The following is a 72,089-nucleotide window of genomic DNA, read 5'->3' as shown; positions in this document are numbered from 1 at the left end:
ACTGCGCACATCCTCTCTCCGTACCACCCCGTGACACTCTTAGTGCTGCTAACTCACCCTTCAACACAGTGGGTTATAATGGGAAGGTAGAAAAGTAAATTACCTATTCAAGAACGTTGAATTTTACATTGCAATTGAAAAAGAGTGGCAAGAGCTGAGATTTTTATTTGCAAAAAAAAAATAAAAAGAGGTACAGACGGAGTAAAAAAAACGAATATGAGAGATGTTTGACACGTGGTTTTTCTTCCTCTGTTTTTTTTGGGCAGCTATAGTGAAATGCTCAAGTAACTGATTTTCTTTCAGTAATAAATAAGAAGCAAACCGTCTTCGTCCCACACCACGCATACTCTTCTATATACCATCCCTTTAAATACAATTGCTTTCTCTCACAAAGGAACACCCCAACGCCCTTCCAGCGGCTTAGCTGGGGTTAAGCCAGCAGTGGGTAGAGCCCCATAGTTCCAACTAAAAAACTAAAATTATACATTGAGTAAGCATTCACTTCCTTTAATAGGACACACCTAAATCATCACTGGTGAACCCAACTGATTTTAGAAATCACATAATTAGTTCAATGGAGATCACCTGTCTCTAGTCAAGGAGTTTTAGTTGATTGCAGTATAAATACCCCTATTGTCTGGTTGGTCCTGCTTCTGGTGATTCAGTATGGTGGGCTAACCTACAGAATAAAGACAAAACAAGACTCCAAGCAACTCTGTGGAAAGGTGATTGAGAAACACAAGTCAGGGGGCGGAAGCAAGAAAATATCCAAGTCAATCAACATCACTTGGAGTCCAGTTACATAAATCATACAGAAATGGAAAGAGTATGACACAGCCCAAAAACAGAGAGACCATGCAAGAAGAAGGCTAGTGAGGGAAGCTACCAAGAGATCTGTGATAACCCTGTAGCAAGGTTCATTGGCCGAGATTGGAGAGACTGTGCAGACAACAACTGTTGCCCAGGTGCTTCACCAGTCACTGAGAAGTCACATAACATATCGACTAGAGTTTGATGTATAGTACATGGGAGACTCTGAAGTCAGCTGGAATAAGGTCCTATGGTCTGATGCGACCAAAATTGATCTTATTGGCCATCAGACTAAATGGCATGTTTGAAAACAGTACATTATTAAAAACACACCATCCCCACTGTGATGCATTGTGGGTTCAGCATTATGTTGTTGGGATACTCCCATGCAGCAGTTCCTGGAAGGCTTGTAAAGATAAATAATTACTACAAAATGATGAGAAATCTTGGAGGAAAACCTAATGCAGTCTGCAAGAAACGTGTGTTAGGACAACAACAGCTTTAACATCCTGAAGTGGCCAAATCAGAGTCCGGATCTCAGTCCAATCGAGAATTTCTGGATGGATGTGAAAAAAGCTTACTCATGAAGTTTACTCATGATCCCCAACCTTAGAGTAAAGAATAGAAAAAAATTTGTGGTGTCCTAATGTGAAAAGCTGAAGGAATCCTGTGGACACAGACTCGAGGCTGTCATGGCTGCCGTGACTTGAATATTTATGTTATCAATTATTTTGTGTTTTGTATTTGTAGTTAATTTAGACCACTTTGTAAAGGTATGTGTCCACTTAGACGTTAAAATTCTGTTGATTAGTGTCAAAAAAAGCCAAATTAAATCAACCATGATTTGAAGTTGCATAACAATAAAATGAGAAAAATTCTAAGAAGGGGTGCCCAAGACGTTGATTGAGATTGACCGGTAGATCGCAAAGGGAGTGCAGGTAGATCGCATTGCATTCAAAAAAATTTTTTTTAAACATTAGTCTATCATATATCCTCCTTATGGCATTTGCCACTTGATTGACAAACAGGGCAGCCAGTCTGAGATCTCTTTTCTTCTAACACACTGGTCATCCCGCATGCACGATTAAACATGTGAGCTAGTGCAAAACTCCAGCTGTGATCTAGTTAGCCTTCCAATTTATATCAACTGAAAAAGGGATTTAAAAAAAAAAAATGTTTGGGGAGGGTATGGGCTGGATGTGGAATTGGAAGAGAATTTTTTTTTCTCACAATTTCACAATCAAAGTATGTTTGTCTGATCTATCATTGCTATTCCAAAGAAGGAAAATGTGGAAAGGCACTTTCAAACTGTTCATTAAAAACTACAAAACTGACTTCCTTCCGAAAAGCGATCTGAGAAAGAGAACGGAGAGGGAACTTGAATTGCAGTTAATCGGACAGCCGTCATTTTTCACTCGGCTGAATTCAAAAGCAAAGGCAGACACACCGAAGCATCGTTCCGGGTGAGTCACTCGATCATTAAGCATAAGAAGTCCTTCCAAGAGCTACCTCCTTGACTGCATTATTCGGCTCTACTTATTTATGCAAGTCAGCCTTTTCCCACATAAAGATGATTAAATCCATATACTGTAGTGACCATAAATGTATTGAATTGTTATTGTGCCATAAAGGTTATTCAGTTATGCAAGGTACGACAACATATATTTTATGTGTAAAGTATGTATGTACTGTATACTGTATATATATAAGTTATATATATATATATATATACAGTAATCCCTCGCTATATCGCGCTTCGACTTTCACAGTAAGCATATCTAAATATATATCACAGATTTTTCACTGGTTCGCGGATTTCTTCGGACAATGGGTCTTTTAATTTATGGTACATGCTTCCTCAGTTTGTTTGCCCAGTTGATTTCATACAAGGGATGCTATTGGCGGATGGCTTAGAAGCTACCCAATCAGAGCATTTATTACATATTAACTAAAACTCCTCAATGATATAAGATATGCTTCCCGTGCGGTGCTTGATTGTTTGCTTTTCTCTGTCTCTCTCACCCTCTCTGACATTCTCTGCGACTGACTGAGGGGGTGTGAGCAGAGGTGCTGTTTGCACAGAGGCTGTTTGCCTAGAAGATACGGACGCTCCTCTACAAAATGCCGCTTTATCGCGGTGCTTTGGCATACTTAAAAGCACGTATTGATTTTTTGATTGTGTGCTTTTATCTCGCTCTCTCTCTGACATTCTCTGCTCCTGACACTCACTTCTTTGAAGAGGAAGATATGTTTGCATTTTTTTAATTGTGAGAAAGAACTGTCATCTCTGTCTTGTCATGGAGCACAGTTTAAACTTTTGACTAAAGGGTGTTATTTCATGTCTAGAGGGCACTAATAATGTTAACAGGGTGGGAGAGTTTATAAGGGCTTAAAATATATAAAAATAATCATACAAACATATGGTTTCTACTTCGCGGATTTTCATCTATCGCGGGGGGTTCTGGAATGCAACCCCCGTGATCGAGGAGGGATTACTGTATATATAATTTTTAATGTAGGTAGATCATTTTGACCTGGTCATTTTAAAAGTAGCTTGCAAGCCGAAAAAGTGTGGGCACCCCTGTTCTAAAGGATGAATATTATTTATGCTGTATTAGAACATAAGAAGAAGAAATTTGACTAACAAGAGGAGACCATTCAGTTCATCAAGCCCATTTGTTCTGCTAATAGCTGCTAATATTGTACCTGCTGGTATTAACATATATGGAGTGGCCTTTCTATTAGGTATACCTGATCGTTAATGTATTATGTCAGGGTGTCATGTTTGAAAGTCGCATCAGGTAAGCACAATGTGGGGGCCTGCTTATGTTCTATTTATACACAGCCTTGCTAGGCATCATTATCCAGTCCCCAAGCCAAATTAAGCCAAATTAAAAAACAAATGCTGTATAATAATAAAATGTTTTCCAAGGTGGTGAATTCTTTTTATAAGTTGTGACCCTGGGTATCAGCAAGGTTTGCTTTTGTTCATTTGTAATATAATATGTAATATAATAAGCTGTGGCTTCTTTGGCATTATTCTCGTCCCATACAATAGCCAGCTCTGACTAATCTAACCCTAAATATTTTTGGGGTGTAGAAAGAAACATGCACACAGGCATGTGGACAATACACCAACTTCACACAGGCAGCAGCTGGGCGCTGGAGTTAAAATGAAGATCTTGTACTTACTATTGCATCACCACACCACTCTAGAGAGTTGTAAGTGACAGAAAATAGAACACCATTTTGCTGTTTTATTTATGTTGTTGTTCATTGAATGATGCTGCTATAGTAAAAGTCTGAATATTCTTGTAAGCTAGCACCTGAAGGTCACATAAAAAAATCTAAAAATGACAAAAAGTAATTGTCCATGATATCAAGTAAATTTAGAAAATCAAAGTCTCCCAAAAGCACATTGTTTCTTTTCAGCCACATCCACTCAAAGTGAAAACACACAGAACTAGAAAGGCAAGGAGAAAAGAAAGATCTTATTATTATCCTTGTCAATCTACTCAATGACTGGAGAGATCCGTGTGTTGTTAATCTTTCTAGATGAAATTAAGCACCCCAAAATGACAGCTGTTAAGGCAAGCACCATTTGTTTGCTGCTTTTCATTCGATGTGATGAATGTGTATTCCAAAAAGCATGAAAATATAAAAGAAATAGCAAAAGCCACATTAAGACCTGGGGGGTTTGCATTCATTCAGTGGCAAGTAACCCTTTACACATAACACATCATTCTGTTCCTTTTGGTACAACAGCAGCAGTCCACTTTGGCTTTACACTCTTTTAGAAAGGTTTTGAGTAAAACAAATTTATTTAGGTATAATATTATATGGATGATCCCTCATAATCCATAAATGAATGAAGCGGATTTGGGAAGCCAATAATAGAATGTTACAAACATATATCCATACAATTACTCACCCATTCAATTCTTAGACCTGCTTTTCCCAGTACAGGACCGCAAAAAACAGAACCTATCCTCACAGTATTAGACAAACTGCAGGAAGCGACTCTAGAATACACGCCATCCAGCAGGCCATGCCTGAATTGAGCTCAGCCAGGAGTACCAAAGTGTGCATCTTTTGAATGTGGGAGGAAACTGGAGTACCCAGAAACATATTACATGAAAACAAGAACTTAGAATATCCTGTGGTGAGTCGCTGGGGCTGCAACCCGGCCGGGATGCCTGGAAGGACCGGAAGGTGGCATGTGCGTCCTCCGGGCCACGAGGTAGCAACCATCCCTGGATCAGAGGAGGACCACGGGAGAAGAACAAGGAGGCTTACGCCTATTGGGATCCGTGGCCACCGCCAGGGGGTGTCCTGAGTCTCAGAGGGCCTGGGACTGATGTACTTCCGCCACACCCGGGAAGATGGAGGTGGATCTCTCCAGGGATGCCCGGACTGCTTCCGAGTGCTCTTCCGCCATACCAGGAAGTGACGTCGGAGGGAGCACCTGGAGCACATCCGGGTGAGAATAAAAGGGCCCGTCTTCCTACAGTCTGGGAGCTGGAGTCGGGAGTGAGAGCGGGACAAGGCTGCCGTGAAGAGAGGAAAAGGCGGCCCAGGGACAGTGAGAGAAAGGCCTAGGAGAAAGGTGATTGGGGCAAGAGGCACAGTGTGTTGTGCGGGACTGAGTTGTGTGTTGTTGACAAGAAAATAAACGGAAGTTTTATAAGGATGCGGTGTCTGTCTGATGGTGTCCAGGCAAGTCTCACAATCCATTGACCTGCTAAACCCAGCAGCATCAACGACCACTGTGACATCATGATACCAAAATCCATAGATCATCCATTCATTTTCTCAATCATTTTATGGAAGGAATCAACACCAGACAGCTTCCAGGTTAATTTGTTGGCACTCTCACATACAAACACCAATATGTACTCAGACCAGAATCAACACTTAACATAAAAATCTTCAGATACCCAGAGAAAAGTCACACTGAAAATTTCAGACACACAGAGACCAGGCAAGAAACTGATTCTACATTCTCAGTGATGCCATCATGCCACACTCACTCACACAGAGAATATATTTATTTATGTTTAGAATGAATCTGTACACTTATGCTCTCATTTTTGTTTTGTTCCTAATAGGTATTTCAGATTTTTGTTCAAATCTTTTGAATGCTAGGCTTTGCCATTCATATATCCTTACAGTTTTAATAACATGGTAGCAAATCACTTAGAATCACACCTAGTAAAAGATAAAGATATTGTAAAAAGACAATTAAAAAGCAATTTTGTTGTTCAGAAATATAAAGAAATATATAATATTTTCATGATTTTGGCTGATTAAATATTACCATAACATTATATAATATAATATTATCCTGCCCACATAATTCAATTCATATTCTTGGAGGCTGGATCCTCTCCCAGCAGTCCTGAGCACAAGGCCGGAAACAGCCTTGGACAAGATGCCAGTCCATTACAAGGCCCTCTCACCTATGCAACCTCATTCACACAGGGAAAATGAATATAAAGGAGCACCTTTGGTGATGAGTTAAACAGGAGCACCTGGTGGAAGTCCTCATAGACATGAATTTAATGTGCATAATCCATATGGACAATGAATGGGGAAGGGATTAGAATCAAGGATGATTTTCTGAGGTTGCAGCTCTCTCCGTTACACTAACATTTTGCCATATCATATCATAGGACTGCATGGTAGTGCAGTGGTAGCACTGCTGCCTTGCTAGAAGAAGACCAGGGTTCTTGTCTCAGGTGCTCCCTGCATTGAGTTTTCATGTTCTTTCCACATCTGCATGGGTTTCTTTCCACTGCTCCAGTTACCTAACACAATTCAAAGACAGTCAAGTTAGGTAGTTTGGTAATGCTAAATGAACCCTTGATGTGTTTGTGCATGTGTGTGTGTGTGTGCTGGTGTCCTGTTCACGTGTTGTTCCTGTCTTACACCCTACAATTGCTGGGATGGGTTGCCGGTGCCCTGCGATTCTGCTTGGGATAAACAGGATAGGAAGACAGATGAATGAATAATGTAATATATAACATATTCCCAATCTAGTGCTGCTTCATCTCAGTTAGGCAACTGGGATTCACATCCTGGGTGCCCATTGTATGGAATTTACATGTTCTCCCCATATCCATGTGGATTTCTTCTGCATGCTTCAGTGTCCTCCCACAGTCTAAAGACATACATATTAGGTGAATTGGTGTTACTAAACTGGCCCTAGCATGTGTAGGTGTGTGTGTGTTTGACCTGAAACACTGCCCTAGATAAGCAGGTCAGTAAGAAGGACAAATGGATATTCCAATTCAGGGCCATGAGGCATGAAACTGATTACAGCAACATCAGGTGCAAGGCAGGAACAAGCCCTGCACAGGACCAGTTTAGAACTAGCAACTCACATAACTTTCAAATCTTTAGGCTGTTGGAGAAAAAAAACCTAGAGAACATAAAAAGTTCATACAGACAGCTAAGTATAAGATGTTAAACCAGGATGCTGGATCCAGGGGGCTGCAAACTATGTAATGCTAGAAACATGCGGACCACCAGTCCCGCCAAGATCAAGGTTCTAGACCCAGTAGTTTGTGATCATCAGCAGGTTGCTGCACCACATGAGCTTAACACTCACAGGATGCTGGAGCTATCACTCTTCTTCTTCCTACTAGGTAAATGGTGTCTGCAATTCGCCTTACCTTTAGCAGATGTTCCTCTCTTCTTGTTCTTTTCTCTTTGCTATGTCATATTCTCGATCAGTTTGATTATGTGGTTTAATGTAAAAAAAAACACAAAACCCAAGAACTTCATGGAGGGTGCAGCCATCCATATGTCACAAGTACTACCAGATTGTGTGCAACCAATGCCCGTAAAGTTCCTGTTCTTTTTGCTATTACATAAGCAGCTTCTGCAATTTGCCTCACTTTCAGCAGATGTCACCGCTTTTCTGTTTCTCTCTGCCATGTCACCTTCTCTAGCAGTTTGTCTATGCAGGTTTCCATAAGAAACATATGAATCTTAAAAACCTTGCATGGGTTGCCGCCAGCCAGATTGTTTGCTTCACCAACCTTAATCATGCCATAAGCTTTTAATTAAGACCAAAATTAAGGTTGTAACCCCAGTGGTTTGTGAGTAATCACATGATAGACAGACACAACCCTTACCATTTTATTTAATACTAGTTGTGCTACTCATCTAGAGGGGTTGAAATCTGAGTGATCAATGCAGATCTCAGCGTTAACATTTGCAGTGGACCATGCAATTCATATGTCTCTGTTATATGTCATTTGGTATGGGATTCATAAAAACCATGTTAATGTTTGTGATGCACCTTCTATTGGAATAAAATATGCAATGTTTTTTATTTCTAAAAATATTTATGATGTGCCCTCTGTTGGAATGATAGAGACATAACAGCCTAACTGTCACGCAGACATCCTTTTATTATGGTGGATAATATAATATAATATAATATAATATAATATAATATAATATAATATAATATAATATAATATAATATAATATAATATAGCTTCTGTGTTTTGGATGAAAAAATTCAAAGCATTTAAAAATGATAGAAATAAAAGTGGAAATTATTTTTTTTTCTTATGATTACAGCAGTGTTACCTAATGCAGAATCAAAACAATTTTTCAATTAGAATTTTTTTTATTTGAAAACAATTGAATAAAAGACAAGAAAAAAAAACCTGCAGCATAACAGACTTTGATGCCGTGTGCTTGTTGAAGTTGCGTTCCGAGTTTCAGTTGCCGTATCTAGCTTGTCTTTTAAGGTGTGCTTTATCTTCTACGGCACATTCGTCGTGATAATGAAGAAGCAGCAGACTTGATTAAGACAAGTCCCCTTTAACCTCTGCGTCTGGCTGCTTTTGTGGGCCCCTTCTTGACAGAGCATGAGAAAAGGCAAATTGAACGCCAGCTGCCGTTATGAATAGAGTTCCCTGCTCCTGGGTCTCTACTGTGCATCTGTCCAATGGCAGCCAGTGAAGACAATGTCCAGCAGCTAAATGAATAATTCCATGTCAGAGCACAGAATTATAGCACATACCTCATCATCTTCTACTTGATCCTACAGGGAAAAAAAAAAAATCAGTTGTGATTAAAAAAAAAACCTGGCAAGCTTGCAGGAAGCCCGCAGAAGTGTGCATGATAATGGCATTGACCTTTTATATTTAAAGCACTGGTAGCACATGTAAATAAAATAATTAACTTGTTATGCCACTCTACGTCTTTTAGGATTGACACGCACAACTATTCATTTCCTTTCGGTTTCTTAAGGAGGAGTCCAGATGACTCTATTAATTGATCGCCCTGCTGCTTCCTGGTTTTGTTTTCTTTGACGTCCGTGTGATGCCTCTGTGACACTATGGAGGAAGGCTGATTAGTGTGGAAAAATGGGGAGCGGAGTCCCTGGGGAAAGATGGACTCTATGGGCCGAGTCTTGCTGATAAATCCAGATGGAAATTCTGCAGGTCTGTAGACTGAATGCACTGCAATTATGAACATTCCTGCCTTTTTCTGTGGTCTTTAGCCTATCACTGGCAAGCAGATGGTCACTTGCAAAGCTTCAGCCCTGTTTTCCAGTGTGCAGGAGCCTGAGATACGCATAATAGTGCATTAAGAGCTATCTGCCTGGAAATACTGCTTTATGGTGCATAACGTTATCTCAGTCTGCTGATTCTATAGTATGGGTTTCCTTAAAATGCTTCCAAGAATAAAAATAAATAAATAAATATAAATATTATGGTCCTCACATGTTTGTTGACTAGTAAATGCTTCTTGTTCTCTTTTAAACTTATTTAATAAAATCTGCATTTATTTTTCCAAATGAAAGGAAAAGATTGTGATGGAAAATCATTTATAAAATTTCTTTTAAAAACAGCACCCACTGAAATATGGAGGAGTGCAGCTGTAAGCTTATTAAAACATCTTCTAAAGTAAATGAAGCACACAGTTCCTTATATTATCAAGCAGCGAGGGGATGGTGTGACAATTATGAATTGCCTCATCTTCCTCATTTCTGCTGCCTTGTGCAGAATGGAACACTCATTCAAGGAATGAAAATCTTACCTCCTCTCTATAGGTCTCCTTTAGCAGCAATTTTTTACATTTTTCCTGCACGTCATTCATTCTGTGTACTACAATGCCATTTACCATTCTCTCATATTTTTTTTTTCCACATAGCATAACCCACTCTCTATGATGAGACGAATTCATAGTTATCCTTATGAATGACTGCACTCCTCCGCTCCAACCTTCCAGTTTCACACCCACAGCGTGATTTAGTATCCGTCAATTTAGATAATCTTCATATTTGTGGCAATGCCTGTAGCCCATGTTCATACAGTATACGTAGTACCCGTGGGGCTCAGTGGAAGGCTGAGCAGGGATATGTCATTATTTGTCATAGTATTGTTTGAAGCTGTCTTCTTGAAAGAAACAACTAAAACAGCAATAGCAATATAAACGTAACCCTTTACATACAATTAAATAAAGCATCATATGTTCAAAAAAAGAGAATGAACACTTGTATGCATATCTGGTTCTTCAATATGGAGATTATTCGCTCCAAAATGCAATACAATCCAATGTGTTAACAAGATTGAAATGTAATGCATATGCACGCAGTGCATTTAATTTTGGCACGGTTTAATTGTGTCACAATTAAAAACATCTCAAGCAAATGATTGATTGCTTTTCACTACACCCCACAGTTTTTTGGTCAGTTTGAAATGCACACAAAAAGCACATCGCATTCTCATTCCTGTCAAGAGACCACGTGTCATAGCTAAAAGCAAGGCAGCTTGAGTGTATTGCACTTCGATTCAAGACCATGCTTTAATTGTGTCAAATCTAAAAGTAATCAAATGACCAAATCAGTGCAAAAAGATGGCGCAAGCGGCAACAACGGTTGGGGGAAGAGGAGATTCAATCACAGGTGTGCTCTGCTTGGAAAGATGGCGACCAGAGAGTTGATAAGGCAGACGAACGGCTATCTCATCGAATGGGTGGAAGCTGGCAATCTAAATGACAATCTCATTCTCTTTAAAAATACAGAGGGGATGAATAAAAAGCTACAAAGAAACCAAGCTCGGTGACGTGAACAAATGTTCACTATATTCTGTATTTAGTTAAACTTACTATCAACACACACCTCGGAAATTTAACAGCACTGCGTAATTTAACATGTACAAAAAGCAAACCACTTGGACAATGTAACATTCCCCTGCAATGGACTAGCACCCTGTCTAGGGTTGTTTCTGCCTTGCACACCATGCTGCCTGGGATAGGCGCTAACACTCCCTCGTGACCCTGGTCTGGATTACACGGGTTAGAAAATGACATGACATGACAACTTAACATAAGAGTAAACTTTTTCAGCGAGACCTAAAGCATATTTTTTGCCTTTTCAGTTAACCCCTCCACAGTCCATACTGACTAAAGTTATGCTCGCCACCAGAGTACAGAAACGCTCAGATGTGAAACGCCTCTTGCCACGCCTGTTGATGCTGATTGGTCAGTTCATTACTTTTAGTTTTGCAGCTTTTTCCGGATGGTTATTCAATAAGTATACATCAAATTAGGGGTTTTGAACTTCAAGAAATCTAAACATAACATTGTTTTTTTCATTTTATTGTGAAATAAAAAGTAGAAAAAAATGTATCATCTTGCCACAGGGTTATACTGTATATGCTTAATTACGAGTGCCATCATAGATTGCATCAGCCATTGTCATATCGATCTACCCCAGGCCCAATAGGGAATACATGATGTATGACCTCTCCAGAAGGACCATATAAAAAGTGACGCACCCATTACTTTTGTATCTGAGTTTTGAATAAAAACAGTATTGGCACACGAATCTAATTCTTCTTAAAAGACTTTCTGGTATTTAAAATTGTTTTTTTTAGATTTTTATTTTACTTTGCATTTTGAATTTGACAATTGATCTGCCATCTTTGATAATGATTCTGATGCTTAATCCCGACTATATTTTGATCCCCTGACCCCCTTCATAAAAAATACACTGTCTCATCTGAGTTAGTAAAGAAGTATATAGGCCAAGGGTGGGCAAAGTCATTCCTGGAGGGCCGCAGTGGCTGCAGGTTTTTGTTCCAAACCCAATTGCTTAATAAGAAGCACTTATTGCTCTAGAAACACTTGTGCTTCATTTTAGTTATGTCCCTTATTAATATTTTGAACCCTTATTGCTTATTTAAGTTTTAAACAGCTGCATTCTCGGTTTTTAATTGCTCCTTATTAACAATAAAATGCAAATGACAAAAGAAACCAGCAGTTATCCATTTTGCTTGTTACCCTTTACACCTGTGTGTATTTATCTTGCACTATTTGGTTTAATTAAATACTTGGAAGGAAAGAGAAGAGAAAAAAAGTGAAAGACTTCAAAGTATTTGGATGATATCCTTAGAATGGAAAAAAAAAATCAAGGATATGAGAATGACTTGACATAGCAGAGTTAAAGCACTAACAAGCCATGAAATGTAATTATTGGCAAGGATTGTTTTCTAATTAAGCAACTGGGTTGGAACAAAAACCCGCGGCCACTGCGGCCCTCCAGGAATGACTTTGCCCACCCCTGATATAGGCTAAGAGCCTAAGGGCAGTCTTTCAGCAGCAATGTCACCTTGAGTGGCTTGAACCATAAAATACAGGGTGGCGCAGGGATTCAGGAAATTTTCAAATGAGGTTCAATGCACGAATAAATACATTACAAAATTCATTTAATGAAGAAATGCATTGTACAGGATATGCGACTAATTGATGGTAATCAATATTCATTTAATAGTCATTTGACGTTTTTAAGAAAACATCATGAAAGTGTTTTCCATTTCTCCGAACACATTCTGACAGCTGTTGTGAAAATTCTGCATTGCTTGATGTAACATGTCAAGAGGAATGCCAGCGATTTCCTCTTCAATCCTCCTTTTCATTTCAGCAATGGTTGCAGGATGTGTGTGGTACACTTGGCTTTTAAGATGTCCCCACAGAAAAAAAATCACAAACAGTGAGATCTGGGGATCTCGGAGGCTGTGGCATGTCACCATTGCGAGAAATTACACGTGTTCTAAACAATTATCGAATAGCTGCCATCGATTGTCGTGCAGTATATGAGATGGCTCCATCTGAGGACTTCTTTTTTAAGTCTGAATCCATTTCTTCGAAATTTCTCACCTGTGTTGTAATGGGAGGAGCAGACTGGACATGATCATGACGTCCTAACTGAAAAGATGCCAAAATTTCCTTTGTGCTGCAGTCACACTATCACGATTCTTATAAAAGAATTTCACATCAAATGGTCATTGTGCTACACTCTACTGTTCCACTGGTGATGAAGGCAGGCTCTGTTGTAGGCATGGAGCTGGACAGTTTGACAACCATGGCAGAGTGATGGGTGCTGAGCAGGTTTCTGTCAATCATGGAGAATCCACTGCATCCACTGAACAGGATCATCTCCAGACAGAGGAGCAGCTTCAGCAACAAATTGCTGTCACTGTCCTGCTCCTGAGGAGATCTTTCCATCCTCCACACTATGCGACTCTTGGGTTCCACCCCTTGGGTTAAACGTTAACATTATACAAAGTTATTGTCTGTTTTGCCTGCATTTTTATCACTCTTTAATATAATATCGTTTTTTATCAGTATGCTGCTGCTGGAGCATGTGAATTTCCCCTTGGGATTAATAAATTATCTATCTATCTATCTATCTATCTATCTATCTATCTATCTATCTATCTATCTATGGGGAGGTCCAGATCTAATTATGCAATTTTCATTACGCTATAACTTATTAAGTTTATTACAATACATAGAAAGTCACCCGAGTCCATCGAGAAGTGTGCGAACTGACGACATGAAGAATCGTCTTCGTGCCGAACTGGAATCTTCCCCACATAAGTCAAAGTCATCCAGATGATCTGGATCTGCATAATTAGATCTGGACCACCCTATATCTATCTATCTATCTATCTATCTATCTATCTATCTATCTATCTATCTATCTATCTATCTATCTATTATATAGTGCCTTCCACACTGTCATCTATCTATCTATCTATCTATCTATCTATCTATCTATCTATCTATCTATCTATCTATCTATCTATGTATGTAACTAAAGGCATGGAGTTCTAAACGAGGTTGCATTGGTCCCAAACAACTGCCGACGCCCCAGGGTCGCTAACACCTAGTTCCAAAATTTCCCATTTCCCTGTGCCACCCTGTATAAGTAACATAGGAAAATGCATCATACATAGACGCTAAATAATAATTAAATGGAACGATATTAATAAAATTTACATAATTTCAGTAAACACATCAAAAATAGTAGTTTAGAATAAATAAAGAAGGTGGAAAGTAAAATAAGCATAAGCCATGAAACACACCCTGGCTGTAACACAATATTGTGAGGTTACTTTTAGTGTAATGTAATTATTGAGTACATACTGTATTTCTTAACTATATGAGTGACTATTACATAATTCATTTTCTCTTATATTTAATTTTTGGTAAGCAACATTATTTATTTATTTATTTTTAATCTATTTTTAATTTTAAAGTTAATTTACCTCAAGTAGCAGGAGAACTGAGCTAGGGTGCAACTGTTTGCTGTCAGGAGAGGCTGCAGGATGAGTCAAAGAGAAAAATATACCAAATATGCAAGCTGAAGTGAACACTCTCAGGGTGAACTTGAAACAGGAAATCAACTTGAACAGTTGAACAGATTGTTAAAAAAGACAAGTTAGAAAATTCACCAAAGCTTTTCAACTGGATGTTTTGAAGAATGCTGTATTTGAAATATCTTAACAAAAACTGAACTTGAAGAATATGTGTGCCAAATTTCAACAAAATCAGGCCACCGTGAGCTAAGTTCTTTCATGTGAACAGACAGACAGGTGATCACAGTAGGTGCTTTTAGGCATTATATTCAAAAGCATCTGAAAAGGTGTGCTTACTTCTACATGAGTAAGTAAATATGGTGTAATGAGAAAGCAAATACTCCCAAACCTTTAATATACACTAAGGGGCCACTTAATTAGGTACACCTATCTGGTGGTAGCACCGATTTCATCCTCCAGAACAGTCTGAATGTTTCAAGGAATGGCTTCAGCAACCTTCTGAAAACATTCCACAGGGATCTGAGTCCATGTTGACTCAATTAGAATCATAAGGTTCTCACAGACTTTTGGCCATACATTTATGCTAGGAGCCTTCTGTTTTATCCCATCCTAAGGGTATTTGGACCAAGATAGGGGGACAGTGCAGGCCATAAGTGGCTAACATTTTTACAGTTTCTCAAAGCACTGGAAACTTATCACACAAACTGAAGGCTGATTACCATGGGACTTAAAAACTGCACTAAATCACAAACAAAACGTTCTAAGGTCCTGCTTTGCCTTTCAGTATTCCCGCGATACATGATACTCCTGTCCAGCTGGACCAGCTTGGCTGTTTACCTAAAATTTGTCAGTTGTTTAAGGGTTAAAGCATCTCTCTAATAATTTGCTTTATTTAGTCTAAATAATATTAAGTCATGAATTGACCAACTACATCTGGCAAAGCAATTTTTGGTGGTTGAATAGTGGCAAAAAACAACCTTTCTTTGTTAGGTCAGGTCACATCAGATTACTGCTAGCCTTGAAATGAGATTCTGATGTTAACATTTGTGAACAGATATGACAATTTTAAAGGAATTTGTATACTTTGTCACAGCACTGTACATCTATTCATAAAAGCCACAATACACTGACCTAAAAACATCACAGTTCTGTTAGTTTTTCTTCACACACTGGATAATAAGCAAGTGCATACATTCATTTTTTAGTAGATTTTTAGTTTTGCTGGTAATATCGCTGCATTTCTGACAGAATTAACTTGGAAGTGCACATTGTTGTTCTTGAAGTTTTAACACTGAATAGATTAATTATCAACAGATGTATAGAAGAAAGACTACTCAGTATGCCATATGAACTGAAGGAGCATTTAAAGTGGACAAAAAGTTAAGGACATTTGTGCGTTTTTCCTTTAATGGTAAAAACTCAACCTTGGGAATAATCAAAAAACTTTTTGCTGCTGAAATACAAAACTGGTAAAGTATTACATGTTTCACATTTTGTTCCACATCATGCAGAAGTCAGTCAATACCATTTATACTCATTCTGAGTTTCCAAATGTTGCAAAGAGATTACAAGGAGGGTGGTTTGCTAGCTAAGTAAAGGGCAGCATATAAATTATGACAGACAGGGTGGTTTAGTGGATAAGCAAGTTACTCCTGAACACAAGCCTTTTGGTTCAAACCTCACCCTTGACTTGTTGTGTCACTGTGAGTAATTTCTTATGCTCTAACTGTAAACAATTTAAAAATATACACCTATAGTTATAAAGTGTCTTGGAATGATGGTCATTATAAAAAGTCACTATATAAATTAAAGGTTGCTTGTGCAATCTTTTGCACATTCTTATCAGTTGATGCCCAGCTGATTAGATGGACAGATTAAGGAATAGATGGAAAGGTGGCTGACTGGATGCTTTGCCCAATGAAGAAAGAAAAGCAGTATGTGTGTATGCATTGCATGGAAGAACGAATGAGGAACATGAACAGATGAATAAATGATTGACAGGCTGAATGCATGGATGGACGGATCAACAAATAAGGAAATTGATGAACAGATGAATGGATGAATGGATTGATGGATAAGAAAATCTGATAGACAAAGTAGCAGTATTAATAGTAGTATTGTCACCAGTGTATGGATGACAGATGAGCTTCTGACTGGCAAAATAAATTGACCATCAAATAAAGTTAATTAATACATGCATAGATGGATGGATCGGAAAAATGGAAAAGTGAATGAAAACATAAATGGGTGTCTGGCTAATCCACGAATAATAAATCTAATGTAATGGTATGGTGTGAGGATAGATACTATTGTGGCTTAGGAGTACCAATGCTCAAAAGTCTCAGACTTCCAGAAATGCATAATGGAGAGGAAACCGTCCAACCTAGCTTGTAATGTGGCCAAACACAGGACTTTATTTTCATAAAAATGCTCTATCAAACAGTGAAGCTCTGTAGAGCTCAAAATGCATGAAGGACTTGCCTATACAATAAGGCAATCCATAACAAACACAGTCCCAGAAGATCATAAATCTATATATATCAAAAAGCACAGAGGAAACAGAAACTCACTTAAACTCCCAAGCGCATTCGATTGAACTACCAGGAACTGCATGAGGTCCCCAGATTTATAGGTTGGCTGTTCCTGGTGGTGACTGGCAGGTGACCCTGCCTCTCAGGGGACAACCCACAAAACACAAGGAAACATGACCAAAGGATAGGTACATTGAAAAGATGAAAAACAAAGAGTAAAAATAATAAACACAAGCAATATTAATGTAAATAAAGGAATCAAAAATGGACAAAAAGGACATAAAACAAAGATTTGAACCCCAGCCAGGGGAAGTAATCCTGGCTGAAACAGAACAGATGTACATGACATGAACAAATGAGGGAAAAGTATGGATAAACGAGTGGACACATGGCTGCCTACGTTGTGGGAATAATTAATGAATAAGAAAGGTGGATGGATGGATGGATGGAACAGAAAATGTTTAATTGCCTGACTGGATGGATTGCTCCATGAACAATGAAAATCCTTGGGTGTATGAGTTGGGGAAATACACAGATGAATGAATAAATGGATGGCTGGCTGCAAAGAGAGACAATTAAACATGGAAAACTGATGGATAGATGGGTGAGGAAGATGGATGTATGAAATAATGGGTGGGTGGTTAGCTTTATGGATTCATCAATGGATGTGCAAAAATACTGTTAAAGGCATGTGGCTGGATGAGGAGGTGGCTACAATGAACTGTTAGATGAATGGATTGATTGTTGATTGTTCCTTGGCTGCCTAAATTAATTGTTCAAAGAGTAAAGAAAAGAAACAAAATTAGAGAAGGATAAAGGCTCTTGGGTGCTTTAAGTAGAAGTATTTTCATTGTTTTCTGGGTAAATGCAAAACAGCAAACATTTACTGAATATTATTGTGTCTTAGCCCAATAGAAGTAAATTAATTTTATGCAACAAATCCTGGTTCCACAATTTCCATTTTCTTTATTCTTCACCTCATTACCCATCACTATTAGCACTTTTTATCCATGTACCCCACGACGCTATTGACCCTTAAAGGAGCCTTGTTTATTTTAAACTGTAACATGCCAACATGGGTTCATGACTCAAAAACTTCATTCTACCATTTAAAAAACTGAAAGAAAAGGAAAGCAACTGAAACACATCTACATACTTAAAGGTTGTTTTCATATTAATATGACTTTATGGTTTATAGCAGGACAAAGAAACTCAAGATCCTGAACCATTAGAAGATCAATGTAAATGAATAAGTAATGTGTATTGAGTTCTTTTTTTTTTTTGCTGACTGGTTAATCATTTTTTATTGGCATTTAATGAGCCTTATTCACAAAAAAACAGGCAATACCAAAATGTAATGATTCTCCAGCAATAAATCTATGTCTTGTCAAAAACTTAAACACAGTTTACTGCAGTGAGAATATTGAAAACCAGTAAATCGTTGTCAGCATACAGCTCTCATATCATACTTCTTTCTATTTTCCATGTTGCAGTTCTTTGAACTCTCACAAATGCAACGCGCTGCCATCTCAAATTTTTAAACTAAAGTTTTGTCTTATCTTTATGTTTATATTTTAGTTTTAGCCTGTTCAATTCCAAACATTGACTCAAAACAGAATTTTCATTCTTAGAGTATTACCTAAACATTTTGAACTCCTTGCAAGATACAACAAAAGTTGCACTTTACTTCAGTAAGATGTTACTCAGGAGAGAATAAGCTTAGCAAAATTACCTCAATAGATAGATAGATACAGTTAGGTCCATACATATTTGGACAGAGACAACTTTTTTCTAATTTTGGTTCTGTACATTACCACAATGGATTTTAAATGAAACAACTCAGATGCAGTTAGTGCAGACTTTCAGCTTTAATTCAGTGGGCTGAACAAAACGATTGCATAAAAATGTGAGGCAACTAAAGCATTTTTTTAACACAATCCCTTTATTTCAGGGGCTCAAAAGTAATTGGACAAATTAAACAACTGGAAATAAAATGTTCATTTTTAATACTTGTTTGAAAACCCTTTGCTGACATTGACAGCCTGAAGTCTTGACCTCATGGACATCACCAGATGCTGGGTTTCCTCCTTTTTAATGCTCTGCCAGGCCTTTACTGCAGCGGCTTTCAGTTGCTGTTTGTTTGTGGGCCCTTCTGTCCGAAGTTTAGTCTTCAACAAGTGAAATGCATGCTCAATTTGGGTTAAGATCAGGTGACTGACTTGGCCATTCAAGAATTCTCCACTTCTTTGCTTTCATAAACTCCTGGGTTGCTTTGGCTGTATGTTTTGTGTCATTGTCTATCTTTATCATGAAACGCCGCCCAATCAATTTGACTGCATTTAGCTGGATTTGAGCAGACAGTATGTCTATGAACACCACAGAATTCATTCGGCTGCTTCTGTCCTGTGTCACATCATCAATAAACACTAGTGTCCCAGTGCCATTGGCAGCCATGCACGCCCAAGCCATCACACTGCCTTCACCGTGTTTTACAGATGATGTGGTATGCTTTGGATAATGAGCTGTTCCACGCCTTCTCCATACTTTTTCCTTGCCATCATTCTGGTAGAGGTTGATCTTGGTTTCATCTGTCCAAAGAATGTTTTTCCAGAACTGTGTTGCCTTTTTTAGATGTTCTTTAGCAAAGTCCAATCTAGCCTTTCTATTCTTGAGGCTTATAAGTGGCTTGCACCTTGCAGTGAAACCTCTGTATTTACTTTCATGCAGTCTTCTCTTTATGGTAGACTTGGATATCGATACGCCTACCCCCTGGAGAGTGTTGTTCACTTGGTTGGCTGTTGTGAAGGGGTTTCTCTTCACCATGGAAATGATTCTGCGATCATCCACCACTGTTATCTTCCATGGACGTCCAGGTCTTTTTGCGTTGCTGAGTTCACCAGTGCTTGCTTTCTTTCTCAGGATGTACCAAACTGTATATTTTGCCACTCGTAATATTGTAGCAATTTCTCGGATGGGTTCTGTTTTCGCAGCTTAAGGATGGCTTCTTTCACCTGCATGGAGAGCTCCTTTGACCGCATGTTGTCTGTTCACAGCAAAATCTTCCACATGCAAGCACCACACCTCAAATCAACTCCAGGCCTTTTATCTGATTAATTGATAATGATATAACGATAGATTTGCCCACACCTGCCCATGAAATGGCCTTTGTGTCAATTGTCCGATTACTTTTGAACCCCTAAAATGAAGGGATTGTGTTAAAAAATGCTTTTGTTGCCTCACATTTTTATGCAATCATTTTGTTCAACCCACTGAATTAAAGCTGAAAGTCTGCACTTCAACTGCATCTGAGTTGTTTAATTTAAAATTCATTATGGTAATGTACAGAACCAAAATTTGAAAAAAGTTGTCTCTGTCCAAATATTTATGGACCTAACTATAGATAGATAGATAGATAGATAGATAGATAGATAGATAGATAGATACTTTATTAATGCTAAGGGGAAATTCACATACTGTAGCAGCAGCATACATAAACAACAATATTAAATTAAAGACTGATAAAAATGCAGGTATAACAATATTAACATTATGTGATTTATTAAATATCCATATAAAAAAGCGTTGTTCAAAAGGAAAGCCAACCATTTGACCGTCAGACATTGAATTTTTAAAAACATCAAGTCATCTACTCACTTATTTCCGTTTCTTTCTGCACCTACTAATGCAGCTGCGGCCTCCACTTTGAATCTTGGGTAGGAAGTCATTGATCGTCTTGTCTACACACAGGCTATTCACATTATCATGAAGGCCTGACAAAGTATAAACATAGCTCATTGGTCTCTCCCAATTTACACAAAGGTGGCATTCAACTACAGAACTGGGTTTTAAAACCAAAATATATCCAAGCATCTTTGAATTACCTTAATAGAGTTCTGGGCCCCAGCAAATCAGAGCCTGTCCCAATACCCTCAGTCATATGGCATTAACTAACCCTGGACAGGGGGCCTTTTCATCTCAACTCACATATTCACAGCCATTCATATGGGACCAGTTAACCCACCTTTAAGATGTTGAAGGAAATTTGAAACACCCATCGAAGAATCCACACTAATAAGGGAAGAAAATAGGTCCATTTTGCAAAACTAACATTTTAATCCACAAATTAAAATGAAAAAGTAAATCTGATCTTAGAAGCCTGAATTTATTCCTGTTCTAGTTTACTGAGTGGCAGAGTGAAGAGGCAGGAAATATCAGTAACACATTGTAAATTGAGCTTCTCACCCCTCCGAATAAGCATCCAAAAATGTGTTACCCTCTCCCCCCGACAGGTCTCTCAGTCATGTGCTTTTTCACTCCCAACCTGTTCTCACGTTTGCTACCATTAAGGTGCAGGATGGCTCTTAATGACTTGTGACTCTAGAAGCTCAGCTGGAGGCTGAGTTTTATTTTGACATTTAATTGGACTGCACACCTGGAAATGCCGAACAGCTCTTGGCTTGCACGATACCACTGCTGACTGAGGGTGTAGAGCACAATTACTACATCCACGCCAATGTCAGGTATTACCATGTGCTGACAGAGCATTGCTTTGGTAATAGTCAAAGAGCTTGACCCAGATAGCATGATGATTTGAATTTGGTGTAAAAAAAAAGCACAAGAGAAAGCCAGCAAAGAGATGGGGTGCAAGACTGCAAACTGCATTTAATTGTAATTGATTCAAGAGAACACAACACTAGAATTACCTTCAGTGACAGTCAGTCAGCCTCACGTGAAGATACAAACATTGAGTTAGTACACTCCAGTGGGTGGAAGCGGTGGAATGATGAGCAGAGCTTTCTGGCACAGAACTTTCTCACCAGGTCAGTTGTTTCCTGACTATGAACATATGGATATGTGACACATTTTTGCAACCACAAACAGAGTCCCTACATGTGTCCTTTAAACTGGTTTCCATTAAAGCTTCAAGTAGAGCATGTTGGACACTGGCTGGAGAAACAGCATGTGTTGTATCAAATTTGACCATGGTAAGGTTGGAAATTCTTGAAGAGAGGCAGTGCATTGCTATGGAAATACAACAACAACATTTATTTATATAGCACATTTTTATACAAACAATGTAGCTCAAAGTGCTTTACATGATGAAGAAAGAGAAAAAAGACAGAATAAATAATTAAAATTAGGGAACACTAATTAACATAGAATAAAAGTAAGGTCCGATGGCCAGGGAAGACAGAAAAAAAAAAACTCCAGATGGCTGGAGAAAAAAATAAAATCTGCAGGGGTTCCAGATATAGATATAATATAGGGATACTGGAGCAGTACAATAATCCAGCATGTTTCTGCAGTTTCCAAAGCATCATGCTGACAGTGATATTGTTTTGTTACATTATAGGTTATAAAAATTATCCAAATTCATCCCCTTCTGTTCGGTGGAAACACTTCATCTTGTTCTGGACCCATAGTGGACATCTATTTAGAAATTCTAGAAGTAATTCAGCCTAAATGTGGAGTCCAAGGTATATTTGCATGGCAAAAATAATATCTCTCTGATGAGCTATGTTAGTGGTTCTTTATTATATTATTTTCATTTAGCAAATGGCCTTTATCAAAGCACACTTCCAAAGCAAGTCTTTGGCTTGAAAACTACTTTATGTTTATGCTCATGTTATACGAGATGGCAGGATAACTTTCATTGATCACATTATGACATTCTCTGATTCATGCAGATTCAGATCAGGCTGTACCTGACGGAGTATGCAGCCCAACATCTTGTCCAAGCACCGGTCCCATCTTGCCTTAATTACAACAACTCCATACTAGCAGGGGTTTCAGGATGTACTTTCAAATGCTCCAAAGTTTAATAGCACATTTTGTTTGCAACCATCTGAGATGGACACATGTCATTCCCCTTTTAATGTCAATCTACTGGTTTCCTGTAACACCACACATCCAGATCAAGCCATTGATGTGTGCCAACAGAGCAGTCAGTGGTTCCGCAACTACTTCACATGGTGGCAAATTTCAATCCAGAATCTTTACATGTGGATCTCCCAGCTGGTGGAATTAGTTGCCAACATTCATTCAAAGAGTTGACTCTGTGTTTAAGGTGCATTTGAATATATTCTTCATTTTGAATACATTCGTCATTTTTGAATAGATTACTAATTGCTGATGGGCTAATTTGTAGGTTCTTGTCTGAATCAGGTTTAGTGATTGCTTACCGATAAGGTCCAGAGCATGGTTCCCAAATGTTATACCATCTGATCTGGGCCCCCAACTAATACAGAGTAAATGCTGTGAACTGGCACGTGACCTCGGGTCTTGGTAACTACTAACAGTAGCCAAACAGTTTGACTTTGTATAATATTAGACATATTAGTCAAAGCCGATAGACTAAAGTAGGCAGAACTAAACATGAGACTTCTTAACTCCATCCCCTGCCCCTAATATTGCATTTGGAAGAGTCAAACAAATGATTACACAGAGGATTTCTTGTGGCTGTGTGTATATTTTAGTCTTTTATATTTATGCCAAATGTTTTTAAACAGATTGTATTTTTATGTAAAAACAGTAATGTGGCTTGATAAGGAGGAAAAATGAGAAAAACTACAAAAAAAAATTGTTACACATGAATCCATGAATCAGAACAAATAGAAAAATAACTCCATTTACATATGGATTCAGGTCAAAAAAGAAGAAAAGATCTCAAAGTCAGTTGTATTGCCTGAGCCTCCTTCATGGTCCCAAATGTCTTTATGTATCAAAGGATCATTATTGTCAATGTCCAGTTTCAGTTTTCATAACTTTAAACACAGTCCTGTTTCTAACTTTGGCCTACTCCTTTATTTACTTTTTTATGAAAGGACAAAGGTTGCTGAACAGTGGCAACTCCATCCAAAAAAAAGTTTTGTGCTGTTGGTTAATATTAATCTACGGTGAGCTGGCACCCTACCCGGGGTGTGTTTCCTGCCTTGCGCCCTGTGTTGGCTAGGATTGGCTCCAGCAGACCCCCATGACCCTGTAGTTAGGATACAGCGGGTTGGATAATGGATGGATGGATGGTTAATATTAATGAGAATAAAATTAAATGTTATATTGTGTTTTTATTAATAATTATTAATATTAATGACAATAAAATTAAATATTAGATGGTTATATTGTGCTGTTATTAATAATTATTAACATTTGTCAGTATTCTTCTTTGTATCCTGTATACTTGTGCATTGTTTTAATGTGGTCAAATAACACTGCAGGTTCCCGCAGAAAAATGTTGGGACGCCAACCCAGTCATCCCCGTTTAATAAAGTCAATAGAATTAGGGCAAGAAACAACAAGAAGCAAGACAAATAAGCCAGTTCTCTTGTACAGTATTTGTCGTTAGGTTTTGGGGAGCTCCATTCTGTGGTTCAGTCGGTTCAGTACTGACCGCCTCCTTATGGCAGTGGCAGGTTTTAAAGGCGGAAGACTGGAAGGGGCGGAGTTAATGGCCCAGCCTTCTCAGTGCTGTGGAGGGAAAAGAAGAGGAGGTTAGCGCAAGCGAGTGCCCCCTGTTGGCCCAGGGTGGTAATACCTGCTTCAGATGAAGCTGGAGGGTGCATGTGTGACACTACCAATTTCTAAAACTGTTTCAAAAATGAACAATCACCAAAAGAAAAACCTTTTGGAAAGACATACTGTGCAGTGCTTGGGGTGAAGGGATCGAGAAATAGAGCATTAAAGCCTGATTTATACTTTTTCGCCTAGCTTATGATGCATCCATGCACATAGGCTACACCATCGAAAACAGTTCATAGTTCTGCATCGCACTGCAGACACATGCCTGAACATCAGTTGACAGTGTTTGTAGCATGACAGAAAAGCAAATTAGACACTAAAATGCTGGAAGTTTTTGCCCGCCATGATCACCACTCTTGTTATACATTTTCTTCCCTGGGCAAATGTATTTGTCCCTCACATTTTTCCACTTTTTTTTAACCCTTCACTGTCTTCTAAACTGGAAGATTAACAGAAACGAAATTCAGGAAATATGTAGTTATTAAACTGGCCAATCAACATAGGGGTCTGCATACACCGTAAAAAATGCATATGCAAAAACTGGACAAAAAAAAACTTTAAATGGGAATTGTTTTGCTTTAATTTATCAAAAAATCGGCCAATGGGGTAAGCAAAATTTACTTGACAAAATTTCTTAAAGTAAGCTAAATATTAATAAATACAAATTGTTTGATAAGTCTTCTTATAATAAGGAAAACAAAATTGAATGTCATTATGCAAATACTTTTCACTAGCTTAGATTTAGTGTAGGTAAATAGAAGAAAAACTCCCATGGTGTGTTGGTCAAGATTTACTCCAATTGTGCCTGAAATTTCACCTTCATGAGGGGCTACAGAGAGCTGAACGTTATCCAAGCAGCCCTGGGTTCAAGGCAGGAACCAACCAAAGCAGGGGTTTGCCTGTTCACCACAGAGTATCTTCATGGAAACACCCACACTTGCTGTATTTGCAAATAAGTCCTTTCATTACCGAAATTTCCTATGTTCTTAAAAAGCGTGGGTGTTATGTAAAGAGTTGTGTCACAGCACTCAATGTGCAATAAAACTGATTAAGAGGGAACAGGTGAAAATCTTAAAAAGGAAAATTCTCTTCAACCAAGCCTCATAATGCGATTAAACCATATTCATTTGACAGATATATTCCCATGAATATTAGACACGGCAAGCTTTAAGTGAATCCTGGCTAATGATCAGATGAGATGCTAATTAAAATGTGTTCCATCAGTGAGGTGTTCAGAGGTTTTAGCAAAATGAATATCTCTCCTTTTAATGGGAATCTGCTGTTCATTAAATGTATGCAAATACAAGTGAAAGAGAAACCCGCCACAACACATACAAGCTGCTAACAGGCTTTTCTTTTCCTTTTTCTTTAATGGCACTCACAATGTTGTGTTATTTTGCTTAAGGCCTGTCAGTGTGGTTTGCCAGAAGCCTGGCAAGTAATAAGAATGGAAAAGAAAATAAGAAAGCATAGCCAATGTGTTTAAAGCTTATTAGGAAGCTATAATCATCATTGCTGTAGAATTTAAAGGGCCTTAAAAGTTCATATTTAAGGTAGAGTCCTAAACAACATTCAGGAACTCATCATTGCATAACAGTGCTGACAATTTTCTATTTTGCTTTCTTGTTGGTTTTGATCTTGATCGCTTTCTGCACAGAGATTGTGTGTGCTCATTGTGTTCTCAGAAGTTGTCTTTGGATATTCCAACTTATTCCTGCATCAAAAACATACTGTATGTACAGTATTTTATTGTAATTAACAAGTCAAAATTGGCCTAGATTGTTTGTGCACATAACCCGTGATTGATGGCTACCTTGAGGCTGAAGCTTATACTCCTCTGGCAACAGCTTTCAGGAAACAGGGTAAGGGAGAAAGAGAAAGAGAAAAAGAGAAAAGCGCTTTATATTATACCAGCTTGGTACAATGTAGGAGATCCACAATAGCAGTCAGACAAGTAAGGTCCGATTGGGCACAGGTTGGGCATTAACCAAATTAAAAGGTGAGTCGTTAAACAAAGAATGAAATAACCATGAAACCAAACAGGAATGACGCTGTTCAAGAATGAAACAAATTGTCAGAACTTAAATTTGAATAAGGAAAAAGCAGATGGCAGACACACCACTAATGTCGGTCTTTTATAATATGGCCATACCAACACTTGGCATCTTAACAAGGGCTCCATAAATTAACATAAATGACATAACTGATAAAATGGTTAAAAAAAAAATAACAAAAACTAATAAAGAAATGAAAAAGAATTTAAATCTTGTGAATGATACTGGAAGATGTGAACAAATAAGTGGGAACAGCTTATTCCACTAGCAAGGACCTATATATGAAACGAGTCAGGACTGAAAGATGCCACCCATTGATAAGTTTAAGGCCGTTTTTAATTAAAAATATTTAATAATAATAATAATTCTTTACATTTATAGAATGCTTTCCTCTGTATACAAAGCGCTTTACATAGTGAGTGGGGAGTCACTTTAAGCACCACTAATGTGCTGCATCCACCTGGATGAAGCAACGGTAGCCATTTTGCTCAATTACTCCCGCCACACATTAGCCATTAGGTGGTGAAGGGGTGACAGTTAATTTGATTAGGGAGCCAGAATGACTAGGCCATGGTAGGCAATTTAGCCAGGACATTGGGATATGCCCTACACTTAATGAAAGATAACAAGGGATCTTTTAAAAGTCATAATGCCATTTCTACATCACAGTGTCCCCGTCATTACAATAAGGCATTGGGATCCACATTCTGACCTCAGGGTAAACATCCCTTGCTGGCCGTGCCAGCACTTCTTCCAATAGCAACCCAAACTTTACCTGGTTGGTCTCCCATCCAAGTACTGCCCTGGCCCAAACATGCTTAGCTTCAGGCTGATTACCTGTTCCGAAGTGCAGTTTGGATTTGATTACCTTAAATCTAAATAGATATTTTATAATATTAATTTAGTTTTTAAAATGAATTAAATCACAATTCAGTACTATTGTTATTATAAATTGCTTGATTCACTGTGAAAATGGTCATATACTGCAAGTGGACATCTGTGCTTGCAGTGTTATGTGTGTATTTTTGTCTGCTTTGGGTTTTGAATGAAGATTTCATTTCAGAAATATACAAGCAGGACCTAAAAATTCTTTCAATTTCTCAAAAAATCCTTTATTATAAAAATTACAGCAATAGCCTTTTAGTCACCTTCAGTATTATCTCCTTGAGATGCAATACACTTGTTCCAATGCTTCTTTTATTCCTGTCTTCATGTTTTGTTGCTGTATCTAGAGCTTTTGGCATTTTTTCCAGTATTTCTTCCAGGGTAGCAAATCTTCTTCAACTTGGTCTCATGTTTTAATTTTCGGAAGCAAAAAGAAGTTACAAGATGCAAGCTCTGGCAAATACAAGGGGTGAGAGCCAATAACCACATTGTTTTTGGCTAAAAACTCTTTGGTTGACAACACAGTGTGTGCAGGTACATTGCCATTTTGCAAAATTCAGTTTTGGGCGTGTCACTTCTCTGAACACTTTTTTCCTAATGTCTTCCCATTGACAGCTAAGCAGTTCAGTGTAATGTCACTAATTAACAGTTTATTGACGGGGAACAAACTCTTTATGAACAAGCCTATCAATGTCAAAAAACACAATCGTCATTGTCGTCATTTGTAGTTTACAGAAAAAATATTAGCTCAAGTCACATGAGCGATTGTAGATTAAATATTAGAAATACAAGCTCAGTTGGTGAACATATTAACCAGACTTGTATGCAAATGGCGGTGCGCACAGACGCAGCGGCTCGGTGCTCTTTGTTTCAGTGTTTGGTGTGTATGTGTGTGCTAGTATTACTACTTGTTTTACCTACATCTGGTCAAGCCAACAACATCTACAGCCGACAGGAACTTCTCAAGATCGGAGTGTGCAGCCAGGGGAGTGTTTCATCAGAGTTTCTCTGCTCCCACAACATTCCGGCAGATATAGCGATGAGTCCCAGCTCTCAGTGGATTATCATCCCCGCAGGCAGGGCTGGCGCGTTAGCGATGTTACATGTTAAACCACCACTGTTAAACCACCACTTCAATGTAGAAAGCATTTTAAGATGCAGAAGCTTTTATCTGTGGCACCTCTGCAAGAGAACCACCTCTTTCAACCTTCGCAAACATATGCAGTTTTTAATATCTGGAAAAAATCTGGGATTAACTTGCTTAGAGATCTTTATATAGACAATGTCTTTGCATCCTATTAACAATTACATTCCAAATTTAACATTCCAGCTACACATTTCTTTCACTATCTTCAAATTAGGAACTTTGTAAAACAGAACCTTCCCGATTTTCCTCATCTTGCACCCCCATCCATGCTGGAAAAAATATTGCTCAATCTCAAGGACTCAGACACCATCTCTGCAATATATAAAATTATTTTACAGTCCCTCCCTTTCAAAGATCCAAGAGGACACTGGGAAAAAGATCTCTCAATTAATATATCAGAAAAGGAGTGGAAAGTAGCAATGCAGAGAATTCACTCGAGCTCCATATGCGCAAAGCATTTATTATTCAACTCAAAATTATATATCAAGCACATCTGTCTCGTCTAAAACTCTCCAAAATGTTTCCAGGGCAAGATCCAACCTGCGAATGCTGCAATCAAGTCCCAGCCTCACTGGGTCACATGTTCTGGGCCTGCACCAAAGTAACATCATTCTGGACCAAAATGTTTAATTACCTTTCAGACAGCTAACCCATTAACAGCTGTGTTTGGGGTTCTTTCAGATGGGTTTAAAGTGGAGAAGGACAAACAGACTGTGATTTCATTAACTACACTTTTGGCACACAGACTTATTTTGCTAAACTGGAAGAATCCAAACTCTCCTCTTTTAAATCAGTGGGATACCGATGTTCTTTACTACAGTGGAACCTCTAGATACGATCACCTCTGTATACGAGAAATTCTAGATAAAAGGAAAGTATGAGTGAAAAAATTGGATCTAAATACGAGCATTGGCTCACGTAACGAGCCACGAGCCAGGCTGTGGTTATGCGAGACGCGTTTCCTGATTTACCTCGACTCGGGAATTCACCCAAGCTGATGCTGCCAGCCTGTCAGCTCACTCAGTGTTCCTTGTTCTCCTGTAGCGTGAGGATGTACGCATTTGTGCGCTTGTGATTTCATTGTTTCGCTGTAGCAGTTCGCTGTATAAGCGTATCCAAAAATATCGCGGACATGCAGATGGAGAATAGGAGACGATTGCCCTCAAGAGGAGAGAGAGAGAGAGAGAGAGAGAGAGGTGCACGCGAGAGCGAGTGAGAGAGATAAGGAGAGAGAGAGGCGCACGCGAGCATGCGAGCAAGAGAGAGAGAGAGAGACGCGTGCGCGAGCAAGAGAGATAAGGAGGGAGAGATGCGCACAAGAGAGAAGAACCATCAGCTCAGTTATGCTCACATGACACTCAGCAGACAGTATAGTGTATCTATACTACTTGTATTGCAAGACATCGCTCGTTTTATCAAGTCAAAATTAATTAAAAAATTTAGCTCGTCTTGCAAAACACTCGTAAACCAAGTTACTTGCAAACTGAGGTTGATTTTTATGTTGCTATTTTTGGGGGTGTGGAACGGATTAACTGGATTTCCATTATTTTCAATGGGGAAGTTTGTTCTAGATATGAGAAATTCGCTATACAAGCTCAGTGCTGGAACGAATTAAACTCGTATCTTGAGGTTCCACTGTATTTGAAATTGGAAAAAATTAAATGTTTTCAAAACATGGCAGGATCTAATCAGTAATATTTTAGAATAAGCTCTTAAAGCACAGAGGAAGCAATTATTTCTGTATTTCTTTTTCTTCTCCATTCATCTCTATTGGCTTATCAAACTTATCAATTTAGGTATGTTTACAAGCCTTAAATTTTACTCCGTTGGCCTTGCTCTCTCTCTCAGAGGTGGGGATCGACTTGTTCTCAATCCTACTTTTGTAAAAATTTATTGATTTGTATGGAATGATTGTAATAAAATTAATAAAATTAAAAAAAAAACACCACTTCCCAGTGTTTTTCTCCCCAATGCCAGATCTCTCTTCAACAAAATTGATGAACTGAGGCTACAGGTGGCAACAAATAACATCATAAAGAATAGTTGCGTTTTGTTGATCATGGAATCCTGGCTTCACTCATTGATTCCGGACTCTGCTATCCAGCTAACAGGCTACACTGCACAACGCTATGACAGGACTAGTGACTTCGGTAAGGGCAGAGGAAGGGAGCTGTGTGTGTACGTAAATAACAACTGGTGTACAAATACAGTGACTCTCCCCGAACCTGGAGTATGTGACTGTTAGATGCAAACCCATATATCTCCCTAGAGAGTTTACTGTGGTCTTTATTACCGCTGTTTACATAGCACCAGATGCTAATGCAAACTCGTCTATTGAATGTTTACACCGCCGTTTAAGCAGTCAGCTGAACAAGCACCCTGATGCTGTGTATATCGTTGCTAGAGACTTTAACCATGTGGATTTAAAACCTGTGCTCCCTAAATTCCATCAGCATGTCAAGTGTGCCACCAGAGGAGCTAACACATTGGAACACAGACATTAAACAGGGCTACAGGGCTACACAGCTACCTCACCTGGGTCTTTCTGACCACACTTCACTGTTTTTAATTCTGGTATACATCCCACTCAGGAAAACTGCCCCTAACAGCACAAGGACAGTTAAAACATGGCCAGATGGAGCTTCTCAGCAGCTGCAGGACTGTTTCAGTAGGACTAACTGTGACATCTTTGAACACCCAGAGCTTAAAGTGTTTAGTGACAGCGTACTGTGTTATATTAAGAACTGCACAGACACTGTCACAGTGGAAAAACGTATCTGGGTCTACCCCAATCAGAAGCCCTGGATGACCAAGGAAGTCCAGAGGCTGCTGAATGAGCAGCCCGTGCCAGCTTAAAAAGGAGCATCCAAGAGGCCAAGTCAGACTATAAATGAAGATTGAGGAACACCTGGATAGCAACAACAGCAGGCAAGTGTGGATGGGTGTCCAGGATATGACCAATTACAGGACCAGTCCCGGAGCTGTGGCAGGTGATTTATCGCTGGCTGAGGAAATGAACCACAACCTTGAACTTTTTGAAGTTGATCCACCAGAGACAGCCAGACCCCATCCAGATACCAACAACAGCCCCATCTTCACAGTCGGGGAGCACGAGGAGAGACGCATGTTGCGGGCTGTCAACCCACAGAAGGCAGTTGGACCTGACGGCATCTCAGGACGCATGAGGATATTCAACCAGTCTCTGTCTCAATCCACTGTGCCATCCTGCCTGAAATCTTCTGTCATAGTGCCTGTGGCCAAGAAACACACCATCACCAGTCTTAATGATTTCAGGCCAGTTGCACTGACCCCTGTGGTTATGAATTGCTTCGAGAAGCTCATCAAGAACCACATCATGTCATTCATTCCTCCCATGCTTGATCTGCACCAGTTTGCCTACAGAGCAAACAGGTCTTCAGAGGACACTATGGCCACTGTTCTCCATGCTGTTCTGTCCCATCTGGAGGAGCAGGGGAGCTATGCACGACTGCTCTTCACAGACTTCAGCTCTGCCTTTAATACCATTTTACCCCACAGACTGGTGACCAAACTGTCAGACATAGGACTTCCACACTCCACCTGCCTTTGGATCAAGAACTTCCTGAGTGATCGCACTCTGAGGGTTAGAGTAGGCCCCTACTTCTAAACACCCATCAGCCTCAGCACTGTCTCCCCACAGGGCTGTGTGCCCTCCACCCATGATTGCATTCCTGCCCACCACAGTAACACCTTTGTTAAGTTCGCTGGCGATACCACGGTAGTAGGGATCATCTCTCAGGGATGAGGTGGAGCGGCTGGAAACGTGGTGCAAGAATAATAACTTGCTCCTAAATATAGCCAAGACCAAGGAGCTCATCATGGACTTCAGGAAGAAGGCAGACAACATCCAGCCACTCATCATCAATGGGGATTGTGTGGAGAGGGTCTCAGATATTCCTTTTCTTAGAGTCACCATTAGGGAGGACTTGACCTGGGGAACACACACTGCTAAAGCAGTGAAAAAGGCCCAAACGAGACTCTACTTCCTGAAGGTGCTCAGGAAGAACAACATTCCTGAGAAACTGTTGGTGTCCTTTTACCTTTGCAAAGTAGAGAGTATCCTGGTTTTCTGTCTGTGCGTGGTTCTCCAGCTGCACAGTAGCACAGAGAAAAGAGCTCCACAGGGTCATTAAGGTCGCCCAGTGGATAGTCGGCTGTCCTCTCCCGTCACTAGAAGAACTACATATATACTCAGCAAAAAAAAGAAACGTCCCTTTTTCAGGACTGTGTATTTCAACAATAATGTTTTAAAAATCCAAATAACTTTACAGATCTTCATTGTAAAGGGTTTAAACAATGTTTTCCATGCATGTTCAATTAACCATAATCAATTAATTAACATGCACCTGTGGAATGGTCGTTAAGACTTTAACAGCTTACAGAAAGTAGGCATTTAAGGTCACAGTTCTAAAAACACAGGACACTAAAGAGACTTTTCTACTGACTGTGAAAAACACCCAAAGAAAGATGCCCAGGGTCCCTGCTCATCTGCGTGAACGTGCATTAGGCATGCTGCAGGGAGGCATGAATACTGCTGATGTGGCTAGGGCAATAAATTGCCATGTCCGCACTGTGAGACACCTAAGACAGTGCTACAGGGAGACAGGAAGGACAGCTGATCATCCTCGCAGTGGAAGACCACGTGTAACAACACCTGCACAGGATCGGTACATCCGAATATCACACCTGCGTGACAGGTACAGGATGGCCACAACAACTGCCCGAGTCACACCAGGAACACACAATCCCTCCATCAGTGCTCAGACTGTCCGCAATAGGCTGAGAGAGGCTGGACTGAGGGCTTGTAGGCCTGTTGTAAGGCAGGTCCTTAAGAGACATCACCAGCAACAACACCGCCTATGGGCACAAACCCACCTTCGCTGGACCAGACAGGAGTGGCAAAAAGTGCTCTTCACTGATGAGTCACGGTTTTGTCTTTTGATGGACGGATTCGTGTTTATCGTCGAAGGAATTGAGCATGTCTGGGACCTGTTGGATCGCAGGGTGAGGGCTAGGGCCATTCCCCCCAGAAATGTCCAGGAACTTGAAGGTGCCTTGGTGGAAGAGTGGGGTAACATCTCACAGCAAGAACTGACAAATCTGGTCCAGTCCATGAGGAGGAGATGCACTGCAGTACTTCAAGCAGCTGGTGGCCACACCAGATACTGACTGGTACTTTTGATTTTGAGCCTCCCTTCATTCAGGGACACATTGTGAAACATTTTTAGTTTATGTTTTATGGTGTTGACTCTTTTAGTGTTCATACAAATATTTACACATTAAGTTTACTGAAAGTAAAAACAGTTGAAAGTCAGAGGACGTTTCTTTTTTTGCTGAGTATATAAGAGCCAATCTTAGAAAGTTAAAGTCCTAAGTTAAACTCATATTAATGTTTTCTTAATTTGAATAGAATATAATTTATTTCATAGTTATAGTTAATGGTATAGTCTTTTCCCCCTATAAGTTAGTAAGAGATAGAACTTTCTTGCTATAACTGAGATACAATATGATAATTGTTTCAGTTGTGTTTAGAACAGTCCCAGTACACAGGGACTTAAAAGACACATTTTCTACTCAGAGATGGCATAGGCATACAGTTTTCTAACCGTTTTGAAATGGTTCAGAAATGTTAAGTAAATAGTAACAATTTGAGATGTAACAAGATTTAAGCTTTGAAGAGAACTTTTCTTAACAATATTTTTTCCTTTTTTTTACTATTTTAATTTTCTTTTTTGTGTGAACTGGTTTACTTTGAAATTTAACTAAACTTTTAAAAACGAAGATATTTTGTCTGTGTAATCATTTCTGCACGTCAGGTTTTTTTTTAATCCTATCTTTTGAGTTAGAGCTGCTGAACTTTGGTCATTTTGGAAAAACGCAGCTACAACATAGTTCCTGTTATCTCAGGAACGTCAAGAAAATTCATCATGACCCATCATACCCAGGACATGCATTGTTTGAACACCTGCCTTCAGGCAGACGTTTCAGATCCATAAAGACTAAGACAAATAGACTGAGAAACAGTTTCTATCTTTCAACCATCACCATGTTGAATGCTGCTAAGTGGTCAATCTGACCGAGTGCACCTTCATGTTTACAATACAATACACTGTCATGTGACTATTTTGGTACTTATTTTATTCCCTCTTTATTTTAGTTTTAAAATGAGTAATTCTGTTTTTTTTTTTTTTTTTGCACTGGAAAACTGCACCTAAAATTTCATTGTACAATGTCTAATTGCTACAATGACAATAAAGATTTTGATTTGATTGATTTTGATTTTGATTTGAAATGATACTTAGAGCACAACTGAGTACTGCACATTACTCCTATGCTATTTACCAATTCTGAGAGTTTTTGCCCCCAACAACCTCCTGCATTTTAGTACTGGAAATTGAATTAATGAAGTTGTTTATTGTTATTATCATGTTTTTCTTTGTTTACACAATGTCATTTTGTCATGTGACCTTTTTCATTGTGTTAATTACATCACCACAGTGACAATATAAATATGTTTGACCATTTGCACTGTGTGTAATCCCTTGTTGGATAAAACAATCTTTAGTGTTAGTTGGCTACTTTTTCAAGACGGCCCTAGTTTTAAGATTGTGTTTTGGTTTTTGACTTTTGTTCCTCTTTGATACTTGTCTTACCCTTGGAATCTGGCAGCCCGGATATTTTTGATCTCTCAGTTTTGCCTCTTTTGCTTTATCTGACCATGTTTTTGTTTTGTGATTAATCTCCTGGTCCTTCACTTCTACCAAATAAAGCTTCTTTCAAAAATCACGGCATTAGACTTGTTGCTGTTATGAACACACATTTACATCTCTGGTACAGCATTCAAGAATGAAAATGTATCCCTTAGGTCAGCCCTGCTCCCAGAAAATCTTGGGCCCCTGGCAATTATGGCTGAGCACCTGGGCCCCCTGGCTCCATACTACGATAATTTTGCCTCCCCATACTGATCGAGTGATGTGCCTATACTACACTCAAGCTTAACATCAAACACATTGAAATTTCACACAACCATAATTAAATTTATATAATACTAGCAAAATACCCGCGCTTCGCAGCGGAGAAGTAGTGTGTTAAAGAAGCAATGAAAAAGAAAAGGAAACATTTTGAAAATAACGTAACATGATTGTCAATGTTATTGTTTTGTCACTGTTGTGAGTGATGAGTGTTGTTGTCATATATATATATATATATATATATATATATATATATATATAAATATATATATATATTTACACACACACACAAACATATATATATACATATCTATACATATACATACACACATACATACACACAAATACATATATATATATATATATATACATACACACATACATACATACACACACATATATACACACAAATACATATATATATATATACATACACACACACATATATAAACATATATATACATATACATACATATCTACATATATACACACACAGCTATTTCAGATCAGTGCAATACGCTGTTTGTTAAAACGGATGACACCCGCTCTTACGTGCAAGTCTGCGTGGATATTATGAACTATCGTATTTGTTCAAGTTCTATTTAAATTTTAAATAGAAGGAATTTTTATTTAGTCGACAGAAATATCTTTGGTAGGAATGGTAAAAACAGACAGGAATATTATTCCTGAATAAATCAACTCAAACCTTAAACAACTTATAATATTTTGCTCTCCATAAAAATATATCCTGTCTAAATTATACAAGTTAGAAATAAAGTAAACATTAAAAGAACAAACATTCAAATTTCTTTACTCTTATGTAATTTTATATTTTATAAAAAATAAACTTAGATTTTAAATATCCCAAAAGATTTTGCTCTCCATAAAAATATATCCTGTCAAAATTATACAAATTCAAATATGAACATGCTGCATAACAAAACCTGGAAATATAAATAAAATGTGTTCCTTTCAGCAATAACAAATCAAATCATTCAGTTGTCTTTGCTCATATGTCATTTTAGAGCTGGACGCCTGGCATCTTTTTGGCACAGGTTCGTTTCTGTTTGGTGTGAGGTTCTGTGTTGTGGAGATTCTCAGGATGGATTGCAGGTGCTCATCAGTGAGGCGACTCCTGTGTGCTGTTTTGTTAGTCTTTATCACTGAGAAGAGCTTCTCACACAGATATGTGCTACCAAACATGCACAAGGTTCGAGCCGCATGTAGACGGACTTTTTTTGTTCTTCAAAGTCACCAAAGCGCCGTGCAAACTCAGTGCGCTCAGTTTATCAGCAAAGTGCGATTTGGGAACACCGTAGTGACGACTTGGTTTAACATTACTTGGTAACAGGGAAAGTGGGGCAAGTGGTTGTGTCTCCCATAAAAGCAGCTCAATTGAAATCACTTTGTGATTGTGCACGGGTAAAACGTCCGCTGAAGTGTCAGATTCTTATTTAATTCTTCTGCTTTCTGTATCTTCTGCATTGCATTCAGGTCTTTCAGGTTACCCTGATGTTTTGTTTTATAGTGCCGTCTTAGATTAAATTCTGTAATTACAGCCACATTAGCTCCACAAATGAGACACACGGGTTCAGTAAACATATACTCAGCCTCCCATCGGTTTTAAAGGCTCTATTTTCAGAATCAACTTTTCTCTTCAGCATCGTGTGAGCTAGCTTCGCAATAACTTGCAGCATCTTAAGGTAGACTTGATTAACGCGTAACTGTTCGGCAAGGCAGCTGAAGCGCTGCATTATGGGATCTGTAGTTTATTGTGTTACCAGCGCTTCATATACCGGGCTTTAATAACAATAATACAGTATATAAAATGATCTCGGGCGGATATAATTACGCCGGGCGGATGTGGCCCGCGCCCTTGAGTTTGACACATATGGACTAAATAGAACTTGAAAAGATATATTTTTCAAATGTGATCGCAATTCAGATAGAGTTGACGCAAGACTACAGCCTGCATGCCTCAATAAGTCATCCTCCCTGCCCTTACTTTTTACCGTTCATCTAATGAATACACTGAGTATGGCTTTACCAAAACAATCATTGATGGCGAATAAAGTATCCATTATTCGAGTATGTAGATCGGGATATATATATACATATATATATACCCGCGTATCGCAGCGGAGAAGTAGTGTGTTAAAAAGCTAGAAAAAGAAAAGGGAACATTTTAAAAATAGCGTAACATGACTGTCAATATACAGTATTTGTTTTGTGAGTGTTACTGAGTGTTGCTGTCATCAAGGATTTGATTATCATTATTTCTTTCAATCAGGTTCGTATTTGTAGGATGTGTTGTGTTCAAGTTACATTCCGTGTTTGTCAATCGTTGTAAAGATGACAGGTTTCATTCATCGATTCGTTTCTTACTGCATCAATAAACAGCTCGTCTTCTTCTTTATCTGAGACCTGACACACTGCATGCACGGGTTTTTACACTGTCTTCCTTTAGCGGGACATTGACTTTTTCCAACGTGTGCTTTGTTTCCGCAGTAGTTGGATTTATGAATATGCTTGTATGTATGAGACGCTTCATATTTTTGCTGCCTTTTCAATTGTGTAATTCGGTTTTGTTCAGCTCTTTGGAACTGTTGCCTTTTATCTGTGCACGCGCGTCAGTTCCGTGAGCCGCTTGGTGTACATGCATCGAAGGTTCCCAGCTGTGCTGGTGCCATCTCGTGCTATGTCCATGGCTGTATTTAATGTTACCTTAGTCCTGGCACTTAAAACTTTCTCTCGCAGTTTCGCTGAGTTTGTGTCAAACACCACCCTGACCATCTCATCTTCCTCTCCATAAGCACAGTCCTTCACCCGTGGCAGTTTGCTATTGGATTGCCGCTGACGGACGGCCTTATATGGGCAGGCACTAAATTACAAACGCCAGCGGCAGCCTGTCTATGAACTTAATTTAAAGTGTAGGTTTACATCGTGCTTTGTTTCCGAAGTAGCAGAACTCATGAATATGGTTGTATATGTCACTTTCGCCGCTTCTTATTGTTTAGCTGCCTTCTCAATTATATAATGCATGTTTTCTTCAGCGCTTTTTGAGGTCTTCCTGGTTTTCTATGTACTGCGTGATTACGTGGGAGGTGTGATGATGTCACACGAAACTCCGCCCCCACGGCGTTGAAGCTCATCTCCATTACAGTAAATGGAGAAAAACTGCTTCCAGTTATGACCATTATGCGTAGAATTTCGATATAAAACCTGCCCAACTTTTGTAAGGAAGCTGTAAGGAATGAACCTGCCAAATTTCAGCCTTCCACCCACACGGGAAGTTGGAGAATTAGTGATGAGTCAGTGAGTGAGTGAGTGAGTGAGTGAGTGAGTGAGTGAGTCAGGGCTTTGCCTTTTATTAGTATAGATGTATTGCATGTTATGTCTCATAATGTGTGAACGGTCTGGTAACTGTGAATTAAAATTACTAACAGAGTCAATGTATTTTTTTGCAACATTTTTATTTCTGTATGTATATCTCATGATATGATATCAACAATCAGAGTGCTCACATTCGGACCTTAACATTTACATCATACACGTTCTTGACATGAATCACCTTATCTTTCAAATGATGTGACAGATACTTTGAATATTTTGCATCTAAATTTGCACAAGGGTTTGAGATCTCCTCTGTGCCTGTGCTCCTAAAGTTTAAAATTGGACAAAAAGGGCAACATATGTTGTTTAGGCTTTCAAAACGCCCAGACAATTTTGAAATTAAGGAATCCATCATAACATGAAGTGTGCCTCTTCTGAATTTTACTTCTGGATCTTTGGAGTCCTGATCACCTGCTTCTACGTCAGATCCATCGGACTCAATAAGATGTCTTGGTCTTTTGTGACGCCGACCTGATTTGAACACTGCAGGGACTTCCATTTCATTTGTAGCAGCTTTAGCCTCACACAAGAGAGCCTCCCATTGCTCGGGGCCCCTGACAGGTGCCATGGTTGTCTCCCCCTGGCAAGGGTTCTGCTTAGGTACACACAAATTACCCAAAAGAAACACCCATTCTAGTAGCAAATAGTATTAGTGAAACCTTTTTTTAGAAAAAGCAAAAATACACCCTTCAGAAAATTTTGAACATATTTCTAAAAGGACAATTGATTAACATGTGAACACCACTTTTGTATTTCAGGGACAAAATTAAAATACCGCATTCTGGTCCACACTTTTCCAGTAATTTGCTTTGCTGTAATCCATGGTACAATGTGAATAACCCATTTCTTTCTGTTTTTTATGGATCAGCCAAATGCTTTTGGTTTCATACTGCTATAAGACTTTTCTGAACACCCTAGGCCACTCTATTTTTGTGTTACAGATAGACAAAAAAGCAGAGAGAATACAATATTATTTATTTATTTATTTTTAATGACAAAGCTATCTGAGAAAAGGCTGGATTGAGGTTTGCCCAAGGAGTGAACATCTTTTGACCTGGTTGTTCCGATACAGATTTCAGGATGTTTTGAAGTTTGGCTTTAATTAGAAACTTAGAGAGATTTTTCGGTATTTCCTCCCTGGAGGTGTTCAAATGAAATTGAAATGTATAGCATTTATTCCCTTTCTGTTTTTTTCCAGGTGGCAAAGTATATATACTGTCCATATTCAAAGACTTATGGATACAATTGGTGACACAGTTGGAGCGAAACCAAATCTTGTTGAAATCTCCAGGCTACATGGACTGCATCACTAGAAACTTTCAACTAATATGCAAATTCTGCAAAAAATTAAAGAACTATACATCTTAAATATTTAGCTACAACACAAAATTAGGTTCCAGAAAAAAATACAAGTATTTTTAACTAGATGAAACAAATCTAGTTGCAGCATAATAATTGGGTATAATTATTCATCTTCACTAGTGTAGTGTCTAAAGGAGAGCTCTTTTTCAGGCTTTCCTTCAAAACACTTTTCAAAATTAGTGCTAATGTGATTTTGTTTCCTGGGTAAAAAAAAAAGTGTTAATTGTAAACCATTAAATTGACTATATCTTGTTATTTAAGGATTTTTGGCATTTTTTACATAGGAATTTAATTTTCTGTGTAACTGGTATAATACATTGATTACTTAGAGATGTTAGTACTAGGGTGTTGTACCATGTTAGCCATTATGAATGTAGAGAAAAGCCAAGAAAAATTACACCTTTTATTGGCTAACTAAAAAGATTACAATATGCAAGCCTCGAAAGCTTGCATATCGTAATCTTTTTAGTTAGCCAATAAAAAGGTGTCATTTTGCTTGGCTTTTCTCTACCTTAGAGATGTTAAAATTCTAATAATTATTTCTTTAGCACCTGCATAAGCTTTATAAAGAATATCAGTAATCACAAAATTATGTAAAACTTTATTTGCAACAATTTGACTAACACAAACTGAAAAATCAGGTATTCAGCTTATCCCTTCTAAACACACTTAATCTTCTGCTAAATAAAAATAATATATTCAGACATGGACAAATTTATTCATACTCCTCCACGAAAAAAGAAGAACCCTTAATTGTCTCTATAATAACTTGAAACTGACAAAAGCAATTGGCACCCATCTTTATTTATTCCATATTTAACAAAAATCAGACCAGCCGGGAGACATAGTCCCTCCAGCGTGTCCAGGGTCTTCCCCGGTGCCTCCTCCCGGTTAGATGTGCCCGGAACATCTCGCCAAGGAGGCATCCAGGAGGCATCCTGATCGGATGCCCGAGCCACCTCACCTGACCTCTCGATGCGGAAGAGCAGCAGCTCTACTCTGAGTCCCTCCTGGATGACTGAGCTTCTCACCCTATCTTTAAAGGAAAGCTAAGACACCCTGCGGAGGAAACTCATTTCAGCCATTTGTATTCGCGATCTGATTCTTTCGGTCACTACCCATAGCTCATGACCATAGGTAAGGGTAGGAACGTAGATCGACTGGTAAATTGAGAGCTTTGCCTTACGGCTCAGCTCCTTTTTCACCACAACAGACCGATGCAGAGCCCGCATCACTGTGGACGCCTCACCGATCCGCCTGTCGATCTCATGCTCCATTCTTCCCTCACTCATGAACAAGACCCCGAGATACTTGAACTGCTCCACTTGGGGCAGGATCTCGCTCCCAACCGTAAGAGGGCACTCCACCCTTTTCTGGCTAAGGACCATGCTCTCGGGTTTGGAGGTGCTGATTCCCATCCCAGCTGCTTCACACTCAGCTGCGAACTGATTCAGAGAGAGCTGAAGATCACGGCCTGATAAAGCAAACAGAACAACATCATCTGCAAAAAGCAGTGACCCAATCCTGAGTCCACCAAACCAGACCCCCTCAACACTCTGGCTGTGCCTAGAAATTCTGTCCATAAAAGTTATGAACATAATCGGTGACAAAGGGCACCCCTGGCGTAGTCCAATTCTCACTGGAAATGGGTTCGACTTACTGCCGGCAATGAGGACCAAGCTCTGACACCAGTTGTACAAGGACCGAACAGCCCTTATCAGGGGGTATGGTACCCCATACTCCTGGAGCACCCCCCACAGGATTCCCCAAGGGACACTGTTCGACTTGCCAATCTAGAGGCACTGTCCCCGATGTCCATGCGATGTTGCAGAGACGTGTCAACCAAGAAAGTCCTACAACATCCAGAGCCTTGAGGAACTCCGTGCGTATCTCATCCACCCCCGGGGCCCTACCACCAAGGAGTTTTTTGACCACCTTGGTGACCTCAGTCCCAGTCCCCAAATTCTGCTTCCTCATTGGAAGGAATGTTAGTGGGATTGAGGAGTTCTTCAAATTACTTCCCCCACCAACCCACAACATCCCAAGTTGAGGTCAGCAGCACACCATCCCCACCATATACAGTGTTGACACTGCACTGCTTCCCCCTCCTGAGACACCAGACGGTGGACCAGAATCTCCTCGAAGTCGTCCAAAAGTTGTTCTCCGTGGCCTCCCCAAACTCCTCCCATGCCCAAGCTTTTGTCTCAGCAACCACCGAAGCCGCATTCCGCTTGGCCTGCCGGTACCTATTAGCTGCATCTAGAGTCCCACAGGACAAAAGGGTCCGGTAGGACTCCTTCTTCAGCTCGACGGCATCCCTCACCGCCGGTGTCCACTAATGGGTTCAGGGATTGCCGCCACGACAGGCACCGACCACCTTACGGCCACACCTCCGGTCAGCCGCCTCAACAATAGAGGCACGGAACATGGCCCATCAGACTCAATGTCTCCACCTCCCTCGGGACGTGGTCAAAGTTCTGCCAGAGGTGTGAGTTGCAGCTACTTCTGACAGGGGACTCTGCCAGCAGACCCTCACAACACATTTGGGCCTACCAGGCCTGCCCAGCATCATCCCCCACCATTGAAGCCTACTCACCACCAGGTGGTGATCAGTTGACAGCTCCCCTCCTCTCTTCACCCGAGTATCCAAGACATGTGGCCGCAAGTCCGACGACACAACCACAAAGTTCAATCATCGAACTAAGGCCTAGGGTGTCCTGGTGCCAAGTGCACATATGAACACCCCTATGCTTGAACATGGTGTTCGAGCACAGAAGTCCAATAACAAAATACCACTTGGGTTCAGATCGGGGGGGCCATTCCTCTCAATCACGCCCTTCCAGGTCTCACTGTCATTGCCCACGTGAGCATTGAAATCTCCCAGCAGTACGAGGAAGTCCCCAGAAAGCATGCCCTCTAGCATCCCCCTCCAGGGACTCCAAAAAGGATGGGTACTCAAAACTGCTGTTTGGACCCATCCCCCCACGCGAAAGCAGAGGGAGGCTACCCTCTCGTCCACCGGGGTAAACCCCAATAGGCACCAAGTCGGGGGGCAATAAGTATGCCTACACCTGCTCGGCGCCTCTCACCGGAGGCAACTCCAGAGTGGTAGAGAGTCCAGCCCCTCTCAAGGAGATTGGTTCCAGAGTCAAAGCTGTGCGTCGAGGTGAGCCCGGCTATATCTAGACGGAGCCTTGTTTTGTTCAACAGAATAATTCAAATAACAACACAAATGAAAATGGCATGGACAAACATGATGGGACCCTTACCCTAATATATTGTTGCACAACTTTTAGAGGCAATCACTGCAAACAAGCGATTTGTGTGGCACTCAGTGAGACTCTGATCCTGTCCGCTGGTAGTTTGGCCCACTCTTCCTCATTAAACTGCTTCTGCTTTGTCAGGTTTGAATGGTGTCTTCTTCAGCCTGCATGTTTCAGTTCTGTCCATAGATGTTTGACAAAATTCAAATGATGGCTCATAGAAGGCCACTTAAGAATAGTCCAATGTTTTGTTCTTAGCTATTCTTGGGTGCGCTTAGCTTTGTGTGTTTTGGGTCATCATCTTGCTGGAGGATCCATGACTTGTGGTTTAGACAGAGCGTTCTAACCCTGGGCAGCATGCTTCACTCCAGAATGTCTTGATAGCCTGGAGAATTCATTGTTCCCTGCACAGACACAAGGCACCCCATGCCAGACATAGGAAAGCAGCCCCAAAACATAACCAAGCCCCCTCCATGTTTCAGAGTGGGTATGATGTTCTTTTCTTTGAAAGCTTCATTTTTTTAAGTCTGTGGGCATAGAGCGAATGTGACTTGCCAAAAAGCTCCAGTTTTGTCTCACGTGTCCAATGAACATTCACCCAGAAGCACTGTGACTTTTCAATGTGCATTTTAGCAAATTCCAGTCTGACTGTTTTATATTTTTCCTTCCAACAGTTGAGTCCTCCTGTGTCATCTTCCGTTGAGCCCACTATAAATCAAAAGGTGACGGGTGGTGCAATCAGACACTGATGGACCTTGACTTTGGAATTTGCCTTGTGTCTCTTTGGAAGTTTGTCTTCCAAACTCAATATCCTTTTGCTCATTCTGGGGTCAATTTTCCATTTGCAGCTGCATTCAGGGTGGTTGGCAACAGTCCCAAGGACCTAAACTTCTTAATGATATTTGGAACTGTTGTCACATAAAATTTAAGCTGCTTGGAGATGGACTTCTAGCCTTTGTTTTTAACATGCCTGTCTATAATTTTCTTTCTGACCTCCTCAGACAACTTTGGTCCATGTTCAGGGTGGAATACACAATGATACCAAACAGCAGAGTGATGTAGGCTGAATAACTGATTGGACAATTTGAGACATGATATGTCCAGGTCATTTCATCATGTCTTTGTAGTCTAAACTGTACTTGATCTCTTTTCACACATGCTTTGCTTTACTGAATGACATATCAAAGGTTTGCAGGCATACACAGGACAATTGCTTTTAATTTAATTACATTTCAGGACACATACAGCACTTTTTCAATGAGCTGTAAGGGTACCAACAAAGTTGTTGACGTTTGTATATTGTAGTTAAAAGGCAAGCAATATAAACACAGTGGCAAAACATACATACTGGGACAAAGAAATACTGTATATATTGTACATGTATTTTGTATATATACAAAGAAATATAAATGTTGTATACAGCAGAGTCAGTTTTATAGAAATTTGCGCTGGCAAGGAATACGCAAGTGGCTGGAAATATGCCAGGGGTACTTGGAGGGTCCAGGGTAATATCTAAATAATGAGATTGGATCGAAAGTTTTTACAGAGCAAAGTGTGTACTTGAAATTGGCAAGTTCAGAGAATGGTCAGGCATTAGTGATGCATGGGTTGATATGATTAAAGACTAAAAGGCCTCATCTACCCTTTCTTTGTGATTCATTTTTACAGTTCACTTTCTCTTCTCTTTAGTGATTTCTTCCACTTAAATAAAGCAATGAATTGTGCAAAGCAATGTTAAACACTGGCTTAATCTGAAGTTTATATCTCACATGGATGAGCCAAGGATATGCTAGTTATGAGCTGCCAATGGCCTTTGTCAACATAATATTAGGTAGTGGTTTTAACTTTTCATTTTTGGTACTTGTACCTATAATTAGTGAATCTGCATATATACGTTTACTAGGTAAATGTATTGTGAAGACATATTGGCAGTTAATGACTTCTGAATGACTTAACCCAAAAGTGATAAGTTAATATATTATATAACTATATGATTATTTGAGACGTGTCAGATTGAATTCATCCATTTCTGAACTGATTTAATCCAATTCTGGTTTACAAGAGGCCAGAATCTATCCCCATGGCATTGGGAGTAAGGCAGGAACGATCTGTGGTGGTCACAATTCAGGGTCATCACTAGGCCCATCATGCTATCACCCACACGCACACCCACATGTGTACACACAGCCTTGGTTACACTGGAGCCAATTTCCACTTACCAGTGAATGTAACATGTGTTTAGGATGTGGGAGGAAAAGTGGAACATAATTGACAAAGACAGCCTGCAATCTCCACTCTGAGTGTGAGGAGGCTCTGATTTGAATTACGTAGCCACTCGATCACTATGCCACCTGTCTTAAATGTTAATAAGTGCTATATTTTACAAGCCATTAAAAGTGCAAGAAAGTGCAAATAAAAGATGGATGGATACTGTTGTTCTTCTAGAAACAAACTTCTAATGGGATTTAGTGGTTTGTATTGACACTATGTAGATAAGCAGTGGCTAATAAAAAATATATATATATATATATTGTGTAAAGTGTTGAATAACACCCAAGGTAACATTATGCTTTAGTTTATTATTGGGCTATTGGGACCACATCATGGTACTGTGTACAAATCTAATCATCATAGCAGGAAAAGTTCTAATGGCATAAAAGGTCAACTCAGTGATCCCAGTGACAGTGCTAGGTTATTTTGCATTGTAGCTACGCCTAGCTTATTAGTGTGCCAACCGACTTATGATCTGTGCCCTAGGTGAATGCCTAATTCGCCTTAATGGTGGTGCCGGCCCTGAGTGTATCCCCCAGACCAAACAACATGTCCTACTGTGACAAACTAAAGCCTAATTCATTCTGTCCACATGCATGTTCCCCACTTATATATGGAGATTTTCATATTTATGTGGATGTCTATGCTCCTCCACAGAGCTTACAACGAACCTCTGTATTTTTGTGTCCTGTCCACATTGACTGTGTATGTGCTACAAATGCCACAAATGGATGTTTTTGAAAAGAAGCACAAACCTCCATGTGCAAACTGTGCAGCAACTGCTTTAGTGCGAAGAGAGAACCATCTGCTTTTTTGTATAAGTGTAGGCGCATGCACATGTCTGCTGAAGCATGTAGGAGTCCATAGAGAACTGAATCTCTTTAGTCTTGAGCAGAAAAAACTAAATGGGACCAAGTCCAGCTCCTTGAAATTATTTAAGACAAAGATGATCCAGCAAAATTTCTTAAATTGAGGAGACTGGTAAAATTGAGGGAAAGGGTATTGTGAAAGGAAACTAGCAGGAGCTGCACAACACAAGGAATCATGGGAATCTGGAAGAAATTACAGAGACAGTTTGTTGCAGATGGCTTTTTGGTAAACAAATGAAGCTGTTAGATTAAATGGTCTCCTTTCAACAGAAAACCTTTTATGATCTTATGTTAATAAACTGCATTTATTTACCAATCCCTTTCCAAATATTATAATAGTAAGGCAGTGTTTAGTACTGCTTCTTCACAGTTTCAGACTTCTAGGTTCAAATCTCAGTTCAGTCACGGTTTTCGTGGTGTTTGCGTGTGTGTGCGTCTGTTCCATCTAACATTACAAAGATATTCATCTCAGAACTATTTAGTAACTATGAATTGGCTTAGTCTGAGTAGATGTGGGTATGTCGGTAGGAGTACTGTACTTTAGACTACTAACCTATCAACACTGCATTGGATTTAGAAAGTTCAGAAAATGAAAGAATAAATACCTCAGGAAAAGATAAAGAAAGGTCTTCTGCAAGTGCAGGCAACTCACAAAAGAACTCTCACTGGCTGATCAGCACTAATATCATTCAAGCAGGCACTGTGATTTTGATTTACTGTATGCTGACACAATGTCTATGCATTTTTCTAGAAAGAGCGACAAAAGGCAAAGGAATGAAAATCGTAAGGTCGCAGGTTCAATGACTCAGTCATTAAGAATGTTAATCTCCCACTGCAAAAATAAATGAACAATTATACTGTATTTCCAAAGCCATGATAGAAGGTGTAGACTACAAATGAAGCCTTGTATAATGAAGTGTTCTTGTGTGGTTGAGCAGAGATGTGATTTCGCACTTTACATTTAGTGTGTGATGTAAGGTAATATATACATCAGTAAGTTCTGCCCACATTTCTGACTTCTGACCTCTGATTCCTTTTATTTCTTCATTTATTTTCATGTTTTAAAAAGTTGTACTTTTAAACAAAATATAATCACCTTTAAGCACATAGGGCATGTTTAATCCTCAGATCAAGGTTACTGTGTTTTTTTCCAATAAAGTCAATAGCATCAGAGGTGGCTACAGCCTTAATACAATTATTTCCACCTGTCATTATGACAAAATGAAAACCAATGAAAGATATTAAGTGACTTTTTTTAACTTGTAAGAAGGTTGCATTTACTGTACATATCAAAGCCAAGAAATTTTCAATAAAAAGGTAATGTGTCATGCATTTCAATGAACCACAGCCTTCAGCTTTTTGTAATTAAATAAAAATAAGTTCTTCACACTAAAGGTAATTCAGAGTAAGAAGATTTATTGTGGTTGACATTAATTGAAATGCAAAAAAAAGCAAAGGTTGGATCATGTGACATCTGAAGGACTTCTATACTTTTTTCAGTCTTTGGAAGTAGAAAGCTGACAAGAAAGTTGATACTGCAGTAAGAGCCTTGGAAAGCCTTGGAAAGTCACTCCTGACATTCCATGATTTTTCAGAATCTTTGTCTTCCCTGCTAAAACTGCTAAAAACACATTATTTTAACATGGCTTTCTCATAACCATTTTAGTGTAACCCTGACATTCTGTATATTTATCATTATCATTCTTGGTGGCTCCGCAATCCATACTAACCCCTATTTTCTCTGCTGTTCTTTTTCCGGTTTTCTGTGAGGGCGATTTGCACCACCACCACCTGATCAAGTCACCATGCTGTCCCTACATTGATGGATTGAAGGCCAGAGGTTCACATGACCATCATCATCAAATTCTTTCATGGGAAGCCTGAAAACCATGAGGACTGATTGAGATCATTTATGTTAGGTAGAATGCCCAGTGGAGGCTGGGTGGTCTTGTGGCCTCGGAACCCCTGCAGATTGTGTTTTTGTTTTGTTTTGTTTTTTTCTGTCCTCCTGGCCATCAGACCTTACTTTAGTCTTTGTTATTTAGTATTGCTTAATCTTATTTTTATATTTCTATTTTTCATCTTGTAAACCACTTTAAACTACATCATTTGTGTTAAAACGTGCTATATAAATACATGTTGTTATTGTTGTTCCTCTGTAAGGCTGTGAGGAATAAGAGCTTATCCCAGGAGCAGCCAATCCATCGTCACGGAATCCACATGTACTCACTCATAGAGTCACCACTTAGCCCAATATCCCTAAAGAGCAGAGAATCTCCACTGGTTTCTGGAAGGTTGCCATTTCAGACCCTGTTACTGCCAGAATGGATCCTACTCTGTTGAGCCCTTGAGCAATGCCCTTAACCTGAAAATTGTTCCAGAGGCACTGTATAATGGCTAACCTTGTACTCTGACCCCCAAAGGGCATGCAAAAAGGTAATTTCTCCTCGAGAATTAATAAAGCATATATTCAAAAAATAAAAAATATAGAAATAAAGAAGAGTACCTTAATAAAAATATCCAATCAAACAAATGGAGCCATACAGGTAGGGAAAGGGCTGGTCATTGAGCCCAAGTGGTTTGATTTAAGAGTAAACTTGTAATGTCCACATTTCCCCAACAAAGCATATACCATATTTTAATGGTTATGGTTGGAGATAGCTTGGTTATGTTGGTAAGACATAACCCTATCTCCATATGCCAAGTTTGACTTCTGCAAACAAAACCAAAGGGTTAAATCAATATCCTTAAAACTGTCATTAAATTTGCAGGATTTGATTTGGCCCCAACATATTCAGGAATTGGTTTTTCCTCTACAGATTTCTATGTAAAATAGGAGAATTTTTAAATAACGTTGACAGCACACTCAAAGCATTTTTGAATGGCATCAGTAAGCCATGTATAAACTGTACCACAAAGGTATGTGGGCCTTAAGACACTTGTAGAGATGCCAAAACCAATGACTTGGCACCCCTGTATTGGTATTACTGTTACTTCTGGGTGCTGTGCAGAAGCTCTCTCTCTCCTTTTTTTTTACAATTATTAATCTTTTTAATTTTATTAATCATTAATGTTAAGATAGATTTGGCTTCTGGTCTGTTACTCTATATTTTTTTAATTCATTCATCATCACAGACCCAAACTTTGCCCATTCTCAACTGCCTTTTGGACAAGCTGTGAGCTTGAGAAATATCACAAAGCGAGTGTAAATGCCTTTTTAGTGCTTTCATTCATCCAAGGGAAATTGTAATCGCACTGAGTTTCTTTACCTGAGAGCATTATCCATGTGTTTTGTGGACTAAAACAGAATTAAACTTAATGCTCCTTCCAATTCCCTTCTCTTTATTTCTTCATTTTTTTTATCACTAGAATTACTAGAGCCTATGAGAAAACTCGTAAATCCAGCCCACCTTAAATCCGTTCGCACCTCTCCGTCAGTGTCTTTTGTCCTGTAAATGTGCTGATTAAGACAAGCAGCAAGCAGCCTGCTATTCCATCCCCTCACCGTCACAGAACGTTCACAAACTTCTCCCAGCTCGTGCCTTGTTTGATTATCTGGGAGTGAAGTGCTGGAGTTTTAAAGTGGAAATAATAGATCATTATTTGGAACACATGCATTTCATGTGTGTTCCATTTCTACAGTAATCTGTGTAAACACATTGTTAAAACAGAAACTTTTTCATATTTTAGTAATAAATGTTACAAAATGTAGACATAATCTATAGAATGGGTAAAGCCTGAAGTCCAAAGATCAAATAAACACTTTCACAAAAGGTTCAAGGATGATATAACAGCTTCTGTGGCAGAGCGGTAAGATTTGCTGACTTGTAATCAAGAGTCCAACTCCGCCATTGCCAGTCCCAAGCACGGATGACAAAGGAGGAGGGTTGGGCGTTGGGCTAGCAACCCCACCCCGTAAAACCCCAACGCTATAGAAACGGCAAAAAGAGAAACAGAGACTAACTTCCTGGAAGATGAAGGATCTCCGACAACTCGAAGACACATGATGCTAGATGGTGAAAGCCGAAAGGAAACCACCGAGCCGACTACCCTTCTTTCGACGGAGAACTCTTATCGGCGCATGGAATATTAGGACCATATACGAGACAGGCAAGACGGCACAGGTAGCTGCCGAGATGAAAAAGAACAACCTGATCATGCTGGACATCAGTGAAACCAGATGGACACAAGTCGGACAGAGAAAACTAACAATAGTAGAACTGTTGCTGTACTCCGGGCATAAAGAAAGTAATGCACCCCATACGCAGGGAGTAGGCTTCATGTTGTCCAAACAAGCACAGAGGGCACTGATTGGATGGGAGGCGCACGGCCCCAGAATCATCACAGTATCCTTCAAAACCAAACACAAGAAGATAAAACTCAACGTCATTCAGAGTTACACTCCAACCAATGACTCTGATGAAGAAGATAAGGACCAGTTCTACGACAGACTGCAGAAAATCGTAGAGACATTTCGAGCCAGAGACATCATCATCGTTATGGGAGACTTCAACACAAGATTGGACCCGATAACACAGGATATGCACAAGTCATGGGGATCCAAGGGCTGGGAGTAATGAACGATAATGGAGAGAGATTTATGGAACTGTGTGCGGTCAATAACCAGGTCATCGGAGGTAGCATCTTTCCTCACAAGCTGATCCACAAAAATACTTGGGTATCACCGGACAACTTGACAAAGAACCAGATTGACCACATCTGCATTAGCAAGAAGTTTAGAAGATCCCTTCAGGACGTTAGAGTTAGAAGAGGAGCCGATGCGGCTTCCGACCACCACTTAGTAGTAGCCAGCATGCAGCTGAAGTTGAAGAAAAACTGGAAGAAAACAACACAGTGTCGAGTGAAGTATGATGTTAGCCATCCAAAGATCTCCAGCATCAGGGAAGAGTTTGGACTACAGTTGAAGAACAAGTTTAAGGTGCTACAAGAACTGCACCAGGAAGAGGAAGGAAGTAGTGTACAGATCAGTTGTCAGGCAGTAAAAGAGACACTGAGAACAGCCTGTCAAGAAGTGGTCGGAATGAAGAAACATCATCACAAAGAGTGGATCACAGCTGTGACCTTGGGGAAAGATAGAAGAGAGGAAACAGAAGAAAGTGGCAGTCAACAACAGCAGGACTAGGGCATCAAAAGCTAAGGCCCAAGAGGAATATGCAGAAGCCCATAGGGCAGTGAAGAAGAGCATTAGGAAGGACAAGAAAGACTACATAGACAGACTAGCAGCTGAAGCAGAACAGGCAGTGTACAATGGCAACATGAAACAGCTGTATGACACAACTAAGAAACTATCTGGAAAGTACAACAGGCCAGAGCGACCCGTCAAAGACAAGGAGGGAAAGGCCATCACAGGACTAGAGCAGCAGATGAATAGATGGTCTGAACATTTTGAGGAGCTTTTGAACAGACCAGTACCACCAAACCCTCCAGACATCAACCCAGCCAACGAAGATCTCCCCATCAATTGCGGTAAGCCGACCAGAGAGGAGATCAAGAAGGCCATTACCCTGATGAAGAACGGGAAGGCAGCTGAACCTGACAACATACCAGCAGAAGCCCTGAAAGCAGACCTGGAAGCATCAGTAATAGATAGATAGATAGATAGATAGATAGATAGATAGATAGATAGATAGATAGATAGATAGATAGATAGATACTTTATTAATCTCAAGGGGAAACTGTACCCCCTTTTCAAGAAGATCTGGGAGGAGGAAGATACCAACTGACTGGAAGGAGAGTTATACCTAGTCAAGCTTCCAAAAAAAGGGGACCTCAGTAACTGTAACAACTACAGAGGCATCACACTTCTGTCAGTGCCAGGCAAGGTCTTCAACCGGATCCTCCTAGAATGGATGAAGGACGTCGTCGATCCACAACTACGAGACGAGCAAGCAGGCTTCCGGCAGAATCAATCATGCACGGATCAGATTTCAATGCTGTGTATCATAATCAAGCAGTCCTTGGAGTGGAACACACTGTTGTACATCAACTTTGTCGACTATGAGAAGGCGTTTGATAGTGTGGATCGAGGGACCCTGTGGAAGCTCCTCCGGCACTACGGCATCCCAGCCAAGGTGGTCAACCTGATCAAGAGCTCATACGAGGGAATAATCTACAGAGTGATCCACGGAGGGCAGCTTACCAACAGTTTCGAAGTGAAGACGGGAGTCCAACAAGGATGCTTGTTATCCCCGTTCCTCTTCATCATTGCTATCGACTGGATCATGAAGACATCTACCAGTGAACGCAGGAATGGAATCCAGTGGACCTTGTGGAGCCAATTGGAAGACTTAGAGTTTGCCGATGATCTTGCACTTCTCTCCCACAGTCAGCAGCAGATGTAAGAAAAGACCAGTGTGTTGGCAGCCACGTCATCACAGGTTGGACTCAACATCCACACGGAGAAGACCAAGATTCTTAAGACCAATTCCAACAGCAACAACCCAGTCACACTGAATGGAAGTTCCCTGGAGGAGATACAGTCCCTTACCTACCTGGGCAGCATCATCGACCAGCAGGGTGGAACAGATACAGACGTCAAGGCAAGGATCGGCAAAGCAAGAGCTGCCTTCATCCAGCTCAAGAACATCTGGGCTTCCAGAGAACTGACGTTGACCACCAAGACACGTCTGTTCAACGCCAATGTGAAATCAGTACTGTTGTACGGGGCCGAAACCTGGAGGACAACCAAAACCACCACCCAAAGAATCTAGACATTCATTAACACCTGTCTCAGAAAGATCCTCCATATTCGCTAGCCAGACACCATCAGTAACACCAACCTATGGGGAAGGACCTGCCAACCTTCAGCAGAAGCAGAAATCTATGGGATGGATAGGGCACACCCTATGTAAACCGCAAACTAGCATCACCAGACAGGCTCTCAGATGGAACCCTCAAGGAAAGCGGAAGAGAGACCGTCCAAGAAACATCTGGCGACGCGACGCGACCTCGAGGCAGACATTACAAGGATGGGCTACACCTGGAGTCAACTAGAAAGAATGGCCCAGGACAGAAATCTCTGGAGATCTAACTTTGGCGGCCCATACCCCGGAAGGGGTGAAGGGCATAAGTAAGTAAGTAATCAAGGGTCCCCGGTTTCATCCCCACTGCCTACTATATTTGCCATTTTCAGTAGTGAGCTGCTCTTATTGTTTATATTATACAGTATTATACACATACATTTGGTTTGCATCTGTAACAGACCGTGTACATTTATAGTACTATACTTGTAAAAGTTACCGTTTTTTTTTTTTCTCTTCACTTCATGATCACAATACATACTACCGCCCTAGGGATCTGACACTGTTAGTTTTTATTTGAAACTGGGAGTAACTGTAGATGTGAGTGCTGTTTTGAGGCAATGGAACTGGACATCTATATTAATAAAAGGCAAAGCCCTCACTGACTGACTGACTGACTGACTGACTCATCACTAATTCTCGTTTGGTTAGAAGGCTGAAATTTGGCAGGCTCATTCCTTACAGCTTACTTACAAAAGTTGGGCAGGTTTCATTTCGAAATTCTACGCGTAATGGTCATAACTGGAAGGTATTTTTCTCCATTTACTGTAATAGAGTTGAACTCGAAAGCCGTGGGGGCGGAGTTTCGTGTGACATCATCACGCCTCCCACGTAATCACATGAACTGACTGTCAATGCAGTGCATAGAAAACCAGGAAGACCTCCAAAAAGCAATGAATAAAACATGCATTATATAATTGAGAAGGCAGCGAAACAATAAGAAGCGAGTGAGTGACATATGCTACCATATTCATGAGTGCTGCTACTTCAGAAAGAAAGCAAGGTGTAAACCTAAACTTTAAATTAAGTTGATAGACAGGCTGCCGCTGGCGTTTCTCATGCCCACAGGTAATGCGGGATACAAGTTTAATGAGAGGATGCAGGATATAAACGAGTTTTGATCACTTTGTAACTAAGTTAAAATTGCAGGTGAAGGGGTGTGCTTATGCAAATTCCGAGAGACTGTGTTTGTGGAGGATTGACAGTTAAGGCGGGTGGGGGAGTCACGTCATCATCTCCCCTCCCATTTACCTCATTTCGCTCTGAGCTGACCTCCGCGGCTAACACCGTCTTCCGAAGCAACTTCGTCACACTGCCACCAAATACTCACAGAAAAATCCACAAGTTAATACACACGCTGTCTCTAGAGTTTCTCCACACTGAATCCTCCAGGCACTACTTACAAAAAGTTACATTGACAATCGTGTTACGTTATTTTTAAAATCTTTCCTTTTCTTAGCACAAGCACAGCTGAGAAGCGTCGATGCATGTGCTTCATAACGCGTTAAAAAATAATGCATTTAATCACACTTTGCATTACAAGCAAAGGGGAACTTTTGTCAATGCATGATTACATTGATCAGCGCATCCCGATTCATTTTACCCTCGCACCACCTTGGTTTGAGAAGTATGAAAAAAAATGAGGTTAACACAGAAAAACAGATCACCAATTCAAGCTTTATGAGTAATCGATCAATAATTGTTTTGGTAAAGCCATACTCAGTGTAATCCTCCTTCCATTTTATAATTTTTCCGCCACTAGCCATGATTAAATGAGCGGTAAAAAGTAAGAGCGAAGCGAGGGTGACTTATTTAGGCAGGCATATATATGACAGCAACACTCATGACAAAGTCAATCATGTTACGTTATTATTAAAATGTTTCCTTTTCTTTTTCATTACTTCTTTAACACATTACTTCTCCGCTGCAAGGCGCGGGTATTTTGATATATATATATATATATATATATATATATATATATATATATATATATATGAATGACCTCCAAAGAGCTGAGACTTTTGATATCGTGAAGCGTGTCTGCAAAAACTGGGGTCTCCTGCCCAGCAAAAGTCGAGCAGCCGGCGCGTGCGCATAGCTGTGCCGGCCTTTGGGACGCTGACTGCGCTTCTGCCTTAATTCAAAGTGAGCACTTTTAATTTTTTCATCCTCCCCCTGAGCTATAGCCCAGACAAGTGCAAACATGGGACCTCTTTTCTACACCGCGGCGAACTAATATTAAGGCGATTCGCACTTTCTATTTTGCACGCATACGATTATGAGCTCATCAGCTCGGATTATGAAGACACGCACACGAGTGGAGGACTGACAGTGCCATCACAACCGATTAATGGCAGGGACGTCTCACCAGTCTACACAAGACCCACCGCGACTGTCCCCAAAAGGCGCTCATATCGTCAGCGATCTATCTATACTATATAAAAGAAAAAGGCATCTTTCCTTTCTTTACACCTTTTTTCCTTTTATCCCAAACCAAAGCCTTTCTCTCTTAACACTGCAGAGGACACAAAACTAATTTTCTTTAATTGCTGGTAATGCCAGTAAGGCACATTACCAGAGGCAGAAATTTGAACGTTCACATAGAAAATGTCATTTCTATACCACAGCCGTCGTGTAGCGCCTTTCAAAAGGGATCAACTACCGAGAGATGATCCATATACATTTTAGCTGCTGATAGTTCTACTTACCTGTTGTGTTACACAGTCTTTAAAATGTAGTTTACCCGCAACCACTCCAGTAGTGCTCAATGTACCTGTACTTCTTAAAACGTTAACGTTTTACTGTTTAATAACTTATAGACTATATTTTATTATTTTTCCCTTGCACTCAGTGACCAAAGCTATACACACACATATATATATATACACATATATATACCTGTGTGTATGTTTGTATGTATATATATATATATATATATACACACACACACCTATCTACATTATATATATATATATATACACAAACACACACATACATCATACATCATTAACACACTACTTCTCCACTGCGAAGTGCGGGTATTCTGCTATATATATATATATATATATATATGCCAGCAACACTCATGACAATGACAAAACAATTACATTGTCAATCATGTTACCTTATTATTAAAATGTTTCCTTTTCTTTTTACTTCTCCGCTGCCAAGTGCGGGTATTTTGATATATATATATATATATATATATAGATATGAGAACAACACTCATATGAATGACAAAACAATTACATTAACAATCATGTTACGTTATTTTTAAAATTTTTCCTTTTCTTTTTCATAACTTCTTTAACACACTACTTCTCCGCTGCGAAGCGCGGGTATTCTGCTAGTTCTCTATAAAAGCTGACACACAAACGCTGGTGAATCTGCCTCCTTCGTATCAACACTGTCACTTTATTTCTTTTTATTCAGTTTTGTTAAGTGTTCCTGCTCCTGCAGAATTAGTATGTGCCTTATGGTACGACGTAGGTATATATGATATTTGGAATTATTCATTTTATGGCCTTTTATGAGGTCAGTTCAGCGCTATATGCAATCACCAAAATCAAATGTTAACAGTTCACACACACGCAAGGACAGTCTTTCCTACATTTACGACATGTGTACCTGTTGCAATGCGCACACTTTTCTCTATGCTGTGGTTTCTATTACATTGAAAGGGCACCTGACACTGACTCAGTTTACTTTTCTGGGGAAAGCTGCTGTCTTGGAACAGAAGCTTGTCGATGTTGCATACTCCTTTTCTTTTTCCATCGCCTTTTCTAGTAAGGTGCGACGACAAATTTCCTCTGCAAGATTAGCCATAAACACTCTTCTTTTTACAGTGGCCCCTGTGCATGCCTTGCACAGTACATGTGCGTTGATCCTGCTGCACTGAATAAGCTCATACCTTCTGGTGCACGACGTCAACGCAGCATGGACAAAAAAAAGAAAGAGACAAATACATGGGACATTGGGTATAAATTTATGGTACTTGTAAAAGTTAGCTTTTTTCAGTTTTATTCTCTCAATCACGATCACACTCTAAAAACCACCCCCCAACCCCCTTGCCTCTCCTGATCTGACTCTAAGTAACGGCACCAGCATAAATTCACACCCGATGTCGCTGTTCATTTTCAAATAATATTGCATTAGTGCGATGATGTTTTCTGATTGGTACTATTCTTGTCATAAAATGATTTCTTCAAAATGTCACATATTTTGTCTCTTTCTTTCAGGTGTGTAATAGAAACCACAGCATAGAGAGAAGTGTGCGCAATGCAACAGGTACACATGTCGTAAATGTAGGAAAGACCATCCTTGTGTGTGTGTGTGAACTATTAACATTTGAATTTGATGATTGCATATAGCACTGCACTGACCTCATAAAAGGTCATAAAGTGAATAATTCCAAATATCATATATACCTACATCTCTGTTTTGTTTTGTTTTTTTTGACATCATAGACCATAAGGCTCATACTAATTCTGATTGAGCAGGAACACTGAATAAAATTGAATAAAAAAAAAATAAAGTGGAATGCATGTGTTCCAAATAATGATCTATTATTTCCACTCTAAAACTCCAGCACTTCACTCCCGGACAATCAAACAAGGCACGAGCTGGGAGAAGTTTGTGAACATTCTGCGATGGTGGGGGGGATGGAGCAGCAGGCTGCTTGCTGCTTGTCTTAATTGGCACATTTACAGGACAAAAGATGCTGACGGAGAGGTGCGAACGGAATTAAGGTGGGCCGGATTTATGAGTTTTCTCGTAGGCTCTGGTAATTCTAGTGTTAAACACAGACACTTTTAATGGTGCATATGCACAGGTTTAAAAGGAAGCACATTTGCTGGAGAGCTGCACTTTATTATTAACTAACGTCTGATTAACAAAACAGGCAACAATTAACATTTTAAATACAGCTGCTAAAACTAAAATAGGCAATTAAGGGTCCTGAATTGTAAAAGGCAAGATAACTCAAATTAAGACCAAAAATGTACTGCTTTAGTAGTAAATAAATGGACACTAATTGAAAAATTGGTTGAAGTGGAAACCTGCAGCCATTGCGGCCCTCCAGGACTGTAATTGAGGACCTCTGATCTACAATGTAATTAAATTTGTCTTTGATGAATGAAAGAGCTAACAAGCCATAGAGTTAAACACCAAGTTTCATTATCAGCAAATTCTAAGGTCTAATTGGGAATCTGGCTGAAATGAAAACCTGTAGCCACTGCGGCCCTCCAGGACTGTGATTGAGGACCCCTGTTCTAGGGCATCAGATATAATAGCTGTAAAATATGAACACAACAGAGAGATGGTAAAGGGTTGAGTATCTACTGGATACCCCATTTATTGCAACAAAAAAGAGCAAAAGAGAAACAGCTCAAATAATACAGATGTCTTGCATCCTTTGGGGGTCTCTCTGTTAGGCTACTAAGTACTAATTTCTCACCTCTGTGGAACTCAGTCCTCTTTGGATGCGAGTTCCTTAATGAGCTGAAGACCTCTGCTGTAAAACCAGAAGTGATGGCACGGCTCATTCTAGGGCTCATCCTGTGGTCTGTGTGTGAGAGAGAAGAAGGCATCAGCACCTATGTTTCCTCCGGCACTTGTGTTGGTGACTTTACCTCATCAGAGCCCTGTAGATGCTCCATATAAGTGTGTGCAACATGGTCTATAATCCTTTTTAGAAAACTATATAATTCATTTTTCCAGTATAATGCAGGCATTGCAATACAGTGTAATGCAATAATGCAACAGCACTGCAATACTAACCTATCATGGAGGATGCTTTCAGTTACAGTTTTCAACTCAAGGTGAATATGAAGATAGGAGTGAAGATGACAATTTCTTCTTCTTTCGGCTGTTCCTGTCAGGGGTTGCCATAGCAGATGATCATTTTCCATGTCTTCCTGTCTTCTGCATCTTGCTCTTCCTGCATGTGGTCTCTCACTACATCCATAAACCTTCTCTTAGGCCTTCCTTTTTTCCTCTTCCCTGGCAGCTCTATCCTTAGCACCCTTTTCCCAATATACCCAGCATCGCTCCTCTGCATGTGAAGGAATGAAGATGACAATACAATGCAGAAGTCATTTCAAACAAAGAATTAAAAAACACTTTATGGTGGAATTTAAAGCTCTTACAGCATGTACACTGTACATTACACATCTACAAAAATGGTTCTACATATTGAAAACCCTTTATGTAAAAAATATATCAAAATATTCTCTCACAAACCGTTGAAAGTTAGAAATAACCCTTAAAACTGATTTTGAATAGGTTTTCACTTGTCGGTATCAACAATATTTATTTATATAGGATATTTGCAAAAAAACAATGTAGCTTGAAGTGCTTTGCAAGATGAAATAATATTACATAGACAAGATTAGGCAATAATATTATAAAGTATTTAACAAAAAAAAGGTAAGGTTGGATGGCCAGGAGAACATAAAAATATAACTCCAGTTAGGCTGGAGAAAAAAAAATTGATCTGCAATATCCTCCATCTTTGTTCCATTAGTAACAGACATTGAGTTATAATCTTATTAAATTGTACTAGCCAACCCGCGGCGTAGCATACGCCGCATAATCAGGCCGCTTTTTAAATGATTTTTAAGCACAGAGGAAAAAATAAACATTTGAAAAATCCGGAATTTAATAAACCACCAAGAAAAGTAGCATTGCAACAATGCACGCTACGAACCAACATACAATTGTAATTGTCCGTGACTGAAAACCGGAGGAGCGCCGTCGCGCTTTCTCCTTCCAAAGCGAAGGACGGGGTTGAATGGCGCTCGTTCAGTACGCACTGCCCGCTTATGTGCCCGCCCCCAACTCCCTACCTGAGTCGCTTTCGTCTGTGTACAGTCCACACGCACCTGTGAGTCACGTTCACTGTTAATTTTCCAAACACCGCCTCAGTCGGTTTCCACGTTGATTTTTCATTGTTCTTTGCGGTTCCGGCTGCTTTTTTTTTATATATAATCCACCAAGTCACCCAACCATGGGGGGCTTTACAAAGGGCAGGGACGTAATCAGTGCAAGCGTATGACCCGCACGTACTGGGAATTTCGTTCGTGGGGAACAATTGGAAGCCACGGTCTCCATCACGAATGGGGTTCAACGGCTTACCCGCGCCGGATAGACACACGTTGATCCATTCAGTGTAGCGCGCGTGCAGTACCGGACATACAAGTGCATCACAGACCTGTTAATGCTCAATCTCACATGGCTGAAAGCCACTTGTCCCTCTAAGAATTTTGACGCCGACCGTTGTTGGGTTGTGTAACTATTTAGTAGGCGGAGTCTCGTTCGTTTTCGGAAATAACAAGCCAAATCGCTCCACCAACTAAGAACTGCCATGCACCACCACCCACAGAATCGAGAAAGAGCTATCAATCTGTCAATCCTGTCCGTGTCCGGGCCGGGTGAATTTTCCTGTGTTGAGTCAAATGAAGCGAAAGGCTCCACACCTGGTGGTGCCCTTCCGTCAATTCCTTTAAGTTTCAGCTTTGTAACCATACTCCCCCGTGAACCCAAAGACTTTGGTTACCCGGTTGGCTGCCTGGTGGGTCATGGGAATGATGCCGCCGGATCGACTGTTGCGGGGCCTGCATTGGTGAAGCAGGTGAGATGGTAATGAAACAGAGGCACAGGGCTTATTGGTTTTTAAAGACTGCTTCCTTCATTGGGTTTTAACCAATGCACGGAACGAACCAACACACAATCGTCCGTGCGGCGCTCAGGGTGGAACGGAAGGAGAGGAGAAGGACATCCACTCCGCTCCCTCCGTCATGCTAGTCTGCTGATTTCTCGTTCAGTATACACTGCCTGCTCATGTGCCCACCTTCAATTCGTCACTTGAGTCGTTGTCGTCTTTGTACAGTCCAGATGCACCTGTGACTCACGTAGACTTTTCATTGCTCTGTGCGGTTTTGGCTGCCTTTCTATATATAATCCACCAAGACACCTGACCACGGTGGGAGGGGGGTGTGTACAAAGTGCAGGAGTATCTAAGAATATGCATGTTTGTCGTGGATGCAAATTGCTGTATGTGGCGTGTAAAACAGTTTGCTATAGTGCACGCGGTCGTGCGTCGTAACTGAAAACTCGTTTTTTAAAGACTGCGCACTTCATTGTGTTTTAACCTCAGTTGTAAAGGAACGTTTTAAGGATCCCATGGGATACCCCTCGCAAACAGTTTTACACGCCACATATGGCGATTCACCTCCGCGAGAAACATGCCTCTATTAACAGTCAACGTGGGTCGGAGCTGCATGTGACCTCTACGACAGACGAATATAAATGACGCCGGTTTTTCTGTGTCGTCGCATTCGAGTTGGTGGCCGTGGCTCTGTGAGTTGTTGTCGTATCCAATGGTCTTGGAGTTGGTGGCCGTGGCTCCTTCCTGCGTGCGCCATAGGTGTCTCACTTGTTGGCGGCTTAGTGAATCCACGCCCCTTCCGGCATGCTTTCCATGGTTGTCTTGCCTTAGCGAATTATATATATAGATATTCTTTACTGTCTGTGACATGGCAGGGCAGTGGTTAGCACTCACAGGTCGAAGTTTGAGTCCAGTTTCATGTTCTGTCTTTGTGGAATTTGTATATTCTCCTTGTGCATGAGTATAATTTAATGATTTTCTTTCCATATCTCCAAAGATATGCATGCTTGACTGGTGATTTTAAATTGGTTTGGTGTGAATGTAAGGGTGGAGGTGCGTGTATGTGTGTGTATGCTTTTTGTTTACATTTACATTTATTTGCTAGGCAGATGCTTTTATTCAAAGTGACTTACAGAAGAGTAACATTAGTCAGTCAGTCATCATCCAACCCGCTATATCCTAACACAGGGTCACAGGAGTCTGCTGGAGCCAATCCCAGCCAGCAAAGGGCACAAGGCAGGAACAAATCCCGGGTAGGGTGCCAGCCCACCGCAGGGTACACACATACCCACCCACACACCAAGCACACACTAGGGACAATTTAGGATCGCCAATGCACCTAACCTGCAAGTCTTTGGACTGTGGGAGGAAACCGGGAGTAACATTAGGTTAGGGCCTATTTGTTCAGCAAGTGTAATAGGTAACAAAAAGCTGATTGCCACATGTGATAAAGAAGTAATAACTAATAAAAATGCAATCATGGATTACAATCAATAAAGCAATTAAACTTAGTCTAACAATAAATTAACCAGCAATATAAAAAAATCACAGAGCAAAGTCTCCACCCCATCCATCAATTAGACAGATAATTGCAGATCAGATGGGTTTTCAATTGCTTCTTAAATACATTGAGGGAGTCAGCAGTTTGGATGGAGGTGGGCAGCTCATTCTACTAACTAGGAACTGCACAAGAAAAGAGTCTGGATTGAGACTTGATAATACGCAGAGGCGGCATCACCAGATGCTGTTCCCTGTGTGGGCGAGAAGGAGCATTGCACCTCACCAGTGTCTCCATATACTCAGATGCTGACCCATTGAATACTCTTCAGATAAGCATCAGGGATTGTGTGCTGCTACAGGGAGCCAATGTAGCTACCTAAAGAGAGGAATGACATGTGCTGGTCTTGGCTGGTTAAATACAAGATGGGCCACTGCATTCTGGACCCTCTGCAGCGGCTTGATAGCACATGCGGGTACTCCTGCCAGGAGAGAGTTACAGTAGCTCAGGTGCAACAAGACCACATACTCTGCATGTGCTGCATGCTCTGACAGACAAGCTCTGATCTTGAAGATGTTGTACAGCATTAATCTGCATGAACAAGAAGCAGTAGAAATGACATCACACTGCCTCTGTCAGGCTTGCCTTCTTCCCATATTGCATCCTGCTACAATCTATTCTTGTAAATGAGGCAAACGTACCTGGCCATCCATATTATCCAAAAGAAAATGTGATCCAAAAGATCAGGCCACTTTCTTCCACAGCTCCATGGTCTACTCTTGACGCTCAGATGCCCACTGTTGGTACCTACTCTGACAGGTCTGTGGCTGCACAGCTCCACACATAGCAAGGTGTGATGCACTGTGTCTTCTGACACTTTTGTCTCATGGACAGCATGAAGTTTGTCAGCAGTTTGTCCTACATTAGCTTTTTTGTGAGTTCAGATCAGACAGGGTAGCCTTCACTCCTCACATGCATCAATGAGCCTTGGGTGTCCATGACCATTGTCACTGGTTCACCAGCTGTCCTTCCTTGGACCACTACAGGTAGGTACTAACTACTGCATACCAGAAACACCCCAAAAGACCTGCCACTTTGAAGATGTTCTGACCCAGCTGTCTACCCATCACAACTTGTGAAAGTCACTCAGATCCTTATGCTTGCCAGTTTTTCCTGCTTCCAACACATCACATTTAAGAATTGACTGTTCACTTTCTGCCTAATATATCCCACCCCTTGACAGGCGCCATTTTAACAAGATAATGTTTTTCACTTCACCTGTAAGTGGTTTATATATACTGCTCAAAAAAATTAAAGGAACACTTTTTAATCAGAGTATAGCATAAAGTCAATGAAACTTATGGGATATTAATCTGGTCAGTTAAGTAGCAGAGGGGGTTGTTAATCAGTTTCAGCTGCTGTGGTGTTAATGAAATTAACAACAGATGCACTAGAGGGGCAACAATGAGATGGACCCCCAAAACAGGAATGGTTTAACAGGTGGAGGCCACTGACATTTTTCCCTCCTCATCTTTTCTGACTGTTTCTTCACTAGTTTCACATTTGGCTACAGTCAGTGTCACTACTGGTAGCATGAGGCGATACCTGGACCCTACAGAGGTTGCACAGGTAGTCCAGCTTCTCCAGGATGGCACATCAATACGTGTCATTGCCAGAAGGTTTGCTGTGTCTTCTAGGACAGTCTCAAGGGCATGGAGGAGATTCCAGGAGACAAGCAGTTACTGTAGAAGAGCTAGACAGGGCCATAGAAGGTTCTTAACCCATTAGCAGGACCAGTATCTGCTCCTTTGGGCAAGGAGGAACAGGATGAGCACTGTCAGAGCCCTACAAAATGACCTCCAGCAGGCCACTGGTGTGAATGTCTCTGACCAAACAACCAGAAAGACTTCATGAGGGTGACCCAAGGGCCCCATGTCCTCTAATGGGCCCTGAGCTCACTGCCCAGCAGCATGCAGCTCGATTGGCATTCGCCATAGAATACCAGAATTGGCAGATACACCACTGGTGCCCTGTGCTTTTCACAGATGAGAGCAGGTTCACCCTGAGCACGTGACAGAAGTGAAAGGGTCTGGAGAAGCCATGGAGAACATTATGCTGCCTGTAACATCATTCAGCATGAGCAGTTTGGTGGTGGGTTAATGATTGTCTGGGGAGGCATATCCATGGAGGGTCACACAGACCGTTACAGGCTTGACAAAGGCACCTTGGCTGCCATTAGGTATCAGGATGAAATCCATTGTCAGACCCTATGCTGGTACAGTGGCTCCTGGTGCACGACAATTCCTGGCCTCATGTGGTGAGAGTATGCAGGCAGATCCTGGAGGATGAAGGAATTGATACCATTGACTGGCCACCACACTTTCCTGACCTAAATCCAATAGAACACCTCTGGGACATTATGTTTTGGTCCATCCAATGCCAGCAGGTTGCACCTCAGACTGTCCAGGAGCTCAATGATGCCCTGGTCCAGAACTGGGAGGAGATCCCCCACAACACCATCTGTCATCTCATTAGAAGCATGCACCGATGTTGTCAGGCATTTATACAAGAACACAGGGGCCATACAAAGTGCTGCGTACAATTTTGAGTTGCTGAAATTAAATTTTGGCAAAATGGACTAGCCTGCCACATAATTTTTTCACTCTGATTTTTGGGGCGTCTTTGAATTCAGGGCTCTGTAGGTTGATCATTTTCATTTCCATCAAACGATGTGGCATCCTTTCGTTCCTAACACATTACCCAGTCTATATCAGTATAGATATCCAGGAGGATTTCTTTTTCCTATTGAGATCTGATGTGTTTTCAAAGTGTTCCTTTAATTTTTTTGAGCAGTTTATATACATTCTGGGGGACAGCTAGGGATCCTGCCCAGCCGGGACGCCTGGAAGGACCGGGAGAGGGACAATACCTCTCCTGGAGCAAGAGAGGGCAACCGCCCTAGTCTGTATTGGGGCCGTGGGATGAGAGCTTAGAAGCTCAACCATTTGAGCCCTATGACCCGGAAGCTCGTCATAGGAAGAGCGACGGGCTCCCGGGGTGAAGAAAAGAACTTTTACCTGACCCGGAAGTGATTGAGGATCACATGGACTGGGGATTGAGAACACTTCCGGGTCAGGGAATATAAAAGGAGTGTGGGAACTCCCAGACGGCGAGTTGAGCTGGGTGGAAGGATGGCAACGCGTCTGGGAGATGGGGGATTGTAGTATTTGTTATTATTGAGTATTTATATGAGTATTGTGGAAGAGAGTGTGCTTTGTACACTGTGGCAATTGAATAAAGTCGATTTGAGGACTTTTACCTGGTGTTTGGAGTCGTTGCCAGGGGTTCAAGGGAGTGAGAGCGCCCCCTGTCTACCACAATATATATATACATATATATACATATATACATATATATATATATATATACATTCATATTGTCACACACGTGCGAATAGGGGGACGTTGTGTGGACCAAGTAAAGGAAATTCCACACCAGGCCAGGGGAGGGTGGGGTGCATTAAACCTTCTCCTGCTATCTCTACAGACCAGCCACGGGAAAACCTATCTGAATCAAGAACGTCACTTCCGGTTCTGGCGCCTAGAAGAACGTCACTTCCAGTTCCGGTGCCCAGAAGATTGTCACTTCCGGTCCCGGCTCCCAGGCTGATGTCAGAGAAACATCACTTCCGGTCAACCCACATGACTTCCAGTTAACATACATCACTTCCTGTCTGACCATTTAAAACCACCATCTTTTCCAACCTTCAGCAGTTCTGTCTTGGACTCTCCGCAATCAACTACTCTGTTGAATGGAAAACCAAACCTTTGCAGCTAGGAATAATATATGGGTGGCTGCCCCAAACCTTTTCCTTCTCTTCCTTTTTACAAAATATATATACATACATATATACAGTATATATACACAGTATAGGGAGGCATGGTGGCACAGTGGTAATACTGCTGTCTCGCAGTAAAGAGACCTGGGTTCGCTTCCTGGGTCCTCCCTGCATGGAGTTTGCATGTTCTCCCCATGTCTGCGTGGGTTTCCTATGGGTGCTCCGGTTTCCTCCTGCAGTCCAAAGACATGCAGGTTAGGTGCATTGGCAATTCTGAATTGTCCCTAGTGTGTGCTTGGTGTGTGTGTGTTTGTGCCTTGCAATGGGCTCGTGCCCTGCCAGGGATTTGGCCCCAGCAAACCCCGTGACCCTGTGTTAGGATATAGCAGGTTGGATAATAGGTGGATATACAGAATATAAAATACTGTATATAATAAATGATGAATACTCATTAATGGTATGACATTTGTGCTGAGCCTTTTTTTCTGTCTTTGGAGCAGCCACATGGTCTGAAATTTGCCAAATGCAGGAAGTGTGCAAGTAATTTGTAGGGTACATCATTGAACAGGATAAGGTTTGCGTGCACTACCATTAAAACAGAGAGACTGTTACAGACTGACATCTTCTCAAAGTTGTCATATAAAGGGGACAGTTCATGTTGTGTTTTATTTAAGAACATACATGATTGTAGAGTGTTGAGTTTAAAAAACTCTCATCAACATCTACTTTCACCAGCACATTGTGTGCCACCGGAAATGGAATGCATGACTGAAGAAGATGTTTAATGATCTAGAAATAACAGAAATGTAAATAAATGGATTTCATTCAGTGCCTTTCATTATGAGTACCCTCTCAGTATATACTGAGTGTGACAAAATTATTCTAGTATATGCTTGTAAGCCAGAGATGTCTTATGTTTTCTTAGTTGAAACATGAGACTTAAGATTTGATTCCAGTGCTAAAAACTGTGAAAGGAAATGACAAAATCAATGCAAAAGAGCCCACTGGGCAATCATTAGAGGTCACAAACAGAAGTCAGGTGCAAGTGTATTTACGATTGAAAGACAAAAAAAGAAGAGGGAAATTACTTTTTTTACATAATGAAATGTTAAGGATCAGAGCTAAATTACTCGGCCATGTGGCTGAATCCTGCAGGAAACAGCTTGATGAGATTTTTTTGGATCAATAAGTTGCAACAGCCAAGCTGGTGAGAGGGGCCAAAGGGCCTCCTCTCATCTCTAACCTTTATATGTTTTGATGTTAGTATGGTGCTGATGAAAGAATGAGAGTGAGGAAAATTGAAAAGAACAGGGACTCCCGCTGTCCGTAGCTTGATCATTGATCCAAGGGCTGATTGAGGCTACCAGGTAACACCTTTAGAAATTACACATTTATTAATTATGTAACATCATTAATGATGGATAGAAGGCTTCAATGCATAAAACCAGAGACACTGTGTGCATGGCAAATCACAAGGGAGCTCTCCATTTTAAGCTGGAAACCAATAACTGCATAGATAGTGGAGATTGATTTTGTTTGGTAACGTTATTGCGTAATTTGCTTTCTGAAAAGGGTCACAAATGGAAGGCACTGTACAACATAATAGATTGATTAATTGAATGACTAAATTTGTCTCACCTTTAAAATCAATTAATTCCAGTAAACCACTAAAAATGTAAAATGGAGCAGGCAGGAGAGAAGGGATCCAAGAGACATTATTTTTTTTCATCAGACATTTACTTTACATATAGGTAAATGCATGGATAAAATTTGGCAAATTTGATCGCTCTCAAAACAAGGCTTCAGGAAGCTAACGCACCTCTTAAGTCTCTCCTGGTCAAACTCCAGAACAAGCTTATTACTTTAAAAGGAAGAAAGAACTCAAATCAGCTGCTGAATCTCTGTGCTCAATGCCCATATTTATCAATCGCCTTATACTAGGAAAATGTTCCTAAAAGGCTTGAAGATCTCAGAATGATGTAAATTTGCTCTTATGTTTAGGAGTATGTGTAACAGCATTTTTTTTTCAATTTCCCTAATTTAGGAAACAACCTCTATCTTCACTAGGATTTAGGTGAGCTTGTGAGCTGTCCTAACTTGCTAGGAGATGCCAGAAGGTGGCGTTTAAGCAGCGACCAGCAAACATATAATGAGAAAGGTGGGTTGTTTTGGAAATGCTGGATAGCAATGAACTTGTAGAAAGATGGAATAATATTCATAACAAATCACTTCATCTATGCAAAAAAGCCATGAGCTATAAGAATAATGAAAGCATTGGTAACAGTACATTTTTGCCCGAAGTGTGTATGAGAAAGCATATGTGAATCGCAAGCTTAGTACAATACCCTACCCATTTACATTTTCATTATTCTTCTTCTTCTCAGACTATTTTGAATATTGATATTATTATTATGTTTGTGGTGAAATCTTAGTGTTAGTATCAGAAAACCAGAAAAATATCATCATAATTTATAAGGACAGTACAAAACGTTATAATCAGTGCCTGTTTGCAGCTCAGTATGTTATAAAATCGTACTGTCATTCATTTTCAAATGTGACCTTCTACTCCTCTCAGAGTGGATGTAAGTCACTTAAGAACTACTTCACATGTTCTACTCTGAGGTGGGACAAATTCTTATCCTAGTTAGACTTTTCATGCAATTCCTAGGAGAAATTCTGAGATGCTTGATAAATATGGGCAAAGATCTTCTGTTTCAGAACATAGTAGTTATCATTGCAGCAGGCTGTCACTCTCTAATTAGGTTAGTTCATTGCATTAACTTAAGTCAAATCTCAGTCTTCTAAATCATCTTATATTGTGTTCCTTTATTTTCTTCTTCCCACATGTTAAATCACTCTTCTTGTCAAATTCCCACACCAGCAAAGTCTTGATTCCTGCACAATCTTTGAGATTTTTCCTATTTGCAAGCTTTAACTAATGTATTCATTTTCCATCATATCCCTTCTTGTGAGACCTGCTGACCATTAGATCATCTTCATCTTGGCTTGATCCAAGCATTTTAGCCAAACCTCAAATTGTTAAGATTCTAAGCATTCATTTAATGTAATTTAATTTTTTTTAAACAAGACACCTGTGTTATTGACTTAACCATTTTTTCTGAGGGTTTGGAATATGTAGATTCTACTTTTACTTCCACCTTATACTTCTTTTTTCTTTATGTATGATTTCATTTGTATTATCATGTTGGTTTGTCTTACCGCAACCCCATTCTGGCCACCACTTTTTTGTATTCTATCTTCATGCTCTGGTTGTAAAACATGTAATCGTGCCAGTCACAAAGTGCTAACTTTTACAAGTAGCCAAAATTTGCACCGGGTGTTACAGAGTCAAATTAAATGTATGTTTTTATTATATTATAGTAATAATAATAGCAGCTCAACTACTCAAAATAGAGAGAGCTCAGACTTGAACTCGTAACCTCTTGATTACAAGACAGCAGTTCTTAAAACTGCACCAGCCAAGCAGACACTTCGACTTTCTGCCGATTGATATTTGAGCTTGGGTTTTTACTCATTGACAGCAACATGTAAATTGAATGATTTCCTTTTCTTTGGTTATATTCTTGAATCAAAGTTCACTTGTTTTGTTCTACCTTTTGTGAGGGTGTTTATTTGATATTTGGACTAAAGTCTTCATATATTATACACTTCACATCAATTATTACTATAACATGGAAAAATGTTCTGTTTTAGTTATGTGTTTAACATTTCTTGCCTCACATTTCCTGTCATCCTACATTTATCCAGATTATTGTAGAAACAGAACACACATGTAATGTATGTATTCCAAATAACAAAATATTATTTACCCTATACAACTCAAGGCACCTCAAACCCAGCAGACTTGAGCTGTGTTGGTAGGAGATGGGATGGCAGGCTGCCTGCTGCCTGTGCTGATTGACACATTTGCAAAACAAAGATGCTGATGAAGAGGCGGCTTTATTCGTAGGCTTCAGGGATTGTAGTGTTAACACCCAAGGAATTCCATTTTGCCATCAAAACATTACTTGGAGCTTTCATTTTAAAGCTGGTTATTTTTTACCGTTTCTTTCCAATGCTATTTTAGTTTGACAATGGGCACGACCATTTTGTAGCTTTTATGTCATCTGTATTCATGAGGGTTTTTCCCAAGATGAAATGGGGTTGGACCAAACCTGGTGACTCATTTTCCTTGATAGTTTGCTAACTGGTTATTGAAACAAAGCTCTGCTTTTTGATGCTGATGTTTTGTTTATCATTTGGCTCTGATGTTCTCTTTTTAACTTTGGTTTTGACCCTTGTTTCCCTTCTTCCTCCTGTGTCTCACTCCTATTTACTCCTATCTACTGACTGCGCTATTTTTGCGCTTCATAAATGTTGCCTATTTTATGTATCTGAATGAAAGAACATGAAACAGAGTGGATTCCTAAATTCTTCGACATTTTTTCTATGTTTTTTCCAAATCGATTTTAACAACATAAAAAGTCATTTGGCAAATGAAAGGACATCTTTCAGTCCATCAAGCTCATTTGATTAGCTAATGCTTAAGTTGTCTCAGTATGTCCTCCAGAAACTCTTTATAAGTTATAGTGGTTTCCGTGTCAACTTCGTAACTCCCTTGACTCTTTGATTGAAAGCTGGCTAATTGAATTCAGTCTGAAATTCAATTTACTTAGTCTCCTCTAGGTGTCCACGTAAATGATAAGCAGATACTTTATGGCAGACATGCATAAAAATAAATTAATCCAGTAGAGTTTACTAACCTATTATTTGTAATTTATTTTGAACAGACTGCTAATGCACACTTAAGAAAACAATCGAAAACTTACACATTTTAGAAAAGATGTAAATTAAAGATTAAGGAACAATGGTAAATGCTGAAATAACTCCAGTTTGCTTACATTTTAATAAGATTAAGCCTTTGTTGTTATGATTCTTTTCTTTTCTTTTTTTCTTCTGAGTTTGTCATGTTTTTTTTTTCCTATGTTTTCTTTCCCATTGGTTTTTTGGGTGGTCCTAGAATCCATTTTTGTAATTTATTTTCACGCTAGTCTTCGGTTTGAAGGTGTTAGAATAATTTCACATCTTTTTGTGGTGCCATTTTGTTTTAGATGAGTATTGCCATTTTTTGAACTTTTGTTTATGACCGCCACTTTTGTTGCTACCACAAAACAATACAAAATGTGTGATTCATGATGTCATTATTGTGACAGTATATACAGTAAGTCAACGTCGTGCAGGTTGTCCATGATTGTAGATAATTTTGGAACATATTTTGCAGCATTTCGTTCGGGTTATGCAATTTAAAAATAATTCTGGCCCTGTATTTTTGGCATTTTGTTTTGTGATTAGCACTTGGTGCTTGGCATTCTTACTTGTAACTAAAGACCATTTAGCAATATATAATGACTTTGATTTCTGTGTGGAGATTTCTGTTTTGATGCCAGGTTTACTCTCTAGTTTTACCCTGGCCAGTTGTTTGGTTATATTTTACTTTCCGGACCCTTACTTTAAATACAGCAATA

The sequence above is a fragment of the Polypterus senegalus genome, chromosome 5, assembly GCF_016835505.1.
Source record: "Polypterus senegalus isolate Bchr_013 chromosome 5, ASM1683550v1, whole genome shotgun sequence".
In the NCBI taxonomy this organism is placed as follows: domain Eukaryota; kingdom Metazoa; phylum Chordata; class Cladistia; order Polypteriformes; family Polypteridae; genus Polypterus; species Polypterus senegalus.
This window is presented reverse-complemented; position numbering follows the sequence as displayed.